General features: G+C 50.9%; 1 protein-coding gene across 1 annotated transcript; it reads right to left on the bottom strand.

The window, feature by feature from the left end:
* Positions 1-53,062: 53,062 nt before the first annotated feature.
* LOC308248280 (NUT family member 2G-like) lies at positions 53,063-65,705 on the bottom strand (the record flags this gene model as incomplete). The annotated part of the gene is made up of 7 exons (XM_080668270.1): positions 53,063-53,238; positions 53,737-53,797; positions 54,314-54,430; positions 54,840-55,102; positions 55,556-55,695; positions 56,156-56,284; positions 65,413-65,705. The coding sequence occupies 7 exons, from the start codon at positions 65,703-65,705 to the stop codon at positions 53,063-53,065; spliced, it is 1,179 nt and encodes a 392-aa protein (XP_080524396.1).
* Between the last annotated feature and the right edge of the window lie 6,048 nt (positions 65,706-71,753).

Below are 71,753 nucleotides of genomic sequence, written 5' to 3'. Positions count from 1 at the left end.
AAAAGAAGACAAATAACTAAACATGGAAACAAAGATAAGGACATTACAATTAATTTTACAGAAATAAAAAGGATTACAAGAGAAAACTGAAAACAATTGTGGATAACCTAGATGACATAAACAGATTCTTAGAAACACACAACCTACCAAGATTGAATCATAAAGAAATAGAAAACCTGAATAGATCAATAACTAGTAAGGAGACTAAATTAGTAACCGAAACCTTCCAATAAAAAAAAGCCAGATCAGATGGTTTTGCTGGTGAAATCTACCAAACATTTAAAGAAAAATTAGCACCAGTTCTTCTCAAATTCTCCCAAAAAGTTCAAGAGGAAAGAATATTTCCAAACTCATTCTATGAGGCCAGAATTAACCTAATGTTATTGAAGCCAGAAAGGCACTACAAGAAAAGAAAACTACAAACTATTAACCTTTATAGATATTGATGCAAAAATCCTCAACAAAATACTAGCAAAAATACCTAAAAAACATCTTAAAAGGATTATACAGCATGACCATGTGGGATTTCCCCCTGGAATGCAAGAACAATTTAACCAGAACATCTATCAATGAAATACACGGCATAAACAGAATGAAGGGAAAGAAAAACATGATTGCCTCAACTGATGCAGAAAAGCATTTGACAAAATTCACTATCCTTTCATGATTAAAACACACACACACACACACACACACACACAACAAACTAGAAATGGAAGGAAACTACCTTAAAACTATAAAGACCATACCTGTATATGTAAAGCCAACAGCTAACATGATACTTAATGGTGAAAGACTGAAAGCTTTTTCTCTAACATCAGGAACAAGACAAGGATGTCTGATTTCATCACTTCTATTCAACATAGTATTGGAAGTCTTAACCTGAGCAATTAGACAAGAAAAATAAATAAAAGGCATCAAAATTGTAAAGAGAGAAGTAAAACTTTCTGTTCTCAGATGACTTATATGTATAAAACCTTGTATTTATATGTAGAAAATCTTTAAAATTCCACAAAAACAAACAAACACACACAACCCTGTTAGAACTAATAAATAAATTCAGCAAAGTTTCTGGATGCAAAATTGCACTAAAAAAAATCGGTTGCACTTCTAAATACTAACCATGAACAATACAAAAAAGAAGTTAAGAAAAAAAATTTACAATAGCATTGAAAGTAATAAAGTACTTAGGAATAAACTTAACTAAGGAGGAAAAAGACTTGTACACTAAAAGCCAAAAATTATTGCTAAATGAAATTAAAGAAGACACAAATAAGTGGAAAGACATTGTGTTTAACTCAACAATAAAAACCCCAATTTAAAAAATGGGCAGAGGACTTGAATAGACATTTCCTCAAGGAAGATATAAATAGCAAAATGATGCTTAGCATCTTTTAAAAAATTAAAATTGATTTTTAGAGAGAGAGAAAGGAAGGGAGAGGGAGAGAGAAAGAGAAACATTGATGTGAGTGTGAAACATTGATTGGCTGCCTCCTGCACCCAACTTGGGCAAGTGCCCTGACCTGGCTGGGAATTGAAACAACCACATTTCAGTGCACAGGCCAGTGTGATGCTCAGTATCTTTGATGATTTTGGATCTGCAAATCAGAACCACAATGAGATACCACTTCATACCAATTAGGATGGCTACTATTAAAAACAAAACAAAACAGAAAGTAAGTGTTGGTGAGGACATGGACAAATTAGAACCATGTGCATTGCTGATAGGAATTTATGTGTTTCAGTTCCTTTATAGTTCTTCAAAAACTTAGAATTACCATACGAACCAACAATTCCACTCCTGGGAATATAACTAAAAGAATTGAAAGCAGAATCTCAAAGAGCTATTTGTACAGTGATGTTCAAAACACCATCATTCACAATAGCCCACATCTGAAGCAACCCAAGTGTCTGTCACTGGATGGGCGATAAACAAAATGTGGTGCCTGCACACAATGGAGTATTATGCAGCCTTACTCAGAAAGGACTGGAATCTGACACCTGCTACAACACGGACGAACCCTGAGGACTTTATGTGAGTGAAATCACAGTCACAAACAAGACATACTGGATGATCCATCTTTATGAGGGACATAGAGCAGTCAGATTTAGAGACGGAAGGTAGCCTGGTGCGTGCAGATGCTTAATTGGGACAGAGTTTCAGTTGTACACGATGAAGAGTTCTGAGGAAGAATGGTGCCTACAGTCGCACAGCAATAGGAATGGAACATATTTAATACTACCAAGCTGTACACTAAAAACAATTAGAATGGCAAACTTTGTTTTTTATATTTTACCACAGTTTTTAAAAAGTAAAGGGCCATGAAAACCATGGGGATGAGGGGCCTTTTCAAGGAGGCAGTGGAGGGGCCTCTGGCACCCAGCGAGAGGGTGAGCTGGCCGTTGCGGCTTTGGAGTCATGATCCTTGTGTGTGGAAAGCCTGGGTCGGGGGAAGGAACCTCTGGGGACAGGGCACCAGTTGGGAATTAGCCTGGAGGCCCATGGTGCTCAAGCATCCAGGGACATCAGAATGGCCAGGAGCTGATTGGGGGCAGGTGTAGGGGGTCCCCACAAACTTGCATTCTAACAAGCTCACAGGTGACTGCCGGTCCAGGACCCTACTTTCAGCACCACCGTTCCAGGAACAAGGCAGCGGGTTAGCAAGAGGTGCTGGGAGCAAAGTGGGTAGCCAGCCTTTGGCAAAGGGGAGACATCCAGGCCCATCACCAGGTCTGCACACCTGGTCTGCTCTGCTTACACTTGCTCTACATGGTTTACAGAAACCACCTGAGGAGGATTTACGGCCCACTCACAAGAACAGCATCGCTGCATAAACAACCCCAAATGATCTATTTCCTGGATCTCCCCTCCCCACCAGCCCCTGTAGAAAGGCTTCCTGTCCTTTATCACCCGCTTTTATGGGCCAGTGATATGCGTGGCCTTGCTGGCTGTGCTGTCGTCTGTCCTGTGACCTGGTAAGACAGCAGCCTGCACTCTGTGGGCTCCCTGCTTTGATGCCTCTTACGGCTGAATGCAAGCGGCCGCTTTTAAAAGCAGTTAATAATTTTCCCAGGCCGGAGCCAGGCTTTGCACCTGGGGGAGGGCTGACTTTGTGTTGGGAAGTCTGTCACATCTGGCCCTCGCAGGGTTTCCAGGAGATGCAGGCCGCTGCTGCTTCCTTCTTCTCCACCTGGAAAATGCTAGGGTTCTGAAGACCTCACCGCTGCTGGGAAGACAACAGACTGAGTCTGGGGTCACCTACCTTCAGAGCACCTTCTGGGGCCAGCCACACCCCATCTCTGATCTGATTCCCTGGACACATCAGTCCACTTCTCTGGGCATCTGTCCAGTTCCAGGTGAGGGCGCTAGCTCCCGGGTGCGGGAGCAGATCCTTTGGGCCCTTACCACTGGGGAGCTTGGACATACAGCCCATCCCCCCAGCGAGGCCAGCTTGTCAGTAATGGGTCATGAGCCCTGGGCGCCCAGACAGCACACCAAGGGCCTCTTGACTCTGGCCACCAGAGCCCCCTGGTGCCTAAGGACTTGGCCTGGAGCTCCTGGGAACCTCTCCAAGTTCCTTCTTGTTCTCCCACTCTGTCCAGCTCCCATGGTCCCTGCCCCTGTGCCACTGCTGGGGGCGGGCATCTTCCTATTCCTGGTGGCACCTTCTTGGCCTGGCAGATGTGCCTCCCTGTGGTCTGTTGCGGGGGTGGGCTCCAGCGAGGCCGGAGAGTGGCACTGAGTGTGCTCGGGTGAGGCCACGTGCAAGTGGCATGGCTCTCCTCCTCGGACAGTGCCCAGTGCCTGGCATACCGTAGCCAAGAAATGTCTATTGTTGTCATCATCATGCACCAGGGCCAGGGGGCCTGCACTTCTGGTGCTCCCCCAGCGCTCCTCTCAGGAGGAGCCACCGCTGTGCCCCTGAAGACCGGCAGGAGGAGCACTGGCCTGGCTCCTCCTGGGAAACCCAGGCGGCTCCTCCCGCTGGATCCCTATGGGAGTGCAGCCTGGGCTCAGGAGGCCAGGAGGGTGGCTCTGCTTCCGGGGCAGAGTTTTCCACTCCTGAGGGCACCAGGAAAACACTATGAATACTTCTTGGCAGGAAACAAATAGCTTTTCGCCTTGGGAGGTTGGCTGCAGAGAGTGCCTGCTGGGGGCACTGCTGGGTGAAAGGAGCAGGCGTCCTCAGCCAACACCCAGTCAAACAGGATGAAACCTGACACTTGGGCACTGTCTCAGCCTGGAAACTTCTGAGATGGAAAATGGATGACAAAGCAAGCTCTGGAAGGAGGACTCAGGTGTCCTGAATTCCAGGCTGTCTCCAAACACAAGCCTCCGTGTGGATAAGGTGTGCCCCGTGGTGCCTGGCCTCGGGCGCTGGGACAGATGGCACACAACTGCCACATGCCTCCATCCAGGGTGTCCTCGGGACAGACCTGCCTGGGTGGGGCACTAGAGGCCATGGGGGGAGGAGGGGCCCAGGGCCCTGCAAGAGTTGCCATGGTGACAGGGTGGTACTTCCAGGGGAGGGAGCAGCATGCCCTGTCCCCTCTCATTCCCTTGTGCAGGGACCAGGTGTGGGAGGGGTCAGGGAAGGTGGGGTAAGGCACCATATAGGCACATGGTGAGGGAGTTGCATATGTTGGTCAAGGCAAATGCAGTCTTCCGTCTTCATTAGGATGGAAATGCCTCAAATATGGGATATAAAATACACATTTGAATCTTGGTTTTGTATTTATGGAAAGAAAAGAAATCGAATAACTGGGGGTGATGTTTTAATCCTCAAACCTTTAACAATTTAAACACGTGTGAAAATGAATTTTCAATAAACATACAGCTGAGCAATGCTCTACACCTAGATCCTGAAAGCAGGAAATGTGCTTTCATTTCAGGAGAATGTAACCAACCATGTTGCAAACCAAACCGTGGCAAAGTCTTCTGATGACTTAGTTTATGTGGAAGCATTTTAAGGTTCACTTTGTAAATAAATGTTGAGATTTGAAACCAGCTGTGCATGTATTTCTGGAGGAGTAGTGACCTGTGACTGAAGCAGCAGCGCTGCCTCGTAAGCTTATATACTCCGTCTAGAGAGCCACCTACTTAGGAAACCATGGCACTGCCAATGGATGTGGGCATCAGCTCAATGCCAACAGGAATCCCCAATTTGGGAAGCAGTGAAGAAAGAAACTTTATTCAGTGCAAACAGCTCAGTATGATACAGCACAGCTATGAGAAAATCATGGCTGTGAGGGGCCCTGGGGTGAAGGGGCTCGCGGGCTCGGGGGCCCTGGGAGGAGGTGGCCTTCAGGCAAGGCACCTCTCTGGCCTGACAGCTCTGCTCTTCCCCATCTTTTTCTCTGATCTGGTGAGCTGCCTTTGGTGTTTCAGCTCCAGCGGGATGCACACACAGCTGTCTGTCTTTGGTGGAAAGGGAAAGGACACTCCCTGAAGCAGAAAGGAACTCACTGATATAGACAGAAGTCCCTGCCCTGGTCCCTGATTGGTCTGTCCTCATGCAAATGAGGACTCCAAATCCCTGAAGTTTGATTGGTCCAAGAGCACTGTCCTGATTGGTCAAGATGGAGCCACTCTGATTGGTCAGTGAAAATGTTGGTGTGTGTGTGTGTGTGGGGGGGGGATATAGCTGTGAGGCTCCCATTGGACAGGGAAAGCCTCAGTCCAAGAACTCCTTTAGAAGGGCTGGCTCAGATGGCAGGACATGTGCAGGCTTTCCCCTCATGGGGTCTTTGTAATGGGCCCAGTGGGAAAGGCAGCTGTAATGGGGAGGGACCGGGACTGCGGGTATCCTTATGTAAGCGTGAAGGCCCAGTTTGTTTAACTCTGAGTGCTGAAGGTGCAGCAGAGTTTGCTGTGTGCTGAATGCCCCTTCCTGTCCGGGTCTGCGCCCGCCTGCCTCTCCACGTGAGGCCTCAGGATGCTGGCGACACAGCCTCTGCTCCGGCCTCTCCTCCTCCCCTCGCCAGCCTTGCCGGACTCCTGCACTCTCCTTATAGGCCCATCTTAGGCGTCAACGTATTTCCAGTCATTAAATCACTGCTGATGGCAGCCAGTGGACACCAGCTCGCATGGCGATTGCAGGAAAGGGCAATGGCGCAGAGATGTGAGGAGCAGCAGAACTCGCTGTGGCTTCCAGAGCTGTTCACGGCCACGTTGGAGCCGCTGGGATGTGGGGCTGGCTGGAGAGAGGCATCCTTTCACAAGTTGTTGCAAATGTGATGATGGCAAAGTGCTGGGTGTAAAAAATATTCAATGAATTCCAGCTATTCAAAAACACACTTGAGGTTTCCTACGATGATTACTTTTTGTAACTTTCCCTGTCAGTAGGTTAACTTCCGGTCCCATCTGTGACGTGGCTTCAAACTTGGCCTGGCATAGTCGCCGCTGCCCCGCCCTGTACACAGGCGACTGGTCTGGAGAGTGCTTGTGGCTGAGTCCTCTGGGAATGTGAGCCGGTGCCTGGAGGCATGTTCTGGTTTGAAAATACACTAGTAGGGTCCTTTGGATGATCAAAATGATACCCGCAGTCCTGGCCCCTCCCCATTGCAGCTGCCTTTCCCACTGGGTCCATGCAAGTGACACGTGCATTCTCACACCTGCACGGAGGGGGCCGCTCTTGTGCCTGAGGGCTTGCTCCTGGGGGTCTGGTGCCCCCACTGGGGTGGGCAGGTGCCAGCCTTTCTGGGCTCAGGGCATCACTGCACTTACCATGTGGGTGCACAAGGTGGGTGTCCACCGGCCACCTCAGAGCCACCCAGAAATCGACACACAGCCAGGGAGAGGCAAGGGGAAGTGGAGGAGCCTGGCCCACCCGCCACGGCCCTCCTTGAATGACCTTCCCCGGGACAGCCTTCTGGTACAAGTTGCTGGGCTGAAGGACAGAGAGGGCCCGTCGTGGGCCTGGGAGGTGGACATGGGGCTGATGTGTCGGCTTTTCAAGGCCTCAGTGGTTGTGAGGTGGGCAGAGGCTCTTCTGTAGCTAGGCTTACAGTGTGGAGGCCAGTGTCTATTGAGAGGATGAGTCAAGGATGCTTGAGGGATATGGCCACAGGCTGTAGCGAGAGAGGATTTGGTGACCCTAAATCTTGGCCATATAAATTCAATCCCAACCTCTGGGCTGGACTGAGATATCAGTGTTCACATTCTCAGGGTGATGTTCAAGGGCCTCGAGGCTTGAGGACCACTGCCTGCCAGCTGCCAGGATGGAGGGGGTGCCCAGGAGCTGTCCTTCAAGGCTCCCAGGCCAGCGTCAGAGGCCCCTTCTTGGTCTGCTTTGGTTGGTGAGTGCAGATCCAACTGTCTACTAAGGACAACCAAGGGGTAGATAACATGCGGTCGGATGGTTTGTGCATCTGTTAATTTGGACATTGAACTTTGCTCTCATGTCCCTTCCCACAGGAAAACACAGCACAACACAGTACAACACAGCACAGCTCGCCGAGTCACAACATACACAACACAGCACAGCACATGTGACCCAGAACAACACAGTACAACACAGCACAGCACGTGACCCAGCACAACACAGCACAGCACAGCACAGCATGATACAACACAACAGGAACACGCCTGGCGACGGGGCTGGCCTTGCACCCCTCATGCCCCTGATTGTGTTACTGAGGCTCACATAACCCTGCCCCAAGTTTTGTCAGGAAAATTCTGAGCTCCTTGAGAGACCCTATTCACGCATCCTGGAGGCGTGGGGAGAAGAGGGAGAGATGACCTCTGCTTGGGGGCAGATCTGGTGGACAGAGGGGACAGGGCATTTAATTTGGGGGTCTCATGGGTTTCAGGGGCTGTACCCCAGACTTCCAAGCTGTCCTAGAAGGGGCAGGGCTTCAGAAAGTAACGGTTCCCAGAGTTCAGGAGGTGGAGAAGGTCGTGCCCCAGCTCCCGCCTGGGCCCACGGCCCCCACGCAAGCTTGGACAAGACAGCAGGATGTCCGTGCTGACCGCTGGGGCTGACTGGCACTCACAGGGTCCCCTCAAATGCTCCCATTTGCTTAGGAGCCCGGAGCTGTTGACGCCCAGGGCAAAGTGCCGGGTGATGTCCAAGGGTAGCCAACACCCAATGCACATGGCCCAGCCACCGTGCCGCTTGGTACAGAATCAGGAGGAACGAGTCACGTGTCTGCCAAGACCCAGGAGAAGAGCCTGCCACCAAACAAGCTGTGGTCTGTCCTCACAGTGGACGGGAGCGAGGCCGACGCGTGCTCCAACGTGGGGGAGCCTGGACAGTTCTCAGGGACGGAGCCAGGCAGGAAGGTGGCAGTCCACACCCCTGCCTCTGTGAGCCACCCAGAACGGGCAGAATCACAGACAGACTCAGGCTGCTGGCTGCCAGGGGCTGCGGGGGGTGGGGTGTTATTTGCGTGACCGCAACGCTGTGGATGGAGGGGTGACTGGGCATCACTGTGATGGACTAAGTGCCACTGAATGGTTCACGTTGAAATGATTGGTCCTGTTATATGAGTTTCACCCTAATGAATTAAGAAAACCGTACTAAGGGGAAACGGCCCATCGCAGCTTTATGCAGAGTAGTCTGAAACTGGAACCGATCCCAGTGTCTAGCAGTCTTGGAGGAAAGTCCTTTTCCCACAGACTGGCGTTCCATCGCGAGGACAGTGGCTGTGCAGCACCGGGCCGCTCTCACGCCTTGCGTGGGACACAGCAGTTCGCACCGTAGAAGTCATTTACAGGAAAGTCAGAAACACGAGGACCATCCCATGGCAGAGGAAGTCAGAGGAGCGGCCCCTCTGGGTGCAAATGTCCTTCTGTGTATGCTGTGACCTGGGTGTGCGCAGCTTCAAGTCGAATCAAACCCCATTCTTAGACTAGTGCTCTGTGCTGTATGTAAGGATGTTTCAGTAAAATAATAACCCGGAGAAAGGGGAAAGATACAGTTAGAGAAGTGGAAACGTTACCATTGCGTATGGACTCACCAAGCCCAGGCTGGCCAGATGCCCAGAGGGGCTGGTCGTGCTGGTCCTTGTCCGGGGGCTGGCAGAACCTGGGTCCAGCTGGCCCCTCTGCTCCCATTTTGCTTTGTCTCACCTGCTTGCTGCATCTGTCCCCGGCAGGTCTGGAGCCTTGTGGGCAGGGCCGTGTTTCACTCCTTATGAGGCCTCTGGCCTGGTTCATAGTAGGAGCTTTATGGAGTGCTGGGGAGGGACCAGTGGAGCTGGGAGCCTCTCTGGAAGTGCAGGGCAGGGGTGCAGGAGGGGCCCGGGGTCCCAGTGACCTCAGCCGGTGATGCAGACACCCACAGCGCTACTGGCCACCTGCCAACATGCAGCAGGAGCTGGCGGAGGGCCTGGCTCAGACCCTCAGCGTCCTCTGTGCAGGGTGGCAACTTCCAGGCCTCACTCAGACCACAGCTTCTCTCTGTCCCTCCTGTCCTCAGGAAGCCCTCCCTGGCAGCCCCTGGGCGCTGAGACCTGGGCAGGCCTCCTGCCCTGCCAGCGGGGCTCAGACTCCCGGACACCGAGCACCCAGGACTGTGACTGCAGGCTGCGTCTGGTGGGCCAGATGCCTAGGCAATAAGTGCTGAATGTGTATGTTCACATATGCAGCGAGCTGCTCACACACAGGAGCGCCCCTAACCCTGAACCCTATTAGGACTGTGCCAGTGGAGCCAGGCGACAGACGAGGCAGGCTCACCCCGAAGTTTAGCCGCTTACCCCGCTTTCCCCGCCGCTCCCCCCAATTCGGCCCCTCCCCGCCCTGGAGTCTGCATCTCTGAGCTTCTGGTCTGCGGGGCCCAGGGCAGCCGCTGTCCGCTCGCTGTGGGGGCTGCACGTGCACCGCCTGCCCAGCCAGGCCAGGAGCCTCCCTGGCGGCCCCGCAGCTCCCGCAGGCCTGTTCGGGCCTAGTGCTGCCCTGTTCCGAGGTCACGCTGACGTCACTGCCTAATTAGAAAGGGCCACCCTGGAGTTGCCTGTCCCCTGCTCCCCCCGCCGACTGTGCAGAGCAGAGCAGAGATGTCCTCAGCGGGGACCACAGGCGGAGTCTGTCCCCGCAGGGCCCAGGCACTGTCCATGGAGGCTCTGGGTTGGCAGCCTCGCCTGCGCTGACCTGTCCGGCCACTGGATTCTCCCCGCAGCCTGGGGCGGGGGGGCAGGGGGAGGGGTCCGTGCAGGGCCTAGCTGGTTAGCCTTTCTGCTTCAGGAGCGCACGGCCTTTTCACCTGGAGAGGGGACTGGCCACTGCCGAGCTTGGGAGCCCAGAGTCCCGGTTCAATAGGTCTGGGGTCCAGCCTGGGCTTCCCCTGCCTCCTGACGCACAGGACCAGGGGCCACGCTTCCAGAACGTCTGGTCTATGCCTCGGCGTCAATGGGGGGCCAGGTGTCACTGCAGCCACAGCCCTGGGTTCCCTGGGAGGGGGGACCTCAGGGTTCTGCCATCCTTCTCTGTGTGATGTAGCAGGTCACGTAATTCCATCAACCCTCTGTTTTCCCACCTGTAACATGGGCTAATGTGCCCCATGTCATGGGACATCACTATGTAGAAACCAGAGGATCACGGTCACATTCCCCAAAGCCCCTTCCCGACTCGTGTGTGGGCTTTGCCTGTGTCTCCAGCCTCGCCTGGCCGCCGAGCCTTGCTTTCCTTAGGAAACAGGGACCCTCTTCAGTGCTGTGCTGCTCAGAGGCTCGGGGGTGGGAACTGCATGTGAGGGCATTTCTGACCCAGAGCCCCACCCTGTGGAAGCTCATGAGGTCTGATGTCCCCTCCCGGCACCAGCGCGACTACCCAAACCAGGGGCCTGGGCAGCCCAGTGCTGCCGACGCTCTCTGGCTTCTGGGAATGAGTTCTGCAGGCTGGCCCCGCTCCCGCCTGCTGCAGCCCGGTCAGGGGCTGCCGACGTTGGTCTTGGCACGCGGGACAGTGTGGGCTGGCTGTGGCTGCTCTGCACTCCTGTGGCTGACACCAGCTTCTGAGGAACATGGCATTTCCTGCCTGGTATGCGCTTCTCTTCCTTCCACTTCCTTGTAAGCAGAGGTGATGTGAGGACTGGCTTCCTTGGGGACAGCCCCTGTGGTCCCCACACCTGTCCTTCGTCACTCAGCCAATGGCTGTAATTAACCAGTGCAGGAGGAACAGGTGTGCACATGGGCAAGGTCCACACACCGGCCTGCCCAGGCCTGCCTCCCCTGCGGCTCTCCTGAGATCACCCCTCCCCTGTCGCCCCTCTGGGAAGCCCAGGCTGGGAAAGCCACACCTGGAGTCTCCCAGCTCTGGGCAGACTGGGTGCTAGCAATCGAGGCCTCCTGGACCCACGCGTGTCCAGAGGGACCTGGTGGCCGGACCCCTGCACTAGTTCCAGGCAGCGGACTCCCGGGCCTGCACCATGCCCAGCACCACAGCATGCTCAGCTGCGTGCCTGCGCCCAGGACCATGAGGTCCTTCCCGGGCCATTCATAATAGACTCTTCCCCTCTACCTTCTGCAGACAGAGACACACCTGCAAAGGGACACACCAGTGATCCAGCCGTGTCGTCCTCATGGTGGACAGGGACCTGGGCCCGTCCCCAGAGCAGTTTTTCCACCCTGCTCTGGGAGCAGCCCCGCTCCCCGTCTGTCCTTGGTCTCTGCTTCTGGGGCTCACCGGCTTCGTGGCAGCTCACCGGCTTCGTGGCAGCTCACCGGCTTCGTGGCAGCTCACCGGCTTCGTGGCAGCTCACCGGCTTCGTGGCAGCTCCACTCCTGCTGCTTCGGGCATTCTGGGTGGAGAGGCGCACCCTGGAGAGGCGCCCAGCTTTGGGTGCACACTCTGTGTGGCCAGTTTCCGGGGACTGCAGAGCTATGGCTAAGGTGACAGCAGAGCAGCTCTGCCTGGGGCCAGCGGGGGACACAGGACACTAGGACCAACTGGTCGGGAGCCCAGGGCTCCTGAGTCCTGATCCAGTTATAATAGGAGGTAAGCAACAATTCCACAAGAGATAAACATTAAAATCATAAAATGAACTTTTTAAAAAGTCCAGAAAAATGCCTGGACAGTGTGGCTCAGTGATTGAGCATCGACCTGTGAACCAGGAGGTCATAGTTCTATTCCTGGTCAGGGCACATGTCCGGGTTGCAGGCTCAGTCCCCAGTAGAGGGCATGCAGGAGACAGCTAACTCTCTTTCCCTCTCCCTTCCTCTCTGAAATCAATCAATCAATCAATCAATCAATCAGTCAATCCATCCATAACTAGGAAAGCCCAGAAACCCATGAGTAACCTCCAACTGAAAGTCAAGTCCCCTCAGGGACTCCGCCTCTTCCCTGCTCCATCTGGCAGTGCCGGACAGGCCCTCCGAGGAGCACCGTGTCGGCAGGGCTGCTGCGGGCTGGTCGGGAGTTGGGTGCACCAGTGGTGGGTGGGCTGGGAGCCAGGGTGGCGTGTGCACTGGTCTCCGGGGTGCTGCCCTTCGCAGCAGCGCCCAGGTCGGCTCCTTGGCGGGCTGGTCTCACATATCAGACACCATCCTGCGTGTCCTAGTTCCCCAACCAGTAACAGGAGGAGAACGGGGGCTGTGAGGAAACAGCAGGCAGAGAGCCTCACTGGGTGGGAGGGGTGGAGACAGGTTTGGTACAGGATGGCTGGAAAGCATGCCCATTTATGCTGGAGAGAGATTGGGAGTACGGGGGCTGGGCTTAACGCTGTCAGCACTCAAACATCAAAAATGGTGTTGATTGACTCTTCCTTGCACACTCACGCCCACAGCAGCACCCTCACGTCCAGATCATGGACGGACAAAGCGCGATATCTCCACACGGGCCGGCAGGGACCCCAGCAGTGAAGCCAGACAGGCTCAACATGAGCGCCCTGCAAGCTCCAGCCCAGGGGACAGGCCCACAGCACACCGCCCGCACTTCCCTCCACACGGCCTGCCTGCGGGTCAGCAATCCCTCCGGAGGGGAAGCAGACTCGCGGGGCCAGTGGGGAGGGGATGAAGGGTGAGGGCTGAGAGTAGGGGGCTCTCTTTGGGGTGATGAAATGTCCTACAATTAGAGAGTGGTGAGGGGCTCACATCCCGTGAACATACATTTTAGAACTATACCTTTGCGCAGTTGGTGTGTAACAGAAAGAAATGGTGAGACTACACCAGCATGGGGTGGAGTCTGGGACGCTAACCCAGAAAGCACCCTGGGCAAGGGGTGTGTCTGCGGTCCCAGCGTCTGGCAGCTGAGCCTGCCCACCCTCTAGTGCATCAGGGCAGGAAGGTCCTGTGATGCGGTGCCCGAAGGCATGGGCACACTGTGTGTAAACCAGGATCCCTGAGCTGCAAAGACCGTCATTAGGGCAGTACCTGGACCCTCACTGAGGTCGGGGCCCCAGCCACCGGCCCTGGGTTCTAGGAGAGACACCAGTGCCCACAGTGCAGCCCACACCGACCCGCATGTGCGTCTGAGGGCAGCTGACAGGGACGGACCCACGAGAACGTCCAGGACCCCGCTTCCTTCCCGCCCCATCCTGAGACACCCCCCCCCCCCCCCCGCACAGCCACCCCTGGACCCCGCTTCCTTCCCGCCCCATCCCTGGGACCCCCCTCTCCTCCCCCTCCCACAGCCTCCTCTGGACCCCGCTTCCTTCCCGCCCCATCCCTGGGACCCCCCTCTCCTCCCCGTCCCACAGCCTCCTCTGGACCCCGCTTCCTTCCTGCCCCATCCCTGGGACCCCCTCCCTGAAAGGCCTCCTCCGCATTCTCCTGTTTGTTTTCACTTAGGCCTCATGGCAGTAAGGGCACTTGGGTGGCCATCGGGGAAGCAGATGGCTTGAGTTCCAGAAGCTGGCGGTGTGGACTGGGAGGTCCCCCGGGCGCACAGGCCTCTCTCACTGGGTGGCCACAGGCCCCTGCTTTGGAAGTGGCCCTGGGCCTGGACAGGTGCCCACTTTGGCCCGCCTTTGCTCTGCTGATCTGGTGTGAGGCTGGGCGCCCAGAGGTGCGGGCTGGAGAGGCGCTGAGTCAGGGCAGACTCTAGGAAGCTGCGTGGGAAAGCTCAGCTCTCCTTCCCGTGTAGGGAAACCTGCTCTTCCCCACGCACCCTCCCCGCCAGTCTCCTGCACTTTCACAAAGAGCGAGTCCCTTCTTATACCTCGGGCCACCTCTGCGTGGGGCTTTCCCACTGACCGATGCTCAGACACCAGCCACGTGTCCTACCTTCAACTCCATCTGACACTGTATCCCAGAGACAGCGCCAGACTCCACAGGTAAGCTCTCCGTCTGCAAGAGTGCCCCTCTCCCCCCATTACAAAGGCTGCTGTCAGGAACCGCTGGCCAGGAGGGACTGAGGGGGGTGGTTCCTGTCCTCTCAGCTCAGCGCTCTCCCATCTCCACCAGTTCACAAACCCAGAGCTCCCTAAACACGGCACTTTTGGGATTTTCATGAAGGCTTCTTCATGTAGACAGGAGGGATCATTAACTCCATTCCCAGCCCTTCTCCCATCTCGGGCAGTGGGGCGGCCTGTTCTTCCTGGGGACCAGCCCTCCTCGAAGCCCACAGTCTCCTCAGTAGAACCAAGACACCCGCCATTCAGGACTCTGTGGAGGTTGCAGGACCCTGTGTAGGAGCTGCTGGGTAGGAGCGAATCTAGAACAAAAGATGCTCTTCGTGCTTTTCTCACGTGGAAGCTACAAGGGTGTCAGGAGCTGGGCGCAGGATCCGCGATGGAGAGAGACCAGTCTAGATATTTCTATTTCTCTCAAAGTGCCAAAGAGGACGCCTGGGCGGAGCCACTGGGGAGCCCTCTGCCTGGACGCTTCCGGAGCTTGGGAATCCCCTGGCCTTCCTTAGCGTCTTGGAGCTGAATCCAGAATGACATTGTTGAGAAGCAGGACCCCAGTGTCGCACCTGAGCCGGAGCAGGTTCTGGGTGCTGCGTTGCGGGGCCTGGCCGTGGTGGCCGCGCCACAGTCCCGCTCAGGAGCAGGAGCAGGAGCAGGAGCAGGAGCAGGAGCAGGGGGCCTCCAACTTGTCTGGGTCCTCTGGTCCCGAACTGCACAGCGTTCCGCAGGCAGCCATAGGAGGGCCCCTGGCCTTGCTGACGGACTGGAAGTCAGTGATGTGGTCCTTGTGGGCCCCTCCCACACCCGGGTATGGCAAGGGCAGGAAGGCACAAGAGGTCATCGTCCCTGTGGAAATAAGAATTGGCGGGCTTAGAAGAAGGGGCAAGAGCAGATGCTGCTGAAAAGTCCAGGGTCAAGGAAGGTGTGGGCCCACGAGCTGTCCCGAACACCCACAGGCCAGGCACGGGCGTGCCAGGGCTCTGCCACCATGGAGCCAGGCGCCTGGAGCTGACACCCGGCCTCACAGTCTGCTAAACAAGATGCCTTCTGTCTTCCACCTGATTGCTGTGTCTGCTCGGGCCGCCACAACGAAACATCGCAGGCTGGTGGTCAACAGCCAGACTTGTACTTCGCACAGCCTGGAGCTGGGGCGAGGCCAAGGTGCCAGCGCTCTGCACCCGGAGAAGCCTTCCCAGAGTGGCAGGCACTGCCTCTCCCTGTTCTCACATGGGAGAGTGAGCCCTGCTCTTCCTCTTCTCACAGGGCAATAAGCCTACAGTGACTGACGGAGCCGCGTTCCTGTGTGTGGATGTCACACAACTCAGCCTCCCCACATCTCCCCAGTGCGGGAGGCGGCCGGCCTGGAAACCGCGGGTGAAACAGGGACGTGGAGGCTCCCTGTGCTGGGCCACGGCCACGTGCCTGTGTGCAGATCTTCGGGGAGCAGCACCTCCCGCACCCCAGCCCAGGTCAGGAGCTGCGCAGATGGGACACGCGTGGCTGCTGACCACAGCGGCCTGCGGAGCTTTGACTATCAAGTTGGTATTGATGTTTTAAAAGTCTTCTTAGTTTTAATTAATTTTTCACGTTTCATTATGTCCTTTTTAATACCCCCTTTAATTTTAGAAGTTTATCTTTTTTAATTTACCTTCTATGGCGAAATTGCTCTATGGCCAATTAGTTATGTGGTGAAAATGCTTGCAACCAGATATTTATGGCAAAAATGCTTAAGGTGGAAATAATAACACGATTTATGATGCGCACACATCGACCCTTGGGGGCTTAATTCACAGCCCCATGTTCCATGCACATTTCGGAATCTGATTGAAAAATTGCACGGCTAAGTAAGCATAATGAATTGACTTACTAAGGTAGCGGCTGAGGGGGGAGATTAAAAAAAAACACGGAAAGAATTGTTAAAAAAGAACTTTGACCAGAAGGCAGCAGCAGCCAGAGAACAGTGCAGATGCGGGAGAGCAGTGTGCCTGGGCCCCCTCCGTGCCTGGGCCCCCTCCATGCCTGGACCCCCTCCATGCCTGGACCCCCTCCATGCCCTGAGTCCCCTCCATGCCCTGGGCCCCCTCCATGCCTGGGCCCCCTCCATGCCTGGACCCCTCCATGCCTGGGCCCCCTCCATGCCTGGACCCCTCCATGCCCTGAGTCCCCTCCATGCCCTGGGCCCCCTCCATGCCTGGGCCCCCTCCGTGCCTGGGCCCCCTCCATGCCCTGGGCCCCCTCCATGCCTGGACCCCCTCCATGCCCTGGGCCCCCTCCGTGCCTGGGCCCCCTCCATGCCCTGGGCCCCCTCCATGCCTGGGCCCCCTCCGTGCCTGGGCCCCCTCCATGCCCTGGGCCCCCTCCATGCCTGGACCCCCTCCATGCCCTGGGCCCCCTCCATGCCTGGGCCCCCTCCATGCCTGGACCCCTCCATGCCCTGAGTCCCCTCCATGCCCTGGGCCCCCTCCATGCCTGGGCCCCCTCCGTGCCTGGGCCCCCTCCATGCCCTGGGCCCCCTCCATGCCTGGACCCCCTCCATGCCCTGGGCCCCCTCCGTGCCTGGGCCCCCTCCATGCCCTGGGCCCCCTCCATGCCCTGGGCCCCCTCCATGCCCTGGGCCCCCTCCGTGCCTGGGCCCCCTCCATGCCCTGGGCCCCCTCCATGCCTGGACCCCCTCCATGCCCTGGGCCCCCTCCGTGCCTGGGCCCCCTCCATGCCCTGGGCCCCCTCCATGCCCTGGGCCCCCTCCATGCCCTGGGCCCCCTCCGTGCCTGGGCCCCCTCCATGCCCTGGGCCCCCTCCATGCCCTGGGCCCCCTCCATGCCCTGGGCCCCCTCCATGCCTGGACCCCCTCCATGCCCTGGGCCCCCTCCATGCCCTGGGCCCCCTCCATGCCCTGGGCCCCCTCCATGCCCTGGGCCCCCTCCATGCCCTGAGTCCCCTCTTTGCCCTGGGTCCCCTCTATGCCTGGACCCCCTCCATGCCCTGGGCCCCCTTCATGCCTGGACCCCCTCCATGCCTGGACCCCCTCCATGCCCTGAGTCCCCTCCATGCCCTGGGCCCCCTCCGTGCCCTGGGCCCCCTCCATGCCTGGGCCCCCTCTGGGCCCATCACCCCGGCACACTCGCCTCCTGCCTACACTCCCTCCCCTGTAATGGGTGGGCAACGGGCCGCGCCTTTACTAAGGACTAGTTCCCTGTCCTGAAGCACTGAGTTATCAGAGAACTGCGGTGGGAGGAAGGTGAGGAGGTGGGCGCAGCCACATCACTGCTGAGCCAGCAGAAAGCTCCACAGCCCTTGGGGCAGCGCCCGCCCCCTCCCCGCCGCAGGTGCTGACTCCAAGTCATGCCCTGGGGTTCAGGCATCATGGGGCATCCTGTTCCACTCAAATTGTGAATTGCCAGGACGCAGACTGTCATGGGGGGAGTGGGGGCGGGGAAGGGCTGGGAAGCAGGGTGCGTGCTGTTGCCGGCTGAGCAGGGGTCTGCTCCACAGAAGGGCACACAGGGAGGGAAGTCTGAGCGGTGGTGCGGAGGTCGCCAGGGGTCGTGTCTGAAAGCACCTGGAGTGAACACCGTGCTCCTGAGGCCACAGAAGGCCGCGTCCTCTCGGCCCGATGTCATGACCCCTGTCAGCAGCCTGCTCTCTGGTGCTGGTCCTCTCCCAGGACAAGGGGGAGTGGCAGGTGGCAACTTGAAACTGATGCCTCAGGCTCCGGGCTGGGAGGAGGGCCTCCTGGAGGAGACCTCAAGGTCAACGTGAACCTCTGGGCCGGAGCCACGGCCTCTAGGCGTTGGCACACACACCGTGAGGGGATGAGGACCAGGTTGCTTGGAAGTGGGACGCTGGTGGCTGCTGCCTGCCTGCTTTTCAGAAGCAGCGAGGACGTGGTGGGAAGAGCAGGAGCAGCTTCCATTTCTGGAGAGGATCTGGGATGGGAGAGGGACCGGGCCATTGTCCTGCTGGTGCCTGGGTGCTGCCTACAGGCCCGGCTGTCTGTCTGCTCTGGGATACAGCCCGAGGACTGGGACGCGATGCCTCACGCTCTTCCAGAGTCTTGTGAAGGGACTGCAGCTGCAATAAGAAAGGCTGCCACAGCCAGCCTCCAGGGCAGCGCCGCCCCCCCTCCCCCCCCCCCGCCGCAGGTGCTTCCTGCAAAGTACCCCGTGCCCGTGAGATCCCCGCCCACCACGCCTGCTGGCCAGCGGATACCCTGCCCTGGGACATGGCACTGGCCTGAGAGCTGGCACTGGGTGACTGGCTGGGGAGCCATTCAAGGCATTTTGGCGACCTTGCCTTCCTTAGCTGTGAGACAGCACGCACCGGAGGTAAAACACAGAGGGGGCACTTGCTTCCACTTATAAAGTCACTGCAGTTAAGTCTGATGTGTAGATAGGACAGGCAACATGCCAGATCTTTTCCTTTTTGGGGGATTTTGTATTGAGATTATTTGACTTATAACATGATAGTAGTTTCAGATGTGTAACAAAGGAATTCACTGTCTGTACATATTGTGAAAGGATCACAGTAGTCCCGTGCCACCCGCCCCTGGTACACATTTTCTTGTGATGTTGGATCTCTTTCTTAATTAATATCTATATTTTGATAAGTATAATTCAGAAGCAAGGGCTACTCCCCAACGGGTGTCTTTCAAACTCTGTGGTTATAAGTATATTAATGGGTTATGAAACCCATTTAGTGGAGTGTGATTAGTATTTTTTAAAAAGTGAAATAGAATGAACCGAAATGTTAGAGTGCCCTCTTGTTGCTTCCCTTCCAACTTAGAATCCAAGATGTTCTGCACTCCACCCGGCTCGGCCCTGCCACCCTCTCTGGTGTCCACGCGCCCCTGCCTCTCACGCCCCCTCTCCACCCGCGGCCCTCACGCTGTCTCCCACAGAGGGCTTTCCCCATGGGCTGCCCGCCCTGCACCCAGACCCATGCCCGGTGTCACCTCCCCTGAGAATCGCTTCTGACCTCGCTCCTTCCTGGGCAGCCGGTAGCCCCAACGCATGTCTCTGTGAGCTAGTCATCTGAAAGGTCTGGGTGTGTGTGTGTGTGGGGGGGGGGGGGGGGGGCCGGGGGAGGGGGTTGCTGTGGTCTGTCTCCCTTGTTAGGTCATCAGCTCCCCTGGGCAGGGATTTTGGTTCTCTGCCCTCTGCCTAGCAACTAGAATGAGGCTTGGTGCACAGAAGGTACCCAATAAATACTTGTCATTATTGTAGAATGAATGAAAAAGGAAGTTGGTATCTATCCTTATACCACTGAGTTGTGGTGAAATCAAATAAAATAATCCTAACCCAGTGCCTAGAACATAGTTAGCACTAAATAAACGTTAGTATTGTACTAACGTTTTAATCCCTCTGAAATGTAAGCCATTCACTATTTTTGACATTTTAAAACATCTTCCTGGAAAAGAAATATACCCTGTGTTCCCCGGTGAACAGTTTCTGAGTGGGAGTCACGGTGCTTTTAAAGCTGAGATGGGCCATGAGGTGCCGGAGAAGGTGCGAGTGGACTTTGGGTGCTGACCCAGCCTCCACGGCATCCGCTGGGGAGCCGGGGGTTCCGTGCCGCTGGCACAAGGCGCTTCTGTGGTCACGAGAGTGTCACATTACAGAGTTCTTTCTGAAGACCTAAGGCAGGAGGTATTTTGAGTACGTGTTGAATATTTTCAAATCCACACATTCCTTGGGGTCCCCAGGTTCAGGTTCAGAGTGCTGCACGTTCCCTATTTGGGAAGGATTTCGGGAAAGGCATCCCTGGATGCCAGGAGCTGCCCGATGTCACCAGAGAAAAATGTACCTCCCTGTGCCAGCTTAATAATAGAAGCACTTCGCATGCACACATTCCTGCTAAATTTAACTGTGCAGTCTCGGGAGACGAGGCGTTTACCTGCGATGAGCGGGGGATACTGAGGAGTCTGAGGAATGCACTCAAGGTGCCCAGCTTGCGCCTGGCAGGAGCACTTGGTCAGGGTCGGGCCAAACTGCGCCTTAAAGTAGGCTTCCCAGGTGGCTCCCCAGCCCCGGAGGAGCGAACCAAGCACTAGAGATAGGAACTGTTTCTCAGGTTGACCTGGTGGATGTGTGTGATGGACAGACATTACGACAGGGTCCTGCAGTAGAATCACCCTCCCAGGTGCAGTGCGCACCGTTACTCTACGCAGAAGTGTGTGTGTGAGTGTGTGTGAGTGTGAGTGTGACTGTGAGTGTGTGTGTGAGAGTGAGTGTGTGTGCGAGTGTGTGTGTGTGAGTATGTGTGTGTGTGTGTGTGTGTGTGAGTGTGTGTGAGAACCCAGAGGACGAGCTCAACTCTTAGCTTCCTGCTAAAACTTTGGGGGAAAATATTCCTAGGACATTTGGAAAACATGCTTCCTCCATGCTGTATATCTGAAACTAATACAAATTAATATTGAATGTGAACTGTAATTGAACATTTTTTAAGTTAAAATAAAAGAAAATACGCGTTCTTTCTGCTCCCTTTGCTCTTGCACTCTTTGGTGTGTTTGCCCTGTCATCCTGTCCCCCAGGTTTCACACCTGTGCTGTGTTGTTTGGTCACGTGTATGCCAGGCGCCAGTGCTAAGCACTTACATTTGTAATTGCTGCTAATGCTCTTAGAAGTTCTGTGAGGCCAGAATTATTCAGTTTATTTCACAGATGTGGAGAGTGAGGCATTCCCACAGCTCCACACTCAGGAAGAAGGAGAACCGGTGCTCCTACTCCGGCCTCTGACGCCGAAGCCTCTCACAGTCCTGCGAGGACTCGTGGGAGCCACGTCTGCATCCCCTCCAGGAGGCTGAGTGTTGACACCCATAAGGGCCTGCTTCTTCCTCCCCTCTCCCCTCTTCCTCTTGTCTCTAGAGTTCAAGAGTGTGTGCCAAGGTTCTGGGAAGCAGGTGCCTATGCGTTTATTTTGGAATTGCCCCCTGGGAAATCATGGGGGACCCAAGGCTATTCCGGAGGATTGGTTTGCATCTGGGCCAGTGAGCAGACGTGTGGGGAGACTGTAGTGTTGCCAGGGGCTGTCCCAGGCTCCTGAGAAATGGAAGGACGTCATGGGGAGCCTGGGCCTTTGTGATGAAGAGGGCCAGGGGCACTCCCCGATGAGCCGTCGGCCAGGGAGACAGGCGCACGGCGCGCAGGCCCTGCTTCCTCCCGGTGGTGATAGCCCTGGGACACTGTGAGGCTAGCATTTTGGAGAGAAAGAAGGGGATCTTGCTCCTCAGTGTCCATGCATGGGTTTTAGTTGAAGGAGTGCTGGGCAGGCCCCGTGGCAAGTGCTCCTCTGGCTGATGGTTTGAGCATCACCGTTCACACCTGATCTGGGCTCTCCACCTGCCCCAGGACATAGTCACCTTGCCATGTGGCAGCCATCAGGCAGACTGCGCTTTGGTCCTGGGGTAGTGGGTCTTTTGTACTCAGTGGGATGGAGAATTCAATAGCAAGGCCTGTGGACAAACACTCCTGGGGCACTCGGTGCAGTTGGGGAGGAAGGAGGTGGCCAGGCCCTTCCCGACAAGGAGCAGCTCACACTTGCTGTGGTCTTGCTGGGGCACAGAGTGAATGCCAGCCTGATCCTGTGGGCACAGCCTCTGAGGCGTGAGCTCTCATTGGATCACTCAGAGTTTCCTGGGCTCTGCCTCACTACCCATCAGTTCCTCGTGCACAGGCTCACGGGCCATTCACCTGTATTCCTGAGCCTGCTATGTGCCAGGCAGAGCTGCAGGCCTGCGTGTACAGCTGAGAGCAGACAGCCAAGGCCCAGCACCGGCAGCTCAGCTCCGGGTTGGCACATGTTTTTCATAAATATTTTTGGCTGGGCACTGTGTGGTCTCGGCTGCGGTGTGTGTAGGTGTGCAAACATGTGCACATGGGCTGTGGCCTCCGCGCACAACGCCCGCCCCCGGGGTTTGGTCCAGGCCATAGTGTGCTGCTCCTGCTCCAGGAAACAAGTTCTGCCAAGTGTGGTTTTTCTAATACCTTCTCAGAACATCGCCGCCCCTGAGGCGGACTTCAGAGCAACGTGCCAGCCCTGGTCCCTGGCACCCTGCAGGGGAGGTCAGAGCAGCAGTTGTGGCTGGAAGGCACCTCTGCTGTGGGCTGAGCTGTCCTGTCCCAAACCCACCTGTCGGAGTCCTGACCCCCAGCACCTGAGAATAGGACTGTATTTGAAGATAGGGCCCCACAGAGGGTAACTGAGGTCACCTGAGGTTGTTAGGGTGGGTCTGAATTTAAGGTGACTGGTGTTTCATAAGCAGAGGAGATTAGGGCACAGGCTCAGCAGAGGGAATACCGCCTGAGGACACAGGGAGGGGCCGCCTACATGCCCGAGGCAGAGGGGAAGGGGAAGGGAGGCAGCCTTTGACACCTTGGCCTCAGGCTGCCAGCCTCCAGGGCTGTGAGAGGACAAACACCTATGGAAGCCCTGCCTGCGGAGCGTGCTGCATGCTGGGTTAGAGCAGACCTGGCACAGGATAGGCCCTGCCCCCAGGCCTTGAACGGCTCCGCCCCTCCCGTGTCCCTCCAGCCCCAGATGGACAGCAGTCCTACCTGCTGAGCAGCTCCTTCTTGAAGGTGAGGGTTTAGAGCAGTGGTTCTCAACCTTCCTAATGCCGCGACCCTTTAATACAGTTCCTCATGTTGTGGTGCCCCAACCATAAAATTATTTTTGTTGTTACTTCATAACTGTAATTTTGCTACTGTTAATGAATCGTAATGTAAATATCTGTGTTTTCCGATGGTCTTAGGCTCTACAGCAGTGGTTCTCAACCTGTGGGTCGCGACCCACAGGTTGAGAACCGCTAGCAGGGTCGCCTAAGAGACCATCGGAAAACACAGATATTTACATTACGATTCATTAACAGTAGCAAAATTACAGTTATGAAGTAACAACAAAAATAATTTTATGGTTGGGGCACCACAACATGAGGAACTGTATTAAAGGGTCGCGGCATTAGGAAGGTTGAGAACCACTGGTTTGAGAAAGAAAGGGGTTTGTTGGATGGAGACTGCCCCTCCCGGTCTCCTTATGGGGAATATGCATTGGAGCCGCTGGGCAGGAGGCAGACACTACAGGCTTCCTGCAGCCGCCTCAGGGCCTGGGGAGGCTCCTGTGACTGACATGCGGGAGCTGGGTCCTGGGTAGGGATCCGTTTCCAAACTCTGGAGCCCTTAGGAAAGCAGGCAGCTGCCCGTCCTGGCGTGGGCTTCCAGCCCAGCGTTCACAGCAGCCGCAGGACTGTGCCACAAATAAATCCTCTTGAAGTTTGGGGCATAGAAGAGAATCAAGAACCCCTGAACAGAACTCCCACTCCAACCCCTGGGAGACCCTCCGGGTGCTTGCTGTCTGCCTCTGAGGCCGGGGGCAGGAGTGGGGGGGCGCCCAGAGTTCCTGTCAGACTCAGGGAGCCCTGCCACCTTCCCCACACCCTGGCCCTTAGCAGGGATGGGCCAAGCCATTGACCAATCCAGGCAGGGTGGGGGAATGCCTCCCCATGCCATCTGACTGGGTGAGGATGAGCAAGTTGGCCATCCCTGATGGCTCTCAACCTCCTGCCACCCGGTGCTGTCACATCTGATACCCTGCGCCCTGGTTCCAGGGTCAGTCCCTCCGCCTGGATGCCCGTAGGCCCCCACTTTCCTCCCCCCACCCTCGGGAGGAGCGTGACAGTGACTGCAGCACTCTCAGGGCTGGGGCTGCGTCCCAGTCAAGGGGACTGCCCAGCGGTTGGAGACGTGACCTGCATAATGGGAGGAGCCTTGCTGGTTTTAAGGGAAGGGGGTGACTGCTGAGCCCCAGGATCTTTAAACATGCTGTTAAAATATCTCATTCAGAATTGAAGTACAAAGTTTCCTAATTTGAGTTTAGTATTTTAAGTAAAAGGATTAGTGGCACTAGCCATTGGAGAACCTCGCACCAATTACAGTGGTCTGGGGCCAGGGGCCTGAAGGGACCGCGAGGAGTGGGGGCTGCAGGCCGGCCTGAAGCTGGGGGTGTTGCCCAGGCCCTTGCCCACCCCCAGGCTGGCCAGGAGAGGCTTCACTGTGACCTCTGGCTCTCCGGGAAAGGGACCTGCGGAAGGAGCACTCACTTGGAAGGAGCACTCACTTGGAAGGAGCACCCACTTGGAAGGAGCACCCACTTGGAAGGAGCACCCACTTGTAAGGAGCACCCACTTGTAAGGAGCACTCACTTGGAAGGAGCACCCACTTGGAAGGAGCACCCACTTGGAAGGAGCACCCACTTGTAAGGAGCACTCACTTGGAAGGAGCACCTACTTGTAAGGAGCACCCACTTGGAAGGAGTACTCACTTGGAAGGAGTGGGCAGTGCAGTCAGGAGCAGCGACGGGGAGCCTGGGAAGTGGGACGTCCGAGGGGCTGCCCTGAGCGAGGCTGAGCACCAGCTCTCAGTGTTGGTTTGCAAGCTCCAGAAGATGGTTCCCTCTCTCTTTCCTATGTTTACCCAAGTGTACATGCCCCGGTGAAAAGAAAAGGAGAGGATCTCAGTGTTAGAGCCGTTCCGACCCTCCACCTCTGTTCCACCAGAGCCGACTTCCTGGGAAGGCCCTGGTTTTATTCCTTGTGCCATCTACCTCCACATAATCCTCTTACATTAGTTTGTCCTTATTTACACTTTAAGGCACTATCATTCTTCTCATTAATCCATGTAGAGGATTCTCCTGGTTTTAGTTTTATCCCATTTATTTCTAGCTCTCTGCTCCCCTTTTAATCTCAGTACAAGGTTTTGCATGCGACTGTCTTGAAGACAAACATCCTCTCGTAAAATGTGTTGTGCCTTTATGTCTGTGAGGCACATGGACTGTGTGTGCTAGCTCCATTCGGCCTCTTATCCTGGTGGCAATGAATGTCCCGGTCAGCGCCATGCTGGCTCCTCAGTACTCTGGCTCGTTGCTTCCAACTGCTGCAGCTACTGTCCAGCCGCACGCTCACACCTCACCAGTCTCAGCCACACAGCCACGAATCCTCAGCCACCTTCCCATGGACGTGTGGTGGGGTCTCTGGGGTAGACCTCCAGTAATGGAATTTCTAGCTCATCAGTAATATACCTGCTGGCTTTACTGAGAGCTACCTGGTCATGCAAGTTCATAAGTGGGTTTTGCACGTGAGCATGATGGCTCCCATCTCCCCATCTCCCCATCTCCCCATCTCTCCATCTCCCCATCTCTCCATCTCCCCATCTCCCCAGACCTTTCTTTGGTTTCAATCAGCTTGCTAGTTTTGCCAACCCATGGTAAAAATACATCTATAGATCTAAAATATGTGTAGATATAGGTACAGAGGGAGGGAGGGAGGGAGGGAGGGAGGGAGGGAGGGAGGGAGACCTCACTGCTTTTATAATTTGCACATCTCTGATTTATAGTGATACTAGAGGCCCAATGCACAAAATTAGTGCAAGGGGCTCAGCCCTCGCAGCCCCAGTGGCTTGCCTTGGCCCTCGCAGCCCTTACTTCGTCCAGAAGGTTGTCCAGAAGCTCATTTGGTTGTCTGGTCTAATTAGCATATTATGCTTTTATTATTATAGACTAGAGGCCCGGTGCATGAAACTCGTGCATGGGGGGGTGGGGGGGGGTGGGGCGTTCCCTCAGCCCAGCCTGCACCCTCTCTAATCTGGGACCCCTCAGGGGATGTCCGACTGCTGGTTTAGGGATCAGGCCTAAACCAGCAGTTGGACATCCCTCTCACAATACTGGACAACTGGCTCCTAATCACTCACCTGCCTGCCGGCCTGATCACCCCTAACTGCCCCGCCGCTGGCCTGATCACCCCTCACTGCCTCTGCAAGTCGGCCTGGTCGCCCCTAACTGCCCCCTCCCTGCTGGCCTGGTTGCTAACTGCCCCCTCCCTGCCAGCCTGGTTGCTCCTAACTGCCCCCTCTGCTGGCCTGGTTGCCCCCAACTGCATCCCCCCGCCCCCTGCCAGCCTGGTTGCCTCTAACTGCCCCCCCCCCCCCGTCGGCCTGGTTGCCTCTTACTGCCCCCCCTGCTGGCCTGGTCGCCCCCAACTGTCCCCCCTGCCGGCCTGGTCACTCCCCCAACTGTCCCCCCACAGACCTGGTTGCCCCACACAGCCTGCTTGTTCAGTTGTTTGGTCATCCCTCACTAACCCCCCTGCCAGCCTGGTTGCCCCATGCAGCCTGCTTGTTCAGTCCTTTGGTTGTTCCTCACTAACCTCCCCTGCCGGCCTGGTTGTAGGCAGCCATCTTGTGAGGGTGTGATGGTCAATTTGCATATTACCTCTTTATTATATAGGATGAGTATCTCTTCATGTACTTCTTGTCCATGTGCTATCCATTTATGCATTGCCTACTTTTATCATCTGCCCATTTGTAGAAGCCCTTGTATATTCCAGGTACACGTGGTCAGTTTCTGTATTGCCAATATCTGCTGCCATGTTATGCACAGACAGACTATTAGGGTTACTACCCGACTTTGTGTGCATGTGGATACCAGGTAGATGAAAGGAACAGGGAAAAATGTCTCCTTTGCGGCTGTTGATGGGGTACATTCTACATGTAACCATTAGTGTGAGCTTAGTCATCACAATATTCAACTCGTGTATCTCTGCTCATTTTATGAATCTTTAGTCTATCTGTTTTGAGAAGGGTAGTATATTAATTTACCAGATAGCCCCATGTTTTCAGGCTATCATTCAATGCCCATATACTCATTTCTTTAACATTTTATTTTGAGATTGTAGATCGAATGCAGTTATAAGAATTAATACAAATCCCATTTACCCTTCACTCAATTTTCCCTAATCTTTCAAAACTATTGTAGAATATCACCAACAGGTAACTTATATTGAAACAATTCTTTGCCTTTATTCAGTTTTTATCAGTTTTACAAGTTGTGTGTGTGGTTGGTGGTGAGGGAGAATCAGAGCATCAGCTGCTTCCGCCTGGTGGGGGTGAAGGGTCAGCTGCCTGCTCAGTGCTGGTGGGCTGCTGTCTAGGGGAACTGAGTGCCGCCTCCTGCTCCAGTTGAGGAGACCTGGACGCTGCCTTGTGTGTTTGCTGAAGGTGAGTGAGGTGGAGGGTCAGCTCCCAGTTGTGGGCTGCTGCTTTCCACGGCGGATGCCTACATTCTACCCAGCACCTCTCAGTGTTCGCTCTGGATTATAACACACGACCCTTTCCGTGCACTCAGTTTGCCAGAAACAATTTCATTGCTATTTCCTCAGTGCGACTTCTCTTTATCGCCCAGTTCTTCTTGCTGTAGGACCTCTTTCAAGACTTTTCAAAGAGGTCCCTTCAGTGCTAAGATCTGAGGTCACATACTTGTAAGCCACCCTTTTGCTTTCCACTTGAACTAGAATGCAGCTAAACAGAAACGTAAACTTGCGTGTGAAGTTCTTTCCTTCGCTCACTGAGGAGAGCGGCCCTCGCGGCTCGCTCTCCACGCTGCTGGGGAGGCGATGACACTCGCGTCGGTGCTTTCTCTGTGGGAAGCGGTTAGCCCCTCCGCACTGAACATTCTGGAATATTGCTTTGTCTCTGAGGTTGTTAATATCCCTGTAATGTTTTTACTGTGGGATTTTTTCTTCTCTATCTTTGGGTACATGGTTAGGCCTTTCAACTTGAAGACTTTCATCCTTTGTTAATTTAGTAAAATTTAATTTCTTCCAATAATTCCTCCCCTCTGTGTATATTTCCTGCTGTTAGACTTGCAGTATGTAAACGTCATGTGGCTCACTATGCCGATCCCATATTAACCTTCATGCGGATTTTCCATCTCCACCCCCCAGGCCTCTGGGTCCACTGGCTCGCACCCCCCTGAGGCCTTCGGAGCGGCTCTCTCCCCATCCTTCACTCTCACGTGTCCTCTCTAGCCACAGCCCAGCAACAACTAACCCCCTGTTTTGAGTTTTTTAATGCATATTTTTCATGCTTAGTATTTCTAGTTGGTTCTTATTTAGAACTTCCTCTGTCCTTATTTCATGCCAGCAGTATTGTCTCTCCTCTCCTCAAGAATGTTTATTACATTTAAGTCCATCACCGCCTGAGTCTGTGAATTCTCCCCCTGACGCAGATGGCCTGTCATTGCTGTCTTTCTCCTCAGTGTCCCTCTCCCGCTCCGTGAGCTCAGACTTCCAGGGGAAAACTACCCTGACTAATAGCCCAGGGTGGGCAGTAGTCGGTTTACAGGTGTGAGTACCAGAAACCCAGTTCATTCTCATATTAGTATTATTCATGGTATTACCTTCCATTGTGAGCAGCTGTAAACCTATTTTGCCCTCCCTGTATTTGTCTAGGAGAATGGCTGAAGCCCAGGTTCGGGGTTTTCCCATTTTGGTGATTTTATAAAGGAGCCACAGGCTCCTGTGAGGAGGGATGTGCGTCTTAGGGAGCCCTGCCATCTACCCAGCCCCGGGTCTGCTTTTCACAGAGATTGCCTTTGTATTTTGATTGTGATCCGGTAACGCTTGGAGTAAACTGGATGAGACAGGGCAAAGCAAGATTCAATTCACCCTGGACAGTGAGGCAACTGTGTCCCCATATTGTTCTCGGGTCTCAGTCCCTGGTTCTCTGCGTGAATGCTCTGTCCTCACACACCAGGGCACTGCCTGCTGCACGCGCAGGGCCACCCACAGTTTTTACAGTACATCTCACTGTCTCTGCAAACGCTGCCCAGCCTCGAACCCGGGGCTCCAAGCAGCACTGTGAAACACGGGGCTTGCCCATCCAGCGTGGGAGCGCCCAGAGCTGCTGAGCGGGCTGGGCCAGCACCGTGTGATGCCTGGATGCCTGGAGGGTGAGGAGGCATCAAATAGGAAGAAGCAGCAGAGTTCTGCCGACCCAGCTTCCTCACCCCCTTCAGGGATGCCGCTGCATCCTCGAAGCACAGGCCTCCTCCTGATCAGGTCACAAGCACCGGCAGGAAGTGTCCCTCCCCTCCCCCCGCCTCGCCCATCACGTGAGAGTGGGACGGTGTCCTGGCCACTCAGAGTGAGGGCCTCTTCGGCTCTGGAGGCCCCGTGAGGCCTGAGCACGCTCTCCACGTCTTCACCAGCTGCCCAGCAGTGAGCCCCACTTGGCAAGGGAGCTGGCTTCTCCGGCGCTTATCTCCGTGTAAACTACGAAATCTTAGATGATGGCCGGGACTTATTCTCAGAGACAGTGAGATCTGTTCACAAATGTAAAAACTGCAGGTTCTGGAGAATCATTCGTTTATCCATTCAACAAAGGTGTAACAACACAGGGACTTTGTGAGACCCTGGGAAGCAGCCGCGAAAGACAGACAATGAGGCTTCCTTTCCGGTGGGGAAGATTGGTCATGGAGTCCCTCAACAGAGCTGCTACCTCGGATAGTCACCATCGCTAAGGAGGAACTAAACCCGTGGGAGAGCGGGGTGCCGGTGGGGGCTGGTTCCTTGTCTCACCTGCTCATGAGGAAAGCCTGTCAGAAAGTTGTGTGTGCTCCCAGCTTTGCCAAGCGAGGAGGAAAGGCCCCGAAAACGCCAGCAGCAGCCAGCACTAAGTTCCTGGGCTGTGGCCAGCCTCGTCTGGCTGAGCAACAGAGAAGGGTCAGTGTGTTTGGAAGCTGGTGAGCAAAAGGGCCTGAGATGAGACCTGAGACGTGAGCAGCAACCAACCTTGCAGGAGGAGGTGCGTTTGTTCCCACGGGCAATGCAAATACGCGGGCATCCGGCCAGGCCTTTGTCCTGCCTTGACGTTAGGTCTCTCTGGGTTGTGTGCGACAGTGGATTGTGTGGTGAGGAATGGGAGCAGGAAGATTGGTTAGGAGGTTGCTGCTGTAGGCAGAGACTCTGCTTGTAGCCATGAAGGGGTAATAAAATGGAAGTGTTTGAGGTATACTTTGGAGCTGTGGTTGATGAGGCTTCACACTGCTGAATGAGCTGGATACCGTCTGGTTTGGGGGATGAGCTAAGTGAATGATGTTATTTCCAAAATGGTGAAGGCCAGGGAAGTAAAGGTGAAGACGTGGTGGGTGGAATCCAAAATTTTCATTCTATTATACTTGACCTGTCTTAGACTTGCAGCTGGAGATGGACACTCTGGAAAGAATAGTCACCAGCAGCCACCTCAATACAGGAGGTGGGTGGTGAGGGAGGACGCTGAGCAGAGCAAAGTGGAGAAAGCAGACCTTAGCTCCTGCCATGGTGGTCTAGGGCAGAGGAATGATGAGGGGCTGGACATGGGGTGGGAGGTGGAGGAGTGTACTGGCTGGAGGTAAGAAGAGAAGGGGATAGAGTTAAAAGATTTTAGAATGTCAAATTTCCCACTGGTGATGTGCTAGGCAAGGGGTGGTGGGTAGGTGTGAGCTTTAACTCAATGAGTGGAGGGATAATCATGAATAGAGAAGAACTGAAAAGGGCCAAGGTTGGAAGGAACAAACACAACCTGAGTTTGGAAAGTTGAGTTAAAAGCATGTCTCCTGGCACTTTGGGGAATCTGTGTCTCATGGTGCTAAGCCCACACTAGGGTGAGGTCTTTTCCTCCAAGTTATACATCTCTCTCTTTCTTTTATAAAATAGCACTTACTATTTTTTCTAACTATAGAAACAATCCGTAGTTACTGTAAAACATTTAAAAAATAAAAAAACCTCAAAATCTGACTGCCCAGAAATAACAAATGTTAATATTTGATGTCTTGTAAGTACATACACACTGTGTCCTTTATTTATAATTTTTGTAATATTTTTGTCATGTTTTTAAAACTAAATATATGGTGTGTATTTCCCTATGCCGTTAAGCACTCCTCCACAAAATGTCATTTAATGATGTCACCATCTTTCTTAAAGCTTAGAAAGTGGACATGGAGTTGGTCCCCACTCCCTTCTCCCAAACCCCCCTCCCCCGTCTGAGGCCGCTCATGCTGGGCCCCCTCCCTCCCATAGTTCGTGAGATGTGCTGACGTTTCCTCCTTGGGAAGGAGAGAGGCCTACGCCAGCATCAAGGTCACATGGCCAAGGTTACAACTCAAGGAAACCGACAGCCTGAGAAACTTTTCTTGGAAATGAGTGAGGTCTGCAGGCCAGCAATTTCCTCACTCTGACGTTGGCCTCTTTCCCTGCTCATCCTTCCTTCTTCACTTTCATTTTCTCACAAAATGTTTACAGGCTTAAACATAAATGGGGAACAGGAAAGAGAGCATAGAATAGGAATTGGTGTCACCTAGAAAGAACCAGGCTGTTCTATCAGTGCCCAGGCTAACCCTCCTCAGAGCGGGGTCGATCGTTCAGTTCCCTGCCCACCAGGGTATGGAGAGCTTGCGTCTGGTCCAGGGGATGGAGAGGAGCATGAGAGAGGCAGAGGGCGCATTCCCAGAAGAGCAGTGTGGGAGGTAGTGGGCCTGCAGGCAGCAGAAAGAGCACCAGAGGGGGACTCACTCCAGCCCACCCCTGACCCTCTGCTGTAGGAGGGTTTCGGGGGGCCCTTGGCAGTGGGAAGCCACCCTTCCTCACAGCGCAGTGGTGAAAGGAAGTGGGTTTCTATGGCTGCTGTAGACAAGAGAGCATCTGCTGTTCACCACATGAGCAGGAAGGCTCTGTAGGGGAAGCAACAGGAAGAGCTTTATGATTTAATTCATACATTTTATGATAAATAACGTATTAATTAGCTTTCACCTGGGAAATAAAACTGCTTGCAGTGACATGGACTGTGCATGTGTGTGTGTGAGCACTGGACCTTACATAGCCGCAGGAGAAGCTGGGAATAATGACAGCCTGGGAGCATGCAGTGGGCAGCGTGGCGGGGCCTGGGAAGGCTGGGCTCTGTGCCATCTCTGTGCCAGTGGTTGGCCTGGAGTCACTGCAGGGCTGTTGACAGACCGGTTGCACACATGGTGGGGAGAACCAGAGCCCCTGGAGCAGGAGGGAGACCCAGGGACCCTGAGAACAGTTGGGACCCACAGGGCAAAGTGCTCTCCCATGCTTCCCTATTCGTGCATCTGACCCCGAGGACACTGGCGACCTGCAGTGAGCCTGTCCACATACCTAGCCCCAAATGTCCCCATTTTACAAATCAAGAAAGAGTTCTTCCAAGTAACAAATGTGACCACAAGCATGGGCAAACTGTCTCTAAAATTTTAGGCAACACCTGCTCACACAGAGAGGCACACACACACATACATTTGAGGAAGTGACTTTATCTCCCCCAGATTTTCTTCTGGCATCAAATAGTGTTGGAAAAGACGCGCACCTAGCCACTGGGTATCTAAAGAGATGCAGACCCGGGTTAGAATGTAACCAGCTGGAATCAAAGATGCATGCGGCAGTGTGGGTGGGAAAGTGTTCTTCAATAGCTACCCACTTGAAGAATGCACACCGCTTCCCCCACAGAGACATGAGTTGAATATATTTGACTTGTGGAGCCCTCCTCCCCCTGAAACCATATGTCTAAGGGTGAGGGTGCTCCTGTGGGAGCCTGGCGGTGTGCCGCCTGCCCAGCAGGACAGTCCACGCCCTGGCTCCCACTCCTGCCTCCTCAAAGGACTTGTGATGGAGAGTGGGGTTCTGAGGTCACCTGGCTGTTTGTTTGCTCTCTCCCCCTGTGCTTCAGGGTTTATTCTAATGCTGGTCGCTGTTTGTTCAGCGATGGTCTTTCCTGCTCCATTTGCATCTTCCCTGCACTGCACGTCCCTTCCGTATTGTACATGGGTGGTCTCTGTCTGGCCCACTTTGCCATCAGATTCCTTTATCTTGCAGAGGTCAATGTTTGTGTGGTTGCCAAGGAGCCCAAGATCCCCCTCACCCAGAGGGGCTAGACCAGGGGTGGCCAAACTTTTTGACTCGAGGGCCACAATGGGTTCTTAAACTGGACCGGAGGGCCGGAACAAAAGCATGGATGGAGTGTTTGTGTGAACTAATATAAATTCAAAGTAAAGGAGCGGAGGGGAGAGCAAGAGAACCGGACAGAACAGCCGGATCCGGCCCGCGGGCCGTAGTTTGCCCAAGGCTGGGCTAGACTCACTGTCTGGTTCTACAGTCAGACTCATTTCTGTAAACACATCCAGACCCCTTCTGTCACCCCGCATTTACTGGTCACATGGATCAGGTGGAAAGCACGAATTTGAATAGAACACATGGGTACTGATAACACTTTCAGCAAATTCCCCATAGCAACTGCCATATTGGGGGGCATGATGCAGTCTGGGGGAAACAGAGGGACTCGCTGCAGTCACAATGGGCTAGCTGCCAAAGAACTCCTGGGGGTCAGCGTGGACCCCACCAAGTTTGTTTCTCCCTCCTGTGATGCTCCGCCTATCATCTGGAGCACCTGCGAGGGGAGAGCAGGAGGACTGGTAGGGTTCCCAGTGGACTAGCAATGACAGTGTCAAGTGGCACCCACACGCCCATTCCCAAATGCAAGGGAGGCTGGGAGAGTGGCCCAGCGATGTGCAGGGAGGTGGGGGGGAGGGGGAGAATGGGTCTGGTGGGTTGTGTCCTGGGCCCCTTATGGATCAGATGATGTGGGGGTAAATGCTGTCTCCACCCCTCCACTTGGGCAGCTTTACCTCTCCCTTCTGATTTCTCGGGCTGTGAAATGTGGGGGATTGCACTGGAGAGCCCCGGGCACCTTCCTGCTTCCTGTGCCCCAGACACTTTCTTGGTGGAAGAGCTACTCTTCAAAAGTGTGCGAGCTTTCTCCTCTCAGAGGAGGCCTCTGATCCGCTCAGCCTTCCGAGCCAGCCAGACGTGTGGCAGCAGGTGAGAGCCATTTCAAAAGCATCGTCCCTGGTGGTGAAGGAACTCAGAAGTGTCTGAAGAGCTGCTTTTCAGTGGGTTGTGGCACCTGGCGGCATGCCTGCCACTTTTGCAGCCCTCGAGGTGACCAGTGTGGTGTTAGCAGAGAGCGTACGCACAGTCTTCTTTGAGCAGAGGTGGCTGAATGAGTGAGGACACCTGCCCCCCACCACCCTCAGCCCCTAGAAACTGGGGGTGGGGGTCTGGGGTGTTTGCAGGCACCAACTGGTCATGTGACAATGATGTCCCCTGATGTCTTCTGCTCACCAGCACCAGAAAGTGCCAACAGACACCATTCTCCAATATGAACACGAGTCTTGTTTTGCTTGTATGCCTGTCTTTTCCCAACAGTATCTCATCCTGGAAATGTTTGCAAATACATACAGGCAATGGGAGGAAAAGAGCAATGAACTTCATCCATTTCGCTGGCGTTTCCCTGCGTCTGCATGGAGACTGCTACTGTCCAGGGGGATCTTACAGGGTAAAAGGAGGAGATGGCTGCAGGATGCTGAAAGGGATGCAGGTGTAGAAGGAGATGAGTGAACATTACGAGCCTTTCTTTTCTCCTCTTCTTTAATCTGACGAGGGTGTCAAAGCCAGCAGGTTGCTGGGAAACTTCATAAGTTTTCTCTTCCAACTCAAAGCAGGCATTTCTACCTCTCCCATACACACTGCATGGATCCACATAGACTGAGTCACAAAAAGAGGGGCCTGGGATATGTAATGTTCTGAGATTTTTTTACCACTTAAAATATAGCATGGGAATCTTTCTAATTCAATACATATGGGCCTCTCTTAATATTTTTACTAATTAAATAATCTCTGTAAGGTAGATTCATCGTCCCATCAAGCGTCATTTAGCTGTTTCCAGGTTTTCCTGTTGACCTTAGTGTGACATTCACTTCTTACAAACAGCCACTTTTATTTCTAAAAAGTTGTTCTAGAAGTAAAAAATGCTGGGCCAGAGGGTTTTAGCAAATTTTGTTCACTTACCACCGCCCCTCGCCCCCCCGCACCCCCCCCCCCCCGGAAAATTGCAGTGATTGATCTTCCTGCTCAGAATGTAGGAGAGACCAGTTTTTCCACACTCTCACCAACATAGGTTGTTACAAAAGTGAAAAACTTTGCCATCTGATTAATGAAAAATGATGCCTTGTTATTGTCTTGACTTGACTTTCCATGAAGACTGGCAGGGTGAATCATTCTTGCATGTGGTGATCAATGTAGTTAATCGATCATTTGCACAGTTTTTTCCTTATTAATTTGTAGTAGTGTATATAGTACTCCACTAGCTCTTTGCAATGTATAAGAATAGTTTTCAGTTCAGCTTTTTAAAAATTATTATTTTATTCTTTTGTAATTATTATTTTTAAAAAATATGTTTTAGAGAGAGAGGAAGGGAGAGGGATAGAGAGATGGAAACATTGATGAGAAGAAATATCGATTGGCTGCCTCCTGCATGGCCCCTACTGGTGATCAAGCTGGGGCACGTGCCCTGGTGGGAATCGAACTGGCTGGGCTCAGTCCAGCTTTTTTAAAAAAACATATTTTGTTTACGGTAAAGAATTATTGACATTTTAAATTAAAATAATCACTATTTCCCTACATGATTGCTTTCCTGCCTTGTTTGGGAAGGCTCTCTTTCACTTATTTTTAATGTGGCTTGCAGTGCCCAGGGCCGGGGTGGATGTTTGTGCTGAGCGGCAGAGAGTGAGATCTCTGCTTCATCTGGTCTGCTCTGGTGGGAGACTGCACAGATGACTGTCCTCCGTGGGCCAAAGAGGAATGACATCACTCCTTTTCTTTCCACAAGACCAACTTGCTGGATGTGGCTGCTCCTTCCACTGGTGAATTCTTTTTTAAAAAAATCTTTATTGTTGAGAATATTACAGATGTCCCACCCTTTTTTCCCTATTGCCCTCCTCCACCTGCATCCCAACACGCCCCAGGCCTTCACCACCCTATTGTCTGGGGCCCCAGGTCAAGCATATATGCATGTAAGTTCTTTGGTTAATCTCTCCCCAGTCCTCTTCCCTCTGAGATTCTTAGTCTGTTCCATGTTTCCATGCCTCTTGTTCTAGTTTATTCATTAGTTTATTTTGTTCATTTTGATTTTTAGATTCAATTGTTGATAGATATGTATTTATTACTATTTTATTGTTCATATTTTTTTATTATCTTTTTTTTGTCGTCTTCTTAAAGACGACCCTTCAACATTTCATGTAATACTGGTTTGGTGGTGATGAACTCCTTTAGCTTTTTCTTGCTTTACTGGGTAGAGTAATCTTGGTTGTAGATCCTTGCTGTTCATCACTTTGAATATTTCTTGCCACTCCTTTCTGGCCTGCATAGTTTCTGTTGAGAAATCAGCTGACAGTCGCATGGGTGCTCCGTCTCTTGGTCTCTTGTTGCTTTTAAGATTCTCTCTTTGTCTTTAACCTTTGGCATTTTAATTATGATGTGTCTTGGTGTGGGCCTCTTTGGGTTCCTCTTATTTGGGACTCTCTGAGAATCCTGGACTTGTAAGTCTCTTTCTTTCACCAGGTAGGGGAAGTTTTCTATCACTTTTTCAAATAGGTTTCCTATTTCTTGCTCTCTCTTTTCTCTTGCCAGCAACCCCATGATGCAAATGTTGGTACACTTGAAGTTGTCCTAGAGGCTCCTTACACTATCTTCATTTTTTATATTCTTTTTTCTTTTTGCTATTCTGATTGGGTATTTTTTGCTTCCTCATATTCCAAATTGCTAATTTGATTCTCAGCATCCTCTACTCTACCGATTCCTTGGAAATTAAATTTCAGTCAGTGTAGCCTTCATTTCTGACTTGTACATTTTTATGTTGTTGATGTTCTCACCGAGTTTCTTGAAGTTTTCACTAAGTTCCTTGAAGTTCTCACAAAGTTCCTTGAGCATGCTCATAACCATTATTTTGAACTCTTGTTTGGTAGTTTGCTTGCTTCCATTTCATCTAGTTATTTTTCTGGAGACTTCTTTCATTTGAGATGTGTTTCTTTTTCTCTTCGTTTTGGCTGCCCCTTGAGTGTGTCACTCATAGAGGTGGTAGGGTTGTAATGTGGCATGATATGAAGCTGACCACCAGTTGCTCTGACTCTGGGGCCTCCTAGGAGGTGCAAAGTTGGCCAATGCCTATGCCCCGCCTGGGGTCACCAAGCCTAAGCTACAGAGCTATCTGCAGATGGCTGCTACTTGTGTTGAGCTTGGAGGTGCCCAGAGGAGGCCAAGCTATGAACTAAGGTGGGCTAATACTAGTGCCAAGCCAGGGGCCACTTGTTGAGAGGTATGGGGCACACTGAGGCCAGCTGCTGTTTGTTTGACAGATTTTAGGAAAGTCTGAAGCCTGAGGTAAGAGAGGCCAGTTCTATGGAAAAGCCACTGGAAATGGCTTGGATGAGCCTGCAAGTTGGGTGGAGCAGGGTCTCAGGGAGTCACCAAGGGCCAGGTGAACAGTATGAGCCAGGTTGATAGCTCTGTGATGGGGAGGGCTCAGCAATGGAACAATGACTTCTGCTAGCAGTTCTCTCTGGGAGAAAACTGCCGCCCCCAGCTCTTGTCCTGATGCCAGACAATTTAATTCTTCCCCAAATGTCTGGTTCCTTTCAAGCTGTTGCCTCGATGCTGGAGCTCAGAGCGAGTGAGTCCATATAAGTTCACCTGTGAGCCCTTTAAGGGGAACTGTAATGAGTGGATAAAAAAGATGTGGTACATTTACACAATGGAGTACTATGGAACTCTAAAAAAAAGAGGGATCTCTTACCCTTTGAGACAACATGGGGGGACCTGGAGAGTATTATGCTAAGTGAAATAAGCCAGTCAGAGAAAGATAAGCATCACATGATCTCACTTAGATATGGAATCTAAGGAACAAAGTAAACTAATGAACAAAATAGATCCAGAAACATGGAAGTAGCAACAGACTGATGAATCTCAGAGGGAAAAATTAACCAATGAACTTATATGCATATTTGCATAACTCATGGACGCAGACAATAGTGCAGTGAAGGGCTGGGAAGGGGGCAGGAGCAGAGTGGAGGGGATCAATGCGGGGGGGAAGGTGGGGCATCTGTAATTCTTTCAACAACAATAAAAACGTATTTTTTAAAAAGAGGAACTGCTTTGGACTCCAGCAGCTTTCGGGTCACCCAGCTACAATCCCCACTGGTTTTTACAGCCCAAAGATATAGAGACTTCCTCTCCTGGCCCTGGGACTCTGGGCTGAAGTGTCTAGTAGGGGCTGGGACCCCTAGCACCTCAGGGGGTCCTCTACACCCAAGATACCCCTCCTGATTAAAAGCTGCTACACGTCTTTAACTAGGAGGGTATGGGCCAGCCCGTTCTGCCCTTCCACCCTCCCGCCATATTGATGGGCTTTTTCAATGCCCTAGTTGCAGGGCTGCCATTCAGCCAGATTTCAGGCAGTTTTGAGTGATGGTTGTTCTGTGGTTTAGTTGTGATTTTGATGTGGTAGTGGGAGGCAGTTAATACCACATTTACCTATGCTGCCATCTTGATGGCAACTGGATATGTTTATTGATTTGAGGGAGAAAAAGAGAGAGAGAGACGTTGACATGAAGATGTGAGAGAGAAACATTGATCCAATATGTGCCCTGAATATAGTTCAAACCCAAAACCTCAGCATGTGCTCTGCCCTGAAATCAAACCTGAAACCTTTTGGTGAATGGAGGATGCGCCAACCAACTGAGCCATGCAACCAGGGCTCAGTCCTGACACTTTTGAAGAGTCCTGGTCAGTTATATTGTCAGATTTCCTTTTAGCTGCGCTTGTTTGATCTTTCTCAGGATTAGATTGTGGTTACGGATTTTTGTGACAAATATAATGAAGGTGATGTGCCCTTCTTATCACTCTGTATTAGGGCACATATGACATCCACTAGATTTATTCCTGGGCCTCTCGGCCGAGGAAGTTGTCTGCCTCACTCCTCCGCTGGCTGTTCTTGCTTTTCCATATATTTTTAGATCCAGCCCACACTTGAGGGGAGGGACATGGACAGCCTTGGAGGGCAAGTGTCCCAGGGTTTGTGGGGTTATATCAATCCCCCGAAATAATTAGGAAAGGTTGTTCACAACATTCTATTCTTCTAATTAGAGGCCCATACACATGATCAGCTTGGCGATTGGCCTGCTGTACTTCTCAAACATTTAATTAACTCTCCCCTAATGCCTTGGCAGGGCCAGACCAAATGATTTTGTGGGCCTCATAGGGCCTGCAGGCTGGACGTTCCCCACCCCTGAACTGCTGCCACAAGGGGGAGGAAACCCTTCGGGTCCTGGGGGCCACCCCACCCTATCCCTCCAATACTAACAGCTTGTGCTGCTTGCTCCTGAGGGGAGTGGCAGCTACACGGCTTCTGGCAGGGGCGTCTCAGAGGCCCTGGAGGCCTTGTCACGGGGAGAAAGGCAACATCAGTTCCCTGTGGGTTCCAGCCCCGGCCACTCTGCACTGAGGACAGCTGCTGCCATAAACCCCAGCTAGTACGTAACTGAGAGCTTGACATTATTTTCTGCACCTAGTGAGAGTCTCATGATTTGATCTCCCTCCAAACTGCTCATCTGCATGCCTGCACCCTCACTTGACTCCCATGGAATGTGCTTGGGCTTCTGGAATGGTTCTCTTCAAGCCTTCCCTTTGGGCAGTCTCACTCACCAGACCCTGCTGTTCCCCACGGAGGAGAGACAGTGTGAATTGGGAGAGGGACCATCACAGGGACATTCTTTCTCCAGCCACCAGCTCACCAACGGGGCCCTCCCAGACCCGCCTCAGTCATCAGCGCGACCAGTGGACACGCGGGGCTTTGCTGGGGAGAAGGGGTAAAGGGGGTGAATGCCCACACGGCTGGTTGGAGTGCAGGCTGAGACTGAGGCCCATGGGGGCTGGGCGGGGGCTGGGCGGGGGCTGCAGCTGAGTGGGCCAGGATTCGGGAACCACTCTGAGCAGTGTGTGCCTCCCAGGGGATGTTTGTGTGCCGGCTCTTTCATGCTCTGGGGACTCTGGATCCTGGCACTTCTCTCTCCACCTGCTCAGACATTGCTAAGCAGGGACACACTTTGGTCTCACCTGAGTGGCTTCAAAGCTTTTGAAGGCTAGGCAAAGAGAGGGCAGCACCACAGAATGGCATTAAACGAAGCCACCCTGGGCACTGTGTAGGGGTGGGCAAACTTTTTGACTCGAGGGCCACAATGGGTTCTTAAACTGGACCGGAGGGCCGGAACAAAAGCATGGATGGAGTGTTTGTGTGAACTAATATAAATTCAAAGTAAAGGAGCGGAGGGGAGAGCAAGAGAACCCTCCGCTCTTTCAGCTCTGCGGGCCGGATAGAACAGCTGAATGGGCCGGATCCGGCCCGTGGGCTGTAGTTTGCCCATGGCTGGTGTAGACCATGTCATATCAAATGAGGTAAAACCCCAGCCTTGTGGAACACTCAACACTTCAAATTCAAGCTTAATTTTGAAATATTGTAAAGCAGAATTCTTTTTAAAGCCTGCAAGGAGCCTAAGGAGCTGGTTGCCCCAGCAGGTGGGGGAGTGCGGTAGGAGGGGCATGGAGTCCCAGGATGGGAGCTGGCAGGAGGCTGGGCTGCCTGTGGGCAGGGTGGAGTCTCAGTGCCTTTGTGGCTGACAGTATGAGGGCAGCTCTGGGCAGAAGGAACCACACATGGTGGTGCGCATAGGACCCGAGCTCACGTAGAGGAAGCTGGGGAAGATGGAGAGTGAGGGGAATCACCAATCAGAGCTCCTAAGCCATGGCCTTGGGCCACATCTGAGCTTGTAGAGAACTCTGGGCTTGCCGTGAAGGGCTCCTTCGGCAGTGCCATGCCAGGCAGTAGGAGTCTGCTTATTGCCTGGGGCTGCTGGGCGGAGACCAGAATAGAGCTGACGCCTCTCCATCTGTCCTGCCCTTTGCTTCTCAGACGTCAGGCCAGCGTCCACTTTTGGCCAGCTCACCTGCAAGCCACACAGGGAAGGGTCCTGGAGCATGTCTGCAGCTTGATCAAGCTGAGCACAGAGCTGCGCAGCCATGAGCACGTGTGAAGGGAGCTGGCCCGGCACCCAGCTTGCTGCTTGCGTCATGCCGTCTTGCTGCCTTGTCCTGGACTGGCAGAGTCCCACTGCAGGTTCCCCTCACACAGTAGACAAAGGCTTTGGTTATAATACCAGCCTCTCGAACATTGTCATTGACCCTGGCACCATGTAGTCTATTGTTCCTGCCCTTGGCGAGGGACTGAGCTGTGTAGACACCTCTGAGGAGAGCAACACTGCAGTGACCACTGCACCGGAGGGTCGCCAGGCCAGGACTCAAAGGCTCTGGAAAGTGTGTCCTCCAAATGCCAGGCCAGCCCAAGGAGCGGTGCTACCCCAGCGACGTGGTTGGGATGCTTCTCACCTTATTTCCTCAAGGAGCGAGGTCCCAGCAAGGACCGGACCAGCGCGGAGTGTTTGTGTCTGAGGTTGGGGCCAAGGGCTGGGCCAGGCCATGCTGTGTACGTAGTCAGCCTGTGGCGGGAGGAGCAGGAGAGCCCCGCTGCAGGATTCAGGCTCTAGGCCCTTTGTCATCCTGAGGAGGTCAGCAGGACAAAGGCTCCAAGATTGTTGTCTGCAAGAGCTATTGAAGTAGCTCATCGTGATCTCCACGGCCAGCAGGGCCCGCCTGAGCAGGGGGCAAAGGGAGGAGAGGATGCTAGCACACGGGCTCAGCCTCCCTGGCTTTCCGCTGCTTGTCTGTGCCACTGCACTGCCCTCTGGGACCGGTGCCCTCTGAGGGCCATCAGGGCTTTGCAAACGTTATTGACTCATGATGATGTTTTATTTGACAAGAGCAGCTGCTTTTATGTCCCCCTTGGGGAAGGGGAGCTGGGTACCGCCACCTATGGCAGCTAGTCCCGATTCCTGAAATGGGCAAACCGGAGGAAATGACATCTTGGGAAAGGACGGGGCCAAGCATCTAGGGTGGGTCCCAAACATGCAGCTGAGGCAATGCCTGTGTGCTCTCCCCTCTGCCCCCACCCCCGCCCCCCATGCCTTTCTGGGGCACATCCCTTACTTGCTGCACAGTGATGTGGCAGTTGGCCCAAAGGAGCTATTTTTACACCCACTTCCTGCCCCCCGCAGGCATCCTGTGACTTCCACTTTGCCTGCAATCACCAAGGATGCCCATGGGCGCTGGACATCTTGAGAAGCCAAGAGATATTCACCTCAGAGCCCAGGGAATGGTGATATCTGTGTCCTGGAAATCAGAAGCTACCTGATGCCACTCTGGTAAGTTTTGGCACAATTAGGTGCATATTGTGGAGTCCTCGTTCAGGGAGCGGTTCATGGAGTTAGGTCTGGTTGGGTGGGCTCCGGAAGCTGGCCATATGTTGACCTACTGCAATGGGTGGTTGTTGTTCATTCATTCATCTAATTAATTTCCATCCTCTCTACTATATGTCAGGAATTTTCTTGGAGGAAAAGGCAATAAGCCATGGAAGCCTGGTCCCTGCCCTCAGAGTTTGCAGCCTATCATTGGGCCAGCTTGCTGGTGGGACCAGCAGGTGCAACTGCCACAGTGAGGGCATGGCGGGGGCCTATAGGGTGCAGAGGCCAGGTGGGGCAGAGAGCTTCCAGGGAGGAGACATGTGGGCTGAAAGCTGCAGGGACCCAAGGGAGGGGAGACTTCTGTGCAGAGGAAACGGTTTCTCCCAGGCCAGAGGTGAGGGCCAAGAGCCCAGCGTGGCCAAGCACAGAGCGAGGTGGGCTTCTCGGGGGGAAGCAGCAGGGAAGTACACAGGGGCTGTGCTGACTGGGCCACTGGAAGACAGCAAGACCGCAGCTGGGGCCGGAATAGTCAAGTGTATCCCACCTAGTAGCATGATGAGATTTTTGTCTTCGAAAATGCATCTGGACACACTGTGGATGAGAGGACAAGTCTGGGCCTCTGGACAGCTGGGCCAGAACCACAGCCTTCTGCGGAGGAGGTCTGGGAGGGAGAATGGACAGCAGCAGAGAGTGGTGAGGGCTGGACACAGGAGGGCTCGAGCTGGGCAAGGAGAGGGGCGGGTTTTAGTCTGGGGCTCCAGGTTGTTCTAATCTTGGGATATGGGGTGGCATTGGGGGCTGGGCATTGTCATTGTCTACCCTCCCTTCCTCTCTGGGTTCCAGCTTCCACAGTGCCCTGGGGTCTCACCTTGGGCTTGGGGTCTTGGAGCAACAGTGAAGCCACACGGGCTCTAAGAGTCTGCCCGACGTGTCTGTGCTGGAGCAAGAGGTCACCCGAGGGACCCTGCTCTGAGGGCATGGACGGTGCCCCTGGGCCTGCGCACCTGGCAGGAAGATGCCACATTCCTGGCATCAAGAGGTGAGGTGCTTTAAGAAGAAAACAGCATAGATTGCATTAAAAGGAAATTTTTGGAAGCTGGATATGGAAGAGCACAGACTGTTCAAGGTCAGGAGCCCATGTTCTGGGCTTGGTGCCTGGAGGAGCCCATGGGCACTGGCCACTGTGAAGGCTGTGCTTCTGCATCTGGTGCTGGATTCCATAGGCGTGTTCAGTATGTGACAATTAATCATCATGCTTACACACACACACACACACACACACACACACACACACATATTTACCCTGTGTGTTTTCCACACACACACACACATTTACCCTGCGTGTTTTACACACACACACACACACACACACATTTACCCTGCGTGTTTTACACACACACACACACACACACACACACACATATTTACCCTTCGTGTTTTACACACACACACATATTTACCCTGTGTGTTTTACACAAACACACACACACACATTTACCCTGCGTGTTTTACACACACACACACACACATATTTACCCTGCGTGTTTTACACACACACACACACACACACACATTTACCCTGTGTGTTTTCCACACACACACACACACACACACACACACACACTTCATTAAAAAGGTTTCTCACAAGAATGACCCTTGGCGTTCTCAGAAGTGCTCACTTTGGGTGTCAGGTGTGTAGACTGGAGATCTATCTGAATATGGCGGGTGGAGACAGCAGAGGCTGGGCCTGTAAGGTGGGGGCCATGCTCAGAGGAGGCGGGCCCTGGTCTGAGCTGGGGATGGCAGCCCCGCATATGCTTTCTGCTTTCAGCACCAGATGGTTTGCTGGAAGAGCCTTGACTCAGGATCCATAGGTTGCAGGTTTGAGCCTCCGAACCAGAGAGTCAGGCGGGGTTACTGCTGATGTCCAGACAGGCAAGGAAGCCACGGTCTTTTGGAAACAACAGAACTCCTGGGCCAAGTTTTCCTTTCTGAAAAGTTAACTGAGGAACTCAGCAAGGGTTCCGCGTAGCAATGGTCACACCTTCATCTGATGACAACTGTAAAACTGTGTTTTCAGAGGGGAAAATAGTTAACCTCTAGGGAGCCCATGGACCTACCCAGGTGGCCACGGTCCTGGGTGAGGCTGCTTTGCCAGAAGAAATCTCATGTTAACAGGATGAGCATGCAGAGACCAGCCTGAGCTGCCAGAGCCGGCCCGTCCCCACAGAGCCGGCCCTTCCCTTCCCCACAGAGCCAGCCCTTGCTGCACAGCGGCCATGGCCCCTGCATCCCAGCGCACGCTGCTGTGGGGCTCCAGCACAGCACTGGGCAGGACGCTCTCTGGGATAGCTGCACTGCCAGGCTCCACGCAGGCCCCAGCAGATCCGTCACACTGTTTCCAGCAGACCTGAGATCTCCCCACTTCTGGCCTCAGAACTGACACTCAGACCAAAAGGGGTTTCATGAACTCAGTCCCCTTCCGCCCCTTGGGGTGGCCAGTGCCTGGGAGTGGAAGGCCAGTGACTCCCTACCCTCACCTGGTCACTAATGTGTTCTGATGCTGGCTGCTCTGTCAGCTGTGTCCTAGAACACAGAGGACACATGGTGAAGCCCTAGCTTGAGTCCTGATAGACATGTGGATGAACAATAACCTCGAATTCTCGGCTGCCACCATTCACCCTCTCAACACCATGCCTTCCTGACCCCAACTGCTGCAGTGACAGTGCTCGGACCTCCCTGAGCTACTCCAGCCCTAGTGGCCTATGTCATATATAACACTGATCAAGCACCCCTTCTTTCTTTTCCTTTTTTTTTTAAATATGTGTTTTTATTGAATTTTAGAGGAGAGGGAGAGAGAGATAGAAACAGCAATAAGGGAGAACAGCAATTGTCTACCTCCTGCATGCCCCTACGGGGGAGCAAGCCTGCAACTCAGGCATGTGCCCTGACTGGGAATCGAATTGGCAATCTCTTGGTGCATGGGTTGTTGCTCAACCATCCGAGCCACACATGCTGGGCAAGCCCCTTCTTTCTTGAAGACCTCTCTGTTGCCTTTCACACTTAGAAAAAAACCAAACTTATTTTTTAAAAATATATTTTATTGACTTTTTACAGAGAGGAAGGGAGAGGGATAGAGAGTTAGAAATATCGATGAGAGAGAAACATCAATCATCTTCCTCCTGCACACTCCCTACTGGGTATGTGCTCGCAAGCAAGGTACATGCCCTTGACTGGAATCGAACCTGGGACCCTTGAATCCGCAGGCTGATGCTCTATCCACTGAGCCAAACCAGTTAGGGCAAGCCCAAACTCTTAAGCCTGGCCCTGCTGACTCATCCTCCAGCCATTGTCCACTGGTTTTCAGAAATGAGCTCCCTGGTCTTCCTGAGACCATGCGCTGGGCTGCACACTGCCTTCAGGAGGAAAATGCTTCCTTCAGCTTTCTGGAATGTTTTCTCAAATGCTATTGTCCTCACAGAGGACCTATATGGTATGTCTTTGTACTTATAATCTCCTGCCCTTTTCCATGACTTTTTGTCATTCACTGTCTCCTCAACCAGTGCATAACCATAGAGAGGATGGTGCCTCAGGGTTCCTGCACTCAATTCCAATGTGTAGCTGTGTGGGGGAGGCTCCACACCACAAACAATTCTCCACTACCACCCCGGTGACCTCAATTCAACTCAATTCCAACACTGTCTATTGAAGAAGCATCAGCTTCCACAGGTTAAGGGCTTCATCCTACTAGATACTTTCAACCCTGTCTCCACTTGAGATATCAGTCACAAATCCAGGTCATCACCTGTGCTTCTACCCAGCTTCTATCGATCAGAGAGTCCCACCACCCCGCCTCGGGTTGGATTGCTTTGCTAGAGCACCTCATAGGACTTGGAGAAACAGTCTACTCACTAGATCACCAATTTATTATAAAAGGATATAACTCAAGAACAGCCAATGAAGGAGATGCACAGATGGGTGGGGAAGGGGCAGAGCTTCCATGTCTTCTTCCAGAGCATCATTCTCCCCACATCTCCAGGTGTCAGAAGCTCTCAGAACCCCTCCTTCTAGGTTTTATGGAGGCTTTGTCAAATAGGCATGAAGGATTAAACCATTGGCCACTGGGGGTGATCCAATCTCCAGCCCTTGCCCCTCCCTGGAGGTCAGGGATAGGGACTGAAAGTTTCAACCCTTCAATCACATTATTGGCCATCTGGTGACTAGCTTCCATCTTTAAGTGACCAAGGGGCTTTTCAAAAGTTACCTCATGGTTCTTTGGGAGAGATTAAAAATGGTGGCAGAGTAATCAGATGCTACACAAACATGCTCCCAGGACCAAACTGGAATTACAACAAAAAAAATCCTGAATAGTCAACTGAAGACTGGCTGGAGAGAACCCTGATAACCAGGGATGGAAAATGGAGACCACATACAGACTGGTAGGAAGGGTGGAGGCGGGAAAGGCTGGCTGGGCTCCCACAGACAGCAGTTGAGTTTCTGAGAGATATTTCAGCTGTGGTGAGTTGACAATGAGAACTCTGGGGTCTAATCCCCAAGCTGGGCTCCCCAGCAGAGAGCACCAGAACTGAAAAAGGTGCCCACATAATATCTCGGTGTGAAAAGCAGTGGGGTTGCTGTCTGCCAGGGAGAGATGGCTGAAAAGGCAGGCACTCTCTTAAAGGGCCAATGCACAAAATTCCATTTGCAGCCATTCACCTTGTGTTCTGGCAGAGGAAGGGCAGAGTGGACTAGAGCTGTGTGAGCAGAAGCCAGGGTTGGAGGTTCTGGGGTTAGAGCTCAGAAGGTAGGCACCCTGATTTCCTGTGCTGAGTCATTCCCTCATGCTGTGGAGATCATCTTTCTCATGCACATATTTGCTATCCAGGCAATCTTGCCTGGGGGGAAGACAGTCAATCCTCCTACTGGAAAACACCTTGCCCCATGGTATGGAGTTTTTGAGGCCCATTATGACACTGAGAATAACAATTAGCTTCCAGGCAGAAGCAAATGCCCCACCTTGTTGGCAAAACTCTTGCCACACCTGTGGACGATTGCCTGAGGGTTATTCAAGACTAAATCCAATCAGTTTCAGGCAGAGGTGGTCTCTGGAGGCTTTGAGTCTTTGCCTGATCTAATTAGTCAGAAACAGCATTTGCCACTATCTTGTACTAGAGATTGAGAGATGTAGCAGATCTACCTAATACATAGTTACAAACCCAAATAGGCAGCCCAAATGAAGAGACAAAAAACATCCCCAAAATGAAAGAACAAGAGAATTATCCAGAAGAAGAGAAAAATGAAAAGGAGATAAGAAATTTATCTGATACCAGAGGCCTGGTGCACAAAATTCCTGCACTCAGGGGCTTCCACAGCCAGGCCTGTGCCCTCTTGCAGTCTGGGAGCCCTCAGTGGATGTCAGACTGTCAGTTTAGGCCTGCTCCCCAGTGGGCTTAAACCAGCAGTTGGACATCCTTAGTACTGCCACGGAGGCAGTAGAGGTTCCCGCCACCGCGGTTGTGCTTGCCAACCGTGAGCTCGGCTTCTAGCTGAGTGGCGCTCCCCCTGTGGGAGCGCACTGACCACCAGGAAGCAGCTCCTGCATTGAGTGTCTGCTCCCTAGTGGTCAGTGCATGTCATAGTGACCGGTCGTTCCGCCCTTTGGTTGATTTGCATATTAGCTTTTTATTATATAGGATAGAGTTCAGAATAATGATGGTAAAGATGCTCAACAGTATGAGAAAAGATATTGTAAATATGAAAATGGAAATAAAGAATGACATAGCACAAATAAAGAACACATGGTAAGGAAAACATAGCAGATTAGGGGAAGCTGAAGATTAGATCAGTGAATTAGAAGACAGGGTAGAAAAAAATCACTCAAACAGAGAACCAAAAAGAAAAAGCAATGAGAAAGCAGGAGTACAGCTGTGGGACAACATGAAACATAACAATATTTGCATAGTAGGGGTACCAGAAGAGGCAGAAAGGGAGATGGGGATAGAAAACGTGTTTGAAGAAATAACGGCAAAAAATTTCCCTAACCTGCTGAAGGAAAAAGTCACACAAGTTCAGGAGGCACAGAGAGTCCCAAGCAAGAACACAAGCAGGCCCATGCCCAGACATATCATAATTAAATTCCCAAAAATTAAAGACAAAGAGAGAATCTAAAGGCAGAGGAGAAAAGCAACCTGTTACCTACAAAGGAGCTCCAATAAGGCTATTATATGATCTCTCATCAGAAACTTTACAGGCCAGAAAGGAATGGCATTAAATACTCAATGTCATGGAAAGCAAGGATCTGAAACCAAGATTACTATATCCAGCAAAGCTATTATTCAAAATGAACTGTGAAATAAAGATCTTCCTAGACAAAGAAAGGCTAAAAGAGTTCATTACCAAGCCAGCATTACAAGAAATAATAAAGGGACTGCTATAATGAGAAGAAGGAATAGAGAGAGAAACCTAGGCATACAGAATTAAAATGGCAATAAATATGTACCTATTCTATATAATAAAGAGCTAATATGCTAATTAGACCGGACAGCAGAATGACCTTCCGAACGACCTTCCAGAATGACCAGTCAGCAGGGCCACGAGGGAGAGGGTTTGCTGAGGCAGTCGGGGCTGCAAGGGCCAAGCCCCTTGCATGAATTTCTTGTATCAGGCCTCTAGTCAATAATAATCTTAAATGTAAATGGATTAAATGCTCCAGTCAAAAGACATAGGGTAGCTGAATGGATACAAAAGCCTCAGAACAAAACACTCACACAGGTTAAGAGTAAAGGGATGAAAAATTTTTTCCCATGCAAATGGAAATGATAAAAAGCCGGTATAGCAATACTCATATCTAACAAAATAGATTTCCAAATGAAGGCTATCACAAGAGACAACAAAAATCACTACATAATACTAAATGGATAGAGCCAACAAGAGGATATAACCCTGGTAAACATAGATGCATTCCAATATAGGAGCACCTAAATATATATATATATATATATATATATATATATATATATATATATATATATATATATATAACGTTTAGAGGACTTTAAGGGAGAGATTGATAACAATATAGTCATAGTAGGGGACTTTTGCACCCCACTGACTTCACTGGATAGATATTTCAGAACAAAAATTAATAAGTAAACAGTGACTCTAAAGGACTCACTGGATCAGATGGACTTAATTAACACTTATAGAACATTTCACTCCAAAGCTGCAGAATATACATTCTTCTTAAGTGCCATGGGTGATTCTCAAAGCTAGAACACTAAGACAGGACAGAATATAAATCTCTACAAGTTTAAGAAGATTGAAATCATATCAAGCATCTTCTCAGATCATAGTGAAATAAAATTAGAAATTAACTATAGTAAAAACACTCAAAAACATTCAATCACATGAGGCTAAATAGCATGTTATTAAACAATGAATGGGTTACCAATGAGATCAAGAAAGAAACCAAAATCTTCCTGGAAATAAATGAAAATGAACCCACAACAACCCCAAATCTTTGGGACACAGCAAACGCAGTCCTGAGAGGGAAGTTCATAGCACAAAAGGCCTACCTCAAAAAACAAGAAAAATTAACAATAAACTATTTAACCCTACCACTTAAATAATTAGAAATTGAACAAGAAAAACCCAAAGTAAGTAGGAGGAAGGATATAATAAAGATGAGAGCATAATTAAATGATATAGAGAAAAAAATACAAAAAAGCAGTGAAACCAAGAGCTAGTTCTTTGAAAGGATAAACAAGATTGCTGAACCGTTAGCAGAGAGAAGACCCAAATAAAACCAGAAACAAAAGTAGTGAAGTAACCACTGACACCACAGAAGTACAAAGGATTGTATGAAAATACTACGAGGAACTATATGCCAACAAGCTGGACAATGTGGATGAATTCCTAGAAACAAACAATCTTCCAAAACTGAATCAGGAAGAATCAGAAAACCTGAATAGGCCAATAAAACTGATGAAATAGAAACAGTAATAAAAGAACTGCCAGGAAACAAAAGCCTGGGTTCGGATGGCTTTGCAGGGGAGTTTTATCAAACGTTCAAAGAAGAACTAACACCTATCCTCCTCAAGCTACTCAAAAAAATCCAAGAGGAAGAAACACTTTCAAGCCCTTTTTATGAGGCCAGCATTATCCTAAATCCAAAAGCAGATAAAGACACTACATAGAAAGAGAATTACAGACCAAAATTCCTGATGAATATAGATGCTAAAATCGTCAACAAAATATTAGCAAATTGAATCCAGCAATATATTAAAAAGATCATACACCATGACCAAGTGGGATTTATGCTAGGGATGCAGGGCTGGTACAATATTTGTACATCAATGAACATGATACATCACAGAAATAAATTGAAAGACCAAAACCACATGATCATATCAATAGATGCAGAAAAAACATTCAACAAAATCCAACATCCATTTTTTTAATAAAAACTCTCAGCAAAGTGGGAATAGATAGAGTATACCTCAACACGATAAAGGCCATATATAATAAACCTACAGCAAAGATAATTCTCAATGGGCAAAAAGTAAAACCATTTCCCCTAAGAATAGGAATAAGACATGAATGTCTGCTTTCACCATTCTCATTCAACATAGTACTGGACATCCTAGCCACAGTGATCAGACAAGAAGAAGAAATAAAAAGCATCTAAATTGGAAAGGAGGAAGTAAAACTCTCATATTCACAAACGACAGAATATTGTACATAGAAAGCCCTAAAGACTCCACCAAAAACTATTAGATTTAATAAATGAATTGGGCAATGTAGCAGGATACAAAATCAACACACAGAAATCTATGGCTTTTTTATACACCAATAATGAATTCTCAGAAAGAGAAACTAAACAAACATCCCATTCACCATTGCAACAACAACAACAAAAAATAAGATAGTTAGGAATAAACTAAATAGAGGAGGTAAAAGATTTGTTCTTTGAAAACTACAGGACATTGAAAAAAGAGATAGAGGAAGATATAAACAAGTGGAAGAATATACTGTGTTCATGGATTGGTAGAATTAACCTCATTAAAATGTCCATACTACCCAAGTCAATCTACGGATTCAGTGCAATCCCTATTAAAATACCAACAGCATATTTCACATTGAGAATAAACACTCCAAAAATTTACATGGAACCCAAAAATCCTCGAATAGCTGCTGCAATCTTGAGAAAAAAGATTAAAGTCAGAGGAATCACAATACCAGATATCAAGTTATACTACAATGCCACTGTAATAAAAAACAGCCTGGTACTGGCCCAAGAACTGGTATATAGATCAACGGAACAGAACAGAGACTCCAAAAATTGACCCAAGCCATTACACTCAATTAATATTTGACAAAGGATGCAAGAGCATACAATGGAGTCAAGACAGTCTCTTCAATAAATAGTGTTGGGAAAATTGGAGAGATACATGCTAAAAAATGAAACTAGACCACCAACTTACACCATACACAAGAGTAAACTCAAAATGGATAAAAGACTTAAATGTAAGTCTAGAAACCACAAAAACCCTAAAAGAAACCATAGACAGCAATAATCTCAGGTACCTCTCATAGCAATATGTTTATGGATACATATAGGGCAAAGGAAATTAAGAAGAAAATAAACAAATGGAACTATATGAAAATAAAAAGCTTCTGCACAGCAAAAGAAACCATCAGCAAAATGAAAAGGCAGCCCACTGTATGGGAGAACATATTTGGCAATGATACATCTGATAAAGGGTTAATATCCAAAATATATATGTGGTTATTGCCATTGTATTATTCATATTTATGATTTCCCCCTCTTATTCTTAAAGAAATTCCCTTAACATTTCTTATAATACTGGTTTGGTAGTCATGAACTTTTTAAGGTTTTTCTGGTCTGGGAAGTTCTTTACCTTCCTTTTGATTCTAAATGTTAGCCTTGCTGGTTACTCTCCCTACGCTCCCCCCCACTCCCGCCCCCTTGATCTGGTTGTTAATCTATTTATTGTTTAGTAGCATGTTATTTAGCCTCCATGTGCTTGTCTGTTTTTCAGTTTTCTTCTTGTAATGGATTTCTAGTGATTAGAGAAGATTGTAGGATTTCCAAGCATTATTATCTGACTGCTTCCGGGACACAGAAGCTTTCCAAAGACAAGAGCTGATTTTTTCTATAAAACTGGTTAATGGTCCAGAGGGCTGAAAGCTTCAAAAGAAGCTCCTTATCTCCAGAGGGTTCAGAATACAGATGACAATAGGAAGCCCCAGTTGGCCCCTCACCCAGTTGGGCCTTGGGAGTAGGCATGATGGGATGGGTCCTTGGGGATAGAGAGCTGTGTGCTCTAGGAGCAATTGGAAGGGGTCCTGCCAATCTGGACAGAGGAACTGGAGGTTCACCTGTGAACCCACAGCACTTGTGACCTACCACACCCTTTCTTCCTGTCAGGTCCCCTCTCCATGGAGCAGTGCAGACCCAAGTACGGAGATAGCGGCCACTAGAATGTCTCAACAAAACCATCTTTATTCATAATTGACACACAGTGCCCCAAAAGGGCTGCTCCTACCCTCAACTCCAGACCCACCCCCACCCTAACGGTCCTGCCTTCCATCCCTATTTCCCATGTCAGGGGGACAGCCAGGTCACATGAAGCATACCACCCCCAGCTGGCTGGCAGTGGGAGGGACACCCACTGCTCCCTACTGGCTGCACTGTCACTTATTACTCCTCCCTGTGACCAGGTCACACTTTTTCTTTTGAGAATGTGAGGAGCAAACCAGCTCCAGAGCCAGAGCTGGCCCCCCACAGACCCCCAGGTCGGCCCCTGGTCGGGGGGTCTTCTCAGCATGGGTGGGGCCTCCCCCCAGAGCGCGCTTACGAGATTTGGAAGCTGCAGGTGAAGCTCGGCTGAGGCCTAGTGTCTGAAAGAACTGGGACTGGGCAGCACCCCGGGGCCCCCGACCTCCAGGGCAGGCAAGGCCCGAGGCAGGGACAGGACTCAGAGAGAGCCCACAGGGCAGCAGGCTATTAGGAGAGCCCAAGAGAAAGGCCAGGCTGGGGAGGTCCTCCTCGTCCTCACTGAACCTGTCTGGCCCGAGAGTCTCCCTAACAAGAGAGGCCTCTCTGGGAACACAGGCATTCCTGGGTCCCAGTGCAGAGTAAGCAGGTGCGTGGACCTGGGGAGGAGCAGGGGGGGTTTGAGCCTGGAGTGGTAGGTGCTCCTCACGCCCCGAAGAGACAGCAAAAACCTGGGGCCTTTGATGGTCCTGGAAGTCAGTCTCTGGTGGACAGGCTTTGTCACTGACCCCCAGCTGAGGGCCATGGTCACACCTCCGGGCATCTTGGCCTGTCTCAGACTCAGAAGGACTTGTGTCCCACAGGGGAGCACCGTGACTCGGGGGTGCCTGCACGACCCCCTCCTTGGAGGCCAGGAGTCGCTTCTCTACCAGCTGGGAGGAAGAAGGGGACAGTGATTGGCGCTGCACATGTGTGTGAGAGGAGGAGGAACATGGGCGATGGGACAATGGCACTGGGGGGAGGAGGGGGGAGGTGACACCGTGACTCGAATCCACGACAGTCATGAGGCTTTCCTCCATAACCTGTGCCATATTCCCAGCTTTGTGCCCCTGCCCTTCTGGGCTCCCATCCCTTCCTCCTCTCTGTTGTACTCTCCTTCTTGTTGTCCTGTTCTGCTCCCAACCAGAGCTGGCCCCTCGGCATGCGCTGCCTGCAGGCAGGGGTGGCGTGTACAGAGGCACGTGTGTCCTGGTTCTGGGTTGCTCCCTGCCCTGGTTTACCTGGGTGTCCCTCTCATGGCTCCCTGAACCCCCGATCTACCTGGAGTTCCTCCCTCCTTGACTCACCAGGGCTAGTCCCTCCTCTAACCCCTCTGAGGTCCCTGGGTCCTATGGCTCACTTGGGGTCCCCCTCCCATCTCCCTAAGGTCCCACCCTCCCCTGGCTCACCTGGGCAGCAGTGAGCCCTTCTTCCTGCTCCAACTCCTCAGCTAGGGCCAAGGGGTCCTGCTGTGCATCTGGGGAAATTATTTGTTCCATGAATTGGGGGTGAATGACCGCCTCCACCTGGGACAGAAGGAAACAGCCATGAGCCCCTTGGCAGGGAGTGAACTGGGAGTCAGCAGGGCCTGGAGGACAGGTGGGAAAGCCAAGACCCACCCTGTCCTCCTGCACAGGTGGGTGTTTTACTCCATCATGGTCATTAGGTACACACACACACACACACACACACACACACACACACACACATACAGAAACACATACATATACACACAAAGGACACACCCACATGAACACAGCATACATCACACCCACACAAAGCGCACACATGCACACACAGACACACACACTCTCACGTGCCCAGCTCAGGAGCAAAGAGCAGAGCCCAATCCCATCAGCCTGGGAGAACCCAGGTCTGGGTGCTGCAGTGCCACCCTCTAGGATCTTGTAGGCCCGGAGCTGCGAGCCAGCCCACCTGGGTGACAAAGTCTTTCTGGGAGCACAGCTGGTCCAGGTAGCTCAGGAGACCCTCATCCTGCAGCCACTCCTTTACTTCATCTTCCCATCCTTCACCTGGTGCCTCTGTGGCTGAGTGGGGCAGTCCCAGCAGATTGTCCATGATGTCCATGTACTCTCTCACAGCCTCTGGGGGGATCTCATTGGGTGACTTGGTCTCCTGGGGTCGTTGGCATCTTCGGATGTGCTGGGCGCTGGGTACAGCCTTCCTGGGAGTGCGCGCTGGGCAGAGAGGGAAGAGGAGCTAGCATGAGGGGATAAAGCTCCCACATTCAGAGCATATGATGCTGAGGGCAGTGTGGGGGGCATTAATACGGGTGCGGCTGGGTTGGGGCCACCTGAAGCCTTGTGACTACTAGTATGTGAGGAGAGAGGATAGGGAGAGTATCCAAGTGAGTCATGTGTGAGGATGTGTGGAGCCACTGACTCTTCAAGGGGTCCCACAGCCAGCCCATTTCATGTGGGCCCTTGACAGGGAGCAGGGAGAGGGGATGAGAGGGTGGACCAGGTCCATACCCAATGGGGACAAAGGGCCGCTGAGGCCCGTCTCTCAGGGCTGTTTCCCTTGAAAGATCAAGCCACCCTGAAGGAGAAGGGCTGATGTGGGTGGCACAGTGGCCTGCTATAGTTCCTGTTACCTCTGGCCATGGATCCCATGGGAATGTGCTGGCGTACCTGGCTGCCCGCCCACCACTGGGGTTGGGGGCCCCCGAGGATCAGGTCTCTGTGGGGCAGGAGGAGGCTGGGTCTGCGCCCCCTTCCTCAACTGCAACTTCTGAATCTGCATCTGCTCCTCCGCCTCAAACTCCATGAACCTGGGGGTAAGGGGCACAGGCTGTGCTGAGAAGGAGGCCGCCGGGAGCCCCGCAAAGGCAGCAGTGGATGGAGGGATGGGAGAGCAAGTGCCTTGGGCTGTCAGGGACTGGACACTGGGGAGGCAGGAGGCTGGCTGAGCACATTCCTGCACAGCCCATTTGGCTGGAGTCTGGCCCACTTGGCTGGACACCTTCTCCCCAGCCTGTCCTGAGCCTTTGTGTCCCGCCCAGGACGGGTCAGCATCAGAGGAGGGGGAGGTCCCGGGGAGGTGGGACAGGAGCACCCACGCTCTGAAGTTGAGGGAGAGGCTTTCCAAGGAGAGAAGCACCGCTGGGCTGCAGGAACCCTGTGCTGACACCCTTCCACCACCCTCCTCTCTGATGAGTTCTCACAGCTGAACCCTGCCCCACAGTCAGCCCCGCCCCCCCTCAGCTGTGGGGACCAAGGACCCTGACTCACTTTTCTGCCATCTCGTAATAGATCATCCGGTCAAAGTTGCTCTTGCGCTGCCATTCCTGCATGGCCCGCCACATTCCCTCCTCCAGTGTCATGGTGGGCTTCAGGCGGGACAGGGACCGGAGCACTGGGCTGTAATGCCTCAGGGTCAGTCACAGCTGCAGCCTGGCCTCCACCCGTCTGGTCACCCCAGCTCAGTGGCCTCACATTCACACCAGCCCATGAACCGGGACTGGAGATGACCCCACACTCACACCCATCACTGGGACACTCGGGCTTTGGGAGCACTTCCTCGTCAAGATTGCCCTTTCAGCCCTAACTGGTTTGGCTCAGTGGATAGAGCATCGGCCTGTGGACTGAAGGGTCCCGGGTTCGATTCCGGTCAAGGGCATGTACCTGGGTTGCGGGCACATCCCCAGTGGGGGGCGTGCAGGAGGCAGCTGATCGATGTCTCTCTCTCATCGATGTTTCTAACTTTCTGTCCCTCTCTCTTCCTCTCTGTAAAAAATCAATAAAAAAAAAAAAAAAAAAAAAGATTGCCCTTTCAGGGACAATGAAACAATCCCCAAAGGAAAGAAAAGGAGGAATCACCAAGAAAGGAAATAGGTGAAATGGAAGCATGCAACATGACAGGAAAAGAATTCAGAGTAATGGTCGTACAGTTCATACACCTGATGGACCAGAAAATCAACAACTTATGCAAAAATCAGGAAGAATTGAAAAGCGATATAGATACAATAAAAAACACCATGGAAGGTTTCAACAGTAGAAGCAGAGGACTGAATTAGTGATTTAGAAGATAAAGTACAGAAACAAGCCCAATGTGAATAGCAACTGGAGAAAAAAAATAAAAAGCAGGAGGAGAGCCTAAGGGAGCTTTGGGACAATGCAAAATGAAGTAACATACGTATAATAGGGCTGCCAGAAGGACAAGAAGAGCAGCAAGGATTAGAAAATTTATTTGAAGAAATAATGACAGAAAACTTCCCTGATATGGGGAAGAAAAAAGTTACAAAAGTACAGAGAGTCCCAAGCAAGATGAATCCCAAAAGACTCACACCAAGACACGTCATAATTACAATGGCAAATGTTAACAACAAATAGAGAATCTTAAAGGCTACAAGAGAGAGACAGAGAGTTATCTACAAAGGATCCCCCATCAGATTATCAAATGATTTCTCAAGAGAAACACATCAAGCTAGAAGGGAATGGAAGGAGGTATACAAAGTGATGCAAAGCAAGGGACTGAATCCAAGAATACTCTATCCAGCAAGACTATCAATCAAAATTGAAAGAGAAATCAGGAGCTTCGCAGACAAAAAAAGGCTAAGGGAGTTTATTATTACCAAGCCAGCAATGCAAGAAATGCTAAAGGGAATGCTGTAAAAAGAAGAAATAAAAAGGTAAGAAGGAACACAGGCTCAAAAAATAGAAATGGCTACAAACAAGTACCTTTCAATAATAACTTTAAACGTAAATCAACTAAATGTTCCAATCAAAAGACATTGAGTGGCTGAATGGATAAAAAAACATGACCCATATATATGCTGTCTACAAGAGACCCACCTCAGAACAAGGGACTCACACAGACTGAAAGCGAAGGGATGGAAAAATATCTCTCAGGCAAATGGAAATGAAAAAAAAAAAAAAAAAAAAAAAAAAGCTGGGATAGCAATACTTAAATCTGACAAAATAGACCTCAAAGTGAAAGCCATAACAAGAGATAAGGAAGGCCACTTCATAATACTAAAGGGATCTATACAGCAAGAGGATATAACCCTGATAAACATATATGCACCCAATGCAGGAGCACCCAAAAACATACAAAAACTCCTGGAAGATATCAAGGGAGAGATCGACAACAATACAACCCTAGTAAGGGACTTTAATACACCACTGACATCACTGGATAAATCCTCTAGACAAAAAAATCAGCAAAGAAACAGCAATCCTAAATGACTCACTAGATCAAATGGACTTAATTGACATATTCAGAATATTTCACCCCAAAGCTGCAGAATATACATTCTTCTCAAGTGCACATGGGACATTTTCAAAAATAGACCACATATTGGATCATAAGAAAAGTCTCCCCAAATTCAAGAAGATTGAAATCATACCAAGCATCTTCTCAGACCACAATTGCATAATCCTATCTAATAAAAGAGTAATATGCAAATTGACCATACCTCTGCTACACCCACAAGCCACGCCCACCAGCCAATCAGGAGCGAGTATGCAAATTAACCCAACCAAGATGGCTGCGGTCACGGAGAAAGCAGGAGGCTTGGGTTTCCCTGACGATGGAGGAAGCCAAGTTTCCGCAGCCCTGGCCTGCCTTGGCCTCCACTTAAAGCTACAAAGTTTCAATTATAGAAGATAAATAAATCCCAGATACCAGGGCCTCTGCTTGGGTTGCAGGGGGCATGGCCAGCCTGCAAACCACCACAGGCCCCTCACCCAGGCCACCCCATGCCTCAAGGGAACCCCCACCCTGATCTGGGACACCCTTAAGGGCAAACCAGCTGGCCCCCATTCATGCACCAGGCCTCTATCCTATCTAATCCTATTTAATAAAAGAATAATATGCAAATTGACCATCACTCGAACACACAAGATGGCTGCCCCCAGGTAGTCAAAGATGACTGCCCCCATGTGGACACAAGATGGCCGCCACAAGATGGCCAGCAGGGGAGGGCATTTGGGAGGGGTCAGGCCTGCGAGGGAGGGCAGTTGGGGGGCGATCAAGCCTGCAGGGGTGGGCAGTTAGGGGTGACCAGGCTGGGGTGACCGGGCCTGCAGGGGAGAGCAGTTGGGGGGACCAGGCCTGCAGGGGAGGGCAGTTAGGGGCAAACAGGCTGGTAGGGGAGCAGTTAGGCATCAATCAGGCTGGCAGGGGAGTGATTAGGGGGTGATCAGGCTGGCAGGCAGAAGCAGTTAGGGTCAATCAGGAAGGCAGGCAGGTGAGCAGTTGGGAGCCAGCAGTCCTGAATTGTGAGAGGGATGCCCGACTGCCCGTTTAGGCCCAATCCTACTTGGATTGGGCCTAAACGGGCAGTCGGACATCCCTCGAGGGGTCCCAGATTGGAGAGGGTGCAGGCTGGGCTGAGGGACACACCTCCCCATTAACGAATTTCATGCACCGGGCCTCTATTATTAGAAATAAACTACAATAAAACAATGCAAAACACTCAAACACTTGGAAGCTGAATAGCATGCTATTAAATAATGATTGGGTTACCAATGAGATCAAAGAAGAAATTAAAAACATCCTGGAAACTAATGACAATAAAAACACAACAATCCAAAATCTATGGGACACAATTAAAGCAGTCCTGAGAGGGAAGTTTATAGGTCTACAAGCCTACCTCAAAAAACAAGAAAAAAATGGTAGTAAATCATCTAACTCTACAACTCAAAGAATTAGAAAGAGAGCAACAAGAAAAGCCCAGAGTGAGTAGTGACATAAAGACCAAAAAAAAAAAAAAAAAAAATACAAAAGATCAATGAAACCAAGAGCTAGTTCTTTGAAAGGATAAACAAGATTGATGAACCTCTAGCCAGGCTCACCAAGAAGCAAAGAGAGAGGACCCAAATAAACAAAATCAGAAATGAAAGAGGTGAAATAACAACAGACCCCACAGAAATACAAAGGATTGTTAAAAAATACTATGAACAACTCTATTCCAACAAACTAGACAACCTGGAGGAAATGGACATATTCCTAGAAAAATACCACCTTCCAAAACTCAGTCAGGAATATTCTAAAAATCTCAATAGGCCAATAACTATGAAAGAAATTGAAGCAGTCATCAAAAAGTTTCCAGCAAACAAAAGCCCAGGGCCAGACGGCTTCACAGGGGAGTTATGCCAAACATTCAAGGAAGAACTAAAACCTATCCTCCTCAGACTATTCCAAAAAATTCAAGAGGAAGGAACACTTCCAAGCTCCTTCTATGAAGCCAGCATCACCCTAATACCAAAACTAGATAAACACAACACAATGAAATAGAATTATAGGCCAATATCCCTCATGAACATAGATGCCAAAATCCTCAACAAAATTCTAGCAAATCGGATCCAACAGTACATCAGAAAGATCATACACCATGACGAAGCAGGATTTATCCTGGGGATGCAAGGATGGTACAATATCCAGAAATCAATAAACATGATAAATCACATAAACAAATTGAGGGATAAAAATCACATAGTCATATTAATTAACACAGAAAAAGCATTTGACAAAATCCAACACCCTTTCTTGATAAAAACTCTCAACAAGGTGGGAATAGAAGGATCATACCTCAACATAATAAAAGCTATAAATGACAAACCCACAACCAACATCACACTCATTGGACAAAAACTAAAACCATTTTCCCTAAGAACAGTAACAAGGCAGGGATGCCCACTCTCACCACTCCTGTTCAACATAGTACTGGAAGTACTAGCCATTGCGATCAGACAAGAAGAAGAAATAAAAGGCATCCAAATTGGAAAAGAAATAAAATTGTCCTTATTCGCAGATGACATGATATTGCACATAAAAAATCCTAAAGACTCCATTAAATTATTAGATTTAATAAATGAATTCGGCAATGTAGCAGGATACAAAAATTAATGCCAAGAAATCTATGGCATTTCTTTACACCAATAGTGAACTTACAGAAAGAGAGACTAAAAAAGCAATCCCATTTCCATCGCACCAAAAAAATTAAGATACCAAGGAATAAACTTAACTAAGGAGATAAAAGACCTATATGTGAAAAACTACAGGACACTGAATAAAGAGATAGAGGAAGACATAAACAGATGGAAGAACATACCGTGTTCATGGATTGGTAGAATCAACATCATTAAAATGTCCATACTACCCCAAGCAATCTATAGATTCAATGCACTCCCCATTAAAATACCAAGGGAATATTTCTCAGACCTAGAACGAACTCTCCAAAAATTCATCTGGAATAAAAAAAGACCCCGAATAGCTGCAGCAATCCTGAGAAAGAAGAACAAAGTAGGTGGGATCTCAATACCAGATATCAAGCTGTATTACAAAGCCACTGTTCTCAAAACAGCCTGGTACTGGCACAAGAACAGACATATAGATCAATGGAATAGAATAGAGAACCCAGAAATCAACCCAAACCACTATGCCCAATTAATAGTCAACAAAGGAGGCAAGAGCATACAATGGAGTCAAGACAGTTTCTTCAATAAATGGTGTTGAGAAAATTGGACAGATACATGCAAAAAAAAAAAAAAAAGAAAGAAAAAAAAAAGAAACTAGACCACCAACTTACACCATACACAAAAATAAACTCAAAATGGATACAGGACTTAAACATAAGATGGGAAACCATAAAAATACTAGAGGAATTCACAGGCAGCAAAATCTCAGACATATTCCAAAGGAATTTCTTCACTGATACTGCTCCTAGGGCAATGGAAACTAAAGAGAAAACAAACAAATGGGACTACATCAAAATAAAAAGCTTTTTCACAGCAAAAGAAACCATCAACAAAACAACAAGAGAGCTCACTGCATGGGAGAACATATTTGCCAATGTTATCTCTGATAAAGGTTTAATCTCCAACATTTACAGGGAACTCATACAACTTAACAAAAGGAAGATAAACAACCCAATCAAAAAATGGGCAATGGACCTAAATAGAAACTTTTTGAAAGAAGACAGAAGGAAGGCCAAGAGACATATGAAAACATGCTCAAAGTCACTAATTATTTGAGAGATTCAAATCAAAATGACAATGCAGTACCATCTCACACCTGTCAGAATGGCAATCATCAACAAATCAACAAAGGACAAGTGCTGGCGAGGATGCGGAGAAAAAGGAACCCTCTTGCACTGCTAGTGGGAATGCAGACTGGTGCAGCCACTGTGGAGAACAGTATGGAGTTTCCTCAAAAAACTAAAAATGGCGGAGAAACCAAGCTGGCGGCATAGGTAAATACCCAAACTACTGCCTCGCACAACAATATCAAAACTACAACTAAAAGACAAAACGGACACCATCCAGAACCACAGGAAATCTGGATGAGTGGAAATTCTACAACTAGAAGAAAAGAGGAAAGCAAATTGAGACTCAGAGGAGCTGCAAAAGGCTGAGGTATGGAGACTCGCACGCAGAGAGGATGGGCGGCTGTGTGCTCGGGCAACTGAGTGTGTGGCTGGCTTTCTAAAGCGGGAGGGAGAAGGAAGCTCCCAACTGCACTGAACTCCAGTCCGGGGCGAGACATTGGGAAACCAGACTCATTTGGGGGGAATCTGGACTGTCAGGAAAAGAAAAAGCACACTGATACTCAGGAGCTGCGGAAAGCAGAGGTCAGGAGGCGCACACGTGCAGAGAGGACTGACTGCTGAATGCACAGGAGGCTGAGTGCGTGGCTGGCTTTCTAAAATGGGAGGGAGACAGAAGCTTGCGACTGCGCTGAACTCCAGTTCTGGGCAAGTTTCTGGGAACACCGACTCATTCGGGGAGAAACTGGACTGTCTGGCAGTGGGCGAAACTCGAGGGCGGCTTTCTCTCAGAGGTGCTTGCAGTGATAACCGAGGGACACTGTGACCCAGGGACCTCATAGTGCAGGGCTGACGGGAAACCAAGGCTGTCTGCTCCACCCTGAAACTCTGCCCCATCCAAGCTGAGCACAGAGGCTTTTGCAATTTTGCAAGTCTTGTCTCATAAGAGTGTCTCCAGCAAAGGAGTTCTCCCAGCATAGACACAGCTGATCCTCACAGCCAATTGGCCTGGAGGTCAATTCTTCCCAGTGATACCAACAACAATCAAGACTTAACTGCAACAAGGCTGAACACACAGTCCACAAAGGGGTGCACCAAGAGTGTCCACCTCAGGTAACTGAGGAGGCTGAGCCACTGTGCCCTAGAGGACACCTACCACACAAAGCTACTCTACCAACTCAGGGAAGCAACAAAAATGCAGAGACAAAGAAACAGATCACAAATGAAAGAAATGGAGGAAAACAAATGACTGGATATAGAGTTCAAAACCACGGTTATAAGGTTTTTCAAGAATTTCCTAGAAAAGGCTGATAAATTTAGCGAGACCCTTGAGGATATGAAAAAGGACCAACTAGAAATTAAACATACACTAACTGAAATAAAAAATATTATACAGAGACCTAACAGCAGACTAGAGGACCGCAAGAATCAAGTCAAAGATTTGAAATACAAAGAAGCAAAAAACACTCAGCTGGAAAAGTAAAAAGGAAAAAGAATCCAAAAACTTGAAGATAGTGTAAGGAGCCTCTGGGACAACCTCAAGCATACCAACATCAGAATTATGAGGGTGCCAGAAGGAGAGCGAGAGCAAGATACTGAAAACCTATTTGAGAAATAATGACTGAAAACTTCCCCCACCTGGTGAAAGAAATAGACTTACAAGTCCAGGAAGTGCAGAGAACCCCAAATAAAAGGAATCCAAAGAGGGCCACACCAAGACACATCATAATTAAAATGCCAAGAGCAAAAGACAAAGAGAGAACATTAAAAGCATCAAGAGAAAAACAGTTAGTTACCTGCAAGGGAGCACCCAGCTGATTTCTCAACAGAAACTATGCAGGTCAGATGGGAGTGGCAAGAAATATTCAAAGTGATGAATAGCAAGAACCTACAACCAAGATTACTCTACCCAGCAAAGCTATCATTCAGAATTGAAGGGCAGATAAAGAGCTTCACAGATAAGAAAAAGCTAAAGGAGTTCTTCACCACCAAACCAGTATTATATGAAATGCTGAAAGGTATTCTTTAAGAAGAGGAAGAAGAAAACAAAGGTAAAGATAAAAATTATGAACTACAAATACATGTCTATCAACAAGTGAATGTAAAAATCAAGTGAATAAAAAATCTGATGAACAGAATAAACTGGTGAATATAATAGAATCAGGGGCATAGAAAGGGAGTGGACTGACAATTCTTGGAGGGGAAAGAGGTGTGGGGGGTGCGGGAAGAGACTGGACAAAAAGCGTACACCTATGGATGAGGACAGTGCGGGGGAGATAAGGGCAGAGGGTGGGGTGGGAACCGGGTGGAGGGGAGCTATAGGGGGACAAAAGAGGAATAATAATAATTGTAATAATCTGAACAATAAAGATTTGTTAAATAAATAAATAAATGAATAAACAAATGGATAAATAAATAAAAATAAAAAGGTGGAAAAAAAAAAACAACTAAAAATAGAACTCTCATTTGACCCAATGATCCCACTTCTAGGAATATATCCCAAGAAGCTAGAAACACCAATCAGAAAGGGTATATGCACCCCTATGTTCATAGCAGCACAATTTACCATAGCTAAGATTTGGAAAAAGCCTAAGTGCCCATTAGCAGATGAGTGAATTAGAAAATGGTGGTTCCTCTACACAGTGGAATACTACACTGCTATAAAAAAGAAGGAATTCCTACCATTTGCAATAGCATGGATGGAACTGGAGAGCATTATGCTAAGCAAAATAAGCCAGTCAGAGAAAGATAAATATCACATGTTCTCACTCATTTATGGAATATAATGAACAACATAAACTGATGAACCAAAATAGATCCAGAGACAGAGAAGCAGTGATCAGACTGTCATACCTCAGAGGGAAGGTAGGGGAGGGTGGGGGTAAGGGGGAGAGACCAACCAAAGGACTTGTGTGTATGCATATAAGCCTAACCAATGGACACAGACACCAGGGGGTTGAGGGCATGAGTGGGGAGTTTGGGGGGGGGTGTAATGAGGGGATGAGGACACATATGTAACACCTTAATCAATAAAGAAATTAAAAAAAAAAGATTGCCCTTTCTCAACAATAACCACTGTCCTTAGGGAGACATGGCCTGTACCAGGCAGCTTGCCCACACGTCACAGGTTAGCACAGACATTAGGCCAAGGAGTCTTCTCCACAGTTCTCAGAACTAGGTAGGACTGTGTAGGATTGTCCGGTCAGGAGGGGCCTGAGGGTGCGAGGAGCTGCCTCTCATGATTACATGTCGAGTAGGAGAATCTGGATATCGGGCGGTGAGCTCAGCTGAGGTAAAGCACAAGTGAGGATGCCATACATGGGGCCGGTGATGCACGTGGCGAAGAACGTGCCTTCTGATAGCATGGACCCCACCCTCAACCTTCCCGCCAGCGACCCAGGATCAGCCAGCCAGCAGGTCCCTCCCACACTCCTCTGTGATGGGAAAGCTCCGCCCCGCCCCCCCCCCCCCCCCCACTGCCCTGCCCAGTGCACTCACATGAGGAAGCAGGAAAGAGCTTCCGCATCAGGACTCTGGGGAAGGTGCCGCCGGGCCAGGGCCTTGAAGCGCTGCCAACGTCGGAAATTTTTGTACACACTGTTGGGGTTACAGGAGTCATCCAGCGAGGTCTTGGACTGGGAGGTGGCAAGGCCACCCTTCCTCGAAGCCCCAGCATTCACAGAGGGGACAATGGGGGCTAGCTGGGCAGCTGGTGGTGGAGCTTGAGGAGGAAGGCTGGGACACCAGCCTCCATCGCCGGTCTGGGTGACCCCAAAAGCCGAGGTGGGCATAATCGCCTCCACCGCAGAGGCTTCCAAGAAGAGGGGTGCAGGACACACAGCACCCCCACAAGTGGTTCCTGGAGCACTCCCGTAGAGGGGGGCCTGTGTCAGGACAATGGTCTGAGTCTGGGAGGGCTGTGGTCGTCCCCCTTCTGACCTGACCTGGTCCATGATGTTGTAAGCCCCAGTCCCAACGGGGCCTTGACCAGCATCTCCTGCCACCAGAGGTGTCCTGGGCCAAGCCGGCAGCACCAGGGGGCGGCCAGGAGGGAATGACGGGGTCCTGAGGGGTGGCAGGTGCTGCTCCCCAGAGGGCTGGTGTGCGGGGCCAGTAGAGGGCGGGGGAAAGGGCTGGGCCATGAAAGGAGTCATGGAGGCACCGGGCTTCAGGGTCACATCCACTCCCAGCGCTGCAGATGCTGTTGAGACAAAGGGAAGGGTGAATGGAGGAGGAGGACCAGCAAACAGCACTGAGGCACTCTGGGTCCCTTTAGCCACTGGGGAATCAGGGCAGTGGTCTCACCAGGGGAGGGCCATTTGGATGGGCAAACTGCGGAGGTGGCAAATGTCCTCAGGTCATTGTCATACTCTGACCTCCAGCTGGGAATTATTCCACTGGAGAGCTTACCCCCATTCGCCAAGGCTCCCTGACCACTGTCTGCGAGAAGCCACAGCCCCAGCCAGCGCTGACCCTGAGAGCCTCCCTAAGGATTCCCTGGCACCGACCCTGCCAGCCTCAGAGGCATGGCCCTGGGCAGAAGTCTGCTATGGGGCAACGACCCCAGGCAGACACACTAGCTGTGGTGACCTTGGAACTTACATCTCTGAGGTAAGTTCTAGGCACCCAAAGGGCCTCTGAGAACAGGCCGTGTCTAACATATTAGGGCCCATCTGCTCCTCAGTCTTCCTCTTTCTCAATACAAATCACCCCCTTTCTGTCCTGGGCTTGCACAACAACACAGAAACACTTGAGTAATGTCTCTCCACAAGAAGGCACAGGAACCCTGATCTAACCCTTCAACACACCGCCCAGCATGCACATGTGTGTCAGAACCAACAGTGAACACTTAACACGGGCCATGTCCTGCCACTCTGCCCCAGCCCTCAGACTAATAGCTACCCTCAGGAGCTCTGTCATTTCACAGCCAGCAATGGCTGCAGAGAGTTAGAGGAGGGCCACGGAATGGGCAAAGTGGGGCTGGCGGTAGGGGTTTCCAGAAACTTCCATAGCTGCTGTCCTGTTACATGGGTCATGGGACTGCAGACTGGGTGAGGTCCTTCCCCTTCCAGCTCCCAACAGTGGAAAGTGAAGGCACAGTAGGAAGCAGGTGTGAGCGGTGACAGTGGGACACAGTTGTCTGAACACATCCCCGCTCAGAGGAACTGGAGCAGACCTCGTCCAGGAGAGTACGCTGCACACCGTGTACCCCTAATTACTCAGGACAGGCGGCCTTGGACGTTTACTACTGACACAGACCATGGTCTTCCTGCCCCTGTGCACTCCCCTCCCCCTTTAAAAAGGAATCCGCCTTTGCAGACGTTCCACAGAACACCACCCACGCTCCACATCTGTTTTCCGTCCCTGAAGCAGGAACATGGACTGTCAGCAAAACCCTCATCCTAAAGGTAAAGGGCAGGGCAGAGGGCGCGCCATGGGATGGTCCACAAGAGGAAGTCATGTGAAGACCTGGGTGGCACAGGGAACAATTCGGGACAGCTCAGGGAACCGGGCCCTATCTTGGTGGAAGGTTCCGGGCCGCCCTGCCCGTGTGGAATCCCGGCCAACAAGCAGCTCCCTGGGCTGAGGAGGAGTGAGCTCTGGGCTGGAAGCAGGGGAGAAGCTCTGGGCTGCAGCAGGTGGAGGACCTTCCAGCCCACCCTCGGGAGGACATTTCATTGTGGACTTGGCCACAGACAGCCCCACTGGACAGCTTTCTGGCTCAGACCACCCTCCCACTGCCCCCATTCGCTCTAGTGCACTCAGTTCAAATCCCTTAGAAAGATGCTGCGGGGCCAGCTCCAGGTGCCCGAAGAAAAGCACACAGGACTGGGCTTTCCTGAGACCACCCTGTGCCACCCCCACGACATCGCCCACTACTCCCCCCACACACGTGAAAGTGGCTTGTCTCCCCTCTGGGAAGAACCCACGTGCCTGCTGCCGTCCTTTCTCCACACCCAGGCATGTCCCTGAGCCACCCTGACCCCCCTCTGAGGCGCCCTCCTGGCCAGTGCTGTCACAGGTTCCCACTGGCTCCCAGCCTCCCCAGGTGACAGGTCCTTGGAGGCCCAGTGCTCTCTCCCTCCCCTACTTCAGTCAAACTGAGTTTCCCCAGTGTCACATTTCAACCCCAAGTTTTGAGGGACAGCTCAGTGTTGAAAACATCCTCCCTCCAATCTATAGTCTTACCTCCTACTGAAGCCACCCCCACAGGCTCATTCACTGACCACTGCTGCCTAGTAGCCTCCACAATGAGAAAAGTCAAGTCGAGGATCCAGAGAGTGACCTGCTCCAACAGCTGCTCAGCATCCAGTGGAGGGAAGGTTTGGATTTAAACAGTAGAATGTAGGACTCCAGGCATTCTGCAGCGGGGGAGGGGCAGAGGACCATAGGGCTGGGGTGGGTCGGGTGGGGGACGTTCCATGGAGGGCTCTGGCAGGTAGGCAAGAACCCGCAGTTCCTTTCGAATTTAAGAGGCAACACAATTGGTGTGTGGCTCTTCAGGCACTTTATACATCAGTGTTTTTAGATTCACAGAACAAAGTCTTTACCTGATGTGCCCTTTATCTCCGTTCTTGGTCCATCAACCTAGTTCTGGGTCCCTCAACCTGCTTCCTATCTGGTCTTGGTTTACTTCAACACAGGCTACAGTTTCTGAACAAAATTCAGAACATGCATCCTGAAAAAATAATAGGAACTTACGGCTCATGGAACTCAGTGTTTGCAATTAGGATTGATCCCGGCAAGGCAGCGTGCTCAGTTGCTGTGTGCACATCATTCCTTAGGAAGCAGTCCTGTGGCCCCAAGTTCCGCCCAATGCTGGGAGCCCTGCAGATGCAGCCGGCCCAGCCTTACAAACAATCCCCTTTGCTCCAGTCCATCAGGGCAAGGCCCTGCAGCCACAGGGCAAGACCAGAAATCACCACTTTTTGTTTCTCAGAGTATTAGGTTGTTCAATGTTTAATTGTTAACCTTTGATTTTAATATAATGTTTTAAACAAGTAATGCCTTTGCATCATTCACAGTCAAGTTGTGCAAAATGGAAAATGCAGAGAGGAGTCTCTCCCACCTCCTTCCCCTCGGAGCACAGTCTTCTTCCCCACAGGACGCCAGTGTTACCTGTTTCCTTTCAGTCTTTCCAGAGATATATCAGGCAACCAAAAGCAAATGCATGCTATTTTCATTTTTACAAAACGCTCTCGGCTTTTTCCTCTGGTTAAAAATTAATACATGTTCCAATATATTTATTTTATATGTAATATTATTTATATATACTACAATGATTGTCTTTGTACTGGTAACATGGTTCCTCTCTTTATTTCTGGAGACTAGATTCTTAGAACAAGAAGTCCTAGAGTCCCTTAAAACTCAAAATACATGAAAGAATAGGTGGCCAGATTTAGCAAATAATGGATGCACACTTGAGTTTGATTTTAAGATACACAATGAATTAGTTTTCAGGAAAATTTTGTCCCATGCAATATTTGGGACATACCTCTACTATAAATCTGTTTGCTGTTTTCTGTAATTTAAATTTAACTGGTATCCTGTGTTTATCTGGCAACTCTATCAAACAAGTAACTTATTATGCTATTATTAGTTACTCACCTCTGTAAGAAGAACTCCGAGTAAAGAGACTCAAGCGTGCATCTTGGCTTCACCACAAAACACAATTGCACATACACGTGACATGCACACTCTTTGGAGGATATGGAATTTGTGAAAGCCATCTAGGCTCATCGGGGTTAAGGACAGAAATAAGAGACAGGAGGACAAAAATTCTGCTTTCACAAGTTAACGGTGTTAACATCCTAAGGTCCTGGTTTTCCTAGGTGTTAAAAGGCACTACACATGAGGTGGATGTGCACTTTGAGAGGAAGCCAGAATTCTATTCACCATGTCCAACCCCCATTCATAAAAACCTGCACCCACCTAAGTCCTAGCTTGCCAGTGTGAGCCTAGAAGCCCTGCTCATTGGCCTCCAAATGTTCTCTCTGCATCATATAACCTTGCTCTTTGGAATCTAGGCTCATCATGCCATGTGGTCCCATCTGCATGTGAATCGTGGTCACACACCTTAAGAAATTTGTTTGATTCTCATTTCCATATTGTGCATAAATGTCAGTTTATCACTATCCAAATGATAGGAACAAGCATTTGTGTTTTGTGAAAGGAGAGGATTGTTAGGAAATTGATCAAGGGAGATGAGAGGTCACAACTTTGGAGGATTTCAACCTAATCTCTTGGGAGTCAATCTTCACTCCCCCTATAGCAGCAGAATTCCTACTGATGGTAGGGTGTTGGGGAAGAGAAGAGAGGTTTAGAAGGTAGTTCCACATTGTGAGAATTCATTTAAAAAGAAGCCTCCTATTGGCACTTAAGAAGTTCCTTGCTGCCTGCAAGGAAAAATTGACTCAAAGAAGCTGAGATGAGATGAGAGCAATTCAAGCAAAATTATGGTGGTCTTTATTTCAAAAAACTACTGGGGATTGAAAAAAATGAACAGCTTGAAGACATTTATTCGGATTTGAGCTTTTATCTCGGAGGTAACCTTAAATGACTTTCAACCAATAACTTTGTATTTGAGGGAGGTGAGGGAATATTGTACTCAGTTACTCAGAAAAGGAGGCTTCCTTGTTGCTTCTTCCCGGCGTCCAGTCAGGGAACTGGTTATGTCCAAGAATCTCACTCATGGTTTTGATAGGCTTTTAATGACTCTTCTCAGGGCCAGTGTTATAAAAATTGCATTGGGGAAAAATTACCTGGTTCCAATACTGCAATCCCTTTGTACTACATCAAAGTCCTAGGCACAAGAAGCAGATATAATCAAATGAGCTCAAAGGTAATCCAGGAGGACTGGCCATGGAAGGGGTAGTGAAAAGTGCTTTGGGCCATCTCTCGGAGTATTCCTGCAGAAAGGCCAAGGGAGAGCATTTAGTACTGAGGAAGACATCTTCCGGGTATGGATCAAAGCTTCAGAAGACAGCCATCTCCCCCCAATCATGTAACACTGGAGGAATGGCGAGATGCCATGTTTGTGTTTTGTGCAGTTTTCAGTCTGTGCACTTGGAGACAGGTAGTGTTGTTAGATGTGCGCGCTCTTCAGAGAGATCCTGTGGGGTGGAAATGCCCTACTCTTGCAAACGACCAGGAGGATCGGATGATTTCAGTTTCTTTGGAAAGCATGACAAACTCAAGTCAGTAAGTTGATTCTGCTACTATATATATGTTTTATTACGCTGACACCAGCATATACAACATGTTTCAGGCCGACCTCTCCCTAAACTCTGTCGCGAGGGGGCAGCTAAGTGTATGCACTGCACGTTTGCAGCTTTAAAATGGCAAGTGCTCACTGCACACGTGCTGGGAGGTCCTGAGGAGGAGGACCTGCAGGAGGCTTCCCAGGGCACCCCCTCCCTCCACCTCTTTCCTCTGCTACAGGGACAGCCTGGGCCCCTTCCCAGGGTGCCTCTCGCCAGGACCCAAGAGCACGCCCACTGGGGGCGGGGCTCTGTCCTGCAACTGCTCCCAGTGTCCATTGCGGGGGTTGGCTCCCATAGGTGCGCATGCACTAACGGCAGGGAGGGTCCCCAACTGCCTCCCAGACTGCGCGTGGGGCCTGGCATGGCGGCCTCCAGAGTCCGTTTGGTAAACAGCAGGTAAGGGGCACGTGGCAGATATCCCCCCTCTTCTCTGTTGTTCACCACGTGGGCTATTTGCCCCCACACCGCTCACTTCCGGTGGTGTTTCCCCGGGGAATGGATACTAACTGGCTGTGTTGGGGCGGGGCGGTCAGTGATGCGGGGCCTACACTGGGTCCAATAATGCCTGTGAGCTGT

Source organism: Plecotus auritus, assembly GCF_963455305.1.
Source record: "Plecotus auritus genome assembly, chromosome: 5".
Classification (NCBI taxonomy): domain Eukaryota; kingdom Metazoa; phylum Chordata; class Mammalia; order Chiroptera; family Vespertilionidae; genus Plecotus; species Plecotus auritus.
Note: the sequence above shows the minus strand (reverse complement) of the source record. Positions and strands in the feature narration are given on the sequence as shown.